This window comes from Schistocerca cancellata, chromosome 1, assembly GCF_023864275.1.
Source record: "Schistocerca cancellata isolate TAMUIC-IGC-003103 chromosome 1, iqSchCanc2.1, whole genome shotgun sequence".
NCBI lineage: Eukaryota > Metazoa > Arthropoda > Insecta > Orthoptera > Acrididae > Schistocerca > Schistocerca cancellata.
The window spans coordinates 852,565,272-852,637,360 of record NC_064626.1 but is presented as its reverse complement, the minus strand read 5'-3'; positions in this window follow the sequence as shown (position 1 = coordinate 852,637,360).

The window sequence follows — 72,089 nt, the reverse complement described above, 5'->3', positions numbered from 1 at the left end:
AAACATGAAACGAATAATGTCTCAAATATTGTTTATTAAATGCCATAATTCAATCTGATACAAAAATAAATGTTGATTTTTTTTGTTAACTTCATTTTATAGGATGTGTGAGTAACTACGGTTACATATCAAATCCGGCAAAAATACAAAGAAAATGAAATTAAGAAACCCGATAATTGGGAAAATGTATTTATATTATCAATATATCAACAGTATATAAACAGTATATGAATATCGATATCATTTGCACAAAATAACGATCTTTCCGAAGTCCAGATTTATCGTCGGTATCTCTTTGTGATTACGACGTCGCAGTGAAATACTGGAGAGTGCTTTCTGACATCGTCTAGTTACCCTGACTGGAGACTCTATTAGTTCTTTGAAGAATTTCAAACGAATTATGATCGTAATTCTTTCAAAAAGGAACTTTAATTCCATAGAGCTTGTACTCTTACTTTAATGACTTCGATATCCAGCGAGATATTCGTATTTCTTAATTATACGCCGTTAGAACATCGGCCGCGGTGCAGAAGGAGAATTTTCGTTCCTGCTTAACAAGACTGTTGACAGAGAGACGGCCTTGTTTTCTCTTACCTAATCTTTTAGACAGCCGATAACTTTAATTAGGAGCTTCAGTGAAGTCTTATTTTAGATTGCAGAGAAGAGGAAAGGCAATATTTCCAAGCTGTGTGTAACTCACGGGAGCTATCCACACATTTATCGTCTTATGATACAAACCTTCGTTCCCTGTGAAGTTCTGGATCACGCACTATGCTTCAAACTGCGTCTCTTAAAAAGAAAAAATATGTGCTAGTAGATTATTTTCTAGGCTGGTTATTTTCTTAATGTGCATCAATATATTATCTATGATCAACATGCTAGTATTTTTGTTGATCAACTGTCTATAATTCTTTTAATAATATATGGAGTTACTACTCACTGAATTTAGTTACTTTTTATAGGATGTTGTGGCAGTGTTATGTATCCATATGTGTTATTTTTTTTCAATCTTATGTCGCTATCCTCGCAGAAGTACAACGCGCTTGGATGGAACTCAAGAACCGACTCACATATACTCCTTGAACATGCCACCAGCCTCCGCTCAGTTTGTTACTGTGGTAAAGTAACTTAATCAGAAAACTTATCACAAGTCCATCGTCTAACTGTGTGACTTTAAGTGGTCTGTTTTGCCAGAGGTCTCTTGTTTAACCACCGAGCGAGGTGGCGCAGTGGTTAGCACACTGGACTCGGATTCGGGAGGACGACGGTTCAATCCCGCGTCCGGCCATCCTGATTTAGGTTTACCGTGATTTCCCTAAATCACTCAAGGCAAATGCCGGGATGGTTCCTTTGAAAGGGCACGGCCGACTTCCTTACCCGTCCTTCCCTAATCCAATGAGACCGATGACCTCGGTGTTTGGTCTCTTCCCCTAAACAATCCAATCCAATCTTGTTTAACCCCCTGTATGTTCAGGACTGAAATGGAAATAGCGAAGTTCGCTTCTTTGCCCGACTATCCACAATTACCTTCGCTGCAGTTTACCTACACTGATGGGCCAAAACATTATGATCACCTGCTCAGTAGCTGATTCGTCCGTCTTTGGAACGAAATAAAGGGGGCTTATAAATGAATATCGGGGTTTTAACGCTTTATAATATTTACTATATTAAACGTACAGTTAAAAATGATATGTAAAACCTCACTGACATAGCGATGTACGCGACTGGTTGAACTTCACTGTACCCAACCGCTGGATAGGCCGCAAGGGGCCCAATGACAGGGCTTGCTTTGCATGGCCTCCACGTTCACCCGACCTAATGCTATGCGATTTTTTCCTTTGGGGCTTCATCCAGGATCGTGTTTACGTGCCTCCGCTACCAGCAGACCTTCCTGAATTAAGAATCCGGACTGAAGCAGCTGCTGCTACAATCACTGAAGAGACACTTATCAACGTTTGGGAAGAACTCGGCTATAGACTTGATGTGTGCCGTGTGACAAATGGTGCTCATATTGAATATTTATAAGGTTCTTGGTAGAACTGTTTGAGTTGCTCTTTCATTTGACATATCATTGATAACTGTAAGTTTAATATAATAAATATTATAAAGCGTTAAAACCCCGATATTCATTTATAAACACCTTGTATATCACTTATTCTGTGTATCAGGCATCCGGACGCTGTTGGTAGGTTTGTGCAGGTACGTGGCATTTGATGTCACGCTCAGATCACACAATTTGCGTAAATAACGGGCCTCTGATTCGTGTACACGGAGATGGAACCCGATAATTACCCAGATGCGTTACATAGGATTTACATCAGGTGAATTCGGTCGACGAGACATCAACGTGAGTTCACTATATTGCTCCAAACCACTGTAGCATGGTTGTGGGTGTGAGACACGGACAGTTGTATTGCTGAAAGATGACATCACCGTCGGGGAAGATATCAGCATGTCATCAAAAAAATGGTTCAAATGGCTCTAAGCACTATGGGACTTAACATCTGAGGTCATCAGTCCCCTAGACTTACAACTACTTAAACCTAACTAACCTAAGGACATCACACATATCCATACCCGAAGCAGGATTCGAACCTGCGACAGTAGCGGTCACGCGGTTCCAGATGGAAGCGCCTTGATCCGCTCGGCCACAGCGGCCGGCAGCATGTCATCATCAAGACATCAAGCAGGTGGTTCGCAGCGGCCAGCGTGTCTTCGATCACTACCACAGGTGTCATGAAAGTGCTGGAGAATATATCCCACAGCATAATACTTCTCCACTAGCCTGCGTCCGTGGTGCACTGCACGTTTAGAGCTGCCGTTACCCTCGATGACGGCGTATGTGGAGACGACCAGTGGCCTAGTGTAACAAAAATGTGATTCACCTGAAGAGCCGACTCGTTTCCATTTGTCGACGTGTCCTGTGCCCATTGCCATCGTAACTGACGATGTCGTTGGGTTAACATGTAATCACATAGGGGTGGTCTGCAGCATGTTCAACAATGTACAATGAACGGTGTACTCCGAAACACTTGTGTGTGCTCCAGCATTGTGCTCTCTCGTCAGAGATGCCTCAGATCACCATTTATCCTACTTTACAGAGAAAGCAAACCTCCGTGCTCCAAGTTCTGTGAAGAGTAGTGAACGTCAAACCATTTAGCGCCTACTGGTAGTTTCACTGTCCTCCTACCTATTTCCGTAGATGCTCACGACAGTAGCACGTCAAAATTCGACCAACTTCGCTATTTTCGAGATACTCAAATGGTTCAAATGGCTCTGAGCACTATGGGACTTAACTTCTGTGGTCATCAGTCCCCTAGAACTTAGAACTACTTAAACCTTGTAACCTCCCCACGAAAATTTTGAAAGACATTAATTTGAATGTTAACGAGAATAGAACCTAGTGTAACCTCCAAGCAAATAAAATAATTCATTGACAGTGACAATTAAATGAGAACTAGCAATCTGACCCATGTATAAGCTGCCCACAAAAAATGAAAGTCAATTTAATAAGAAATGAAATAAATCTCAGTGACAATGGAAACACAAATAGACCGAAATGTCGATCTTTAGGCCCTGATTAAACTCAAATTCTTACCTCAGCAAAACTGGATCTGCTCTTATTTTTCGCCATAGCTTGGAGGAAATGCTTCGTAAAAATTCTTTGAACTTAAGTAAAAACTTTTCTTTAAGGAAATCCAAAAAAAGGATTGTTTGTTAAAATGCTTGGTTTAACAAAAACAAAATTATTATTGGGGCGATTCTTGAACAAATTAATTACAGTTAAGATCCATTACAATACATTATTAGCTGAGCCCAAAGCTGCTTCATTACCTTACTTAACAATATATCTTGTCCTGAATCTCGACCATAGAGCCATGTCGACGCCCGCCGACTCCTCACACACAACACCGACTGTCTCTCGCGTACTACAAGCACAGACTGCCTACATGCAACTCCACTGCTAACTCGCAACAGACTGCATAATCTCGCGGCTCGCTACTAACCACTCTCTCGCAACAGAACTGACTACATGCTCTCTGGTCAGAGATTGTGCAATGCCTCACCATCGCCGCCACACAATATACGTGTTTCAACCTAACTAACCTAAGGACATCACACACATCCATGCCCGAGGCAGGATTCGAACCTGCGACCGTAGCGGTCGCGTGGTTCGAGACTGTAGCGCCTAGAACCGCCACTCCGGCCGGCTTTCGAGATACTCCTTCACAGGATATGCGTAATAATGATATGTCCTTTATGAAAGTCACTTATCTCAATAGATTTCCCCATTTCCATCCCATATCTTTGCAAGAGTGATCTCCCGTCGGTGTTCGCTCCGCTTACATAGTTTTGTCGCGGCGTCACGTCACCGCAATGCCACCAGGTGGCTTCCAACGTCGCATTGGGCAGTGACCACAAAGTTTTGGCTTACCAACATATATCCTTTTAGGCAAACTTAGCGATGGGTTCTTTGAAAGGCCCCTGACTGATTTTCTGTTTCAGTGTTGCCTAACCGGAGCTATTATGCCCAATCTGGTTGCCCCACACTAGCATGTCCACGTCATCAACAAATTCCTAACCTTAGCCTTCGTACTTTAAAACCGCAGATGGGCTGGTGTGAGTCGAATATAAGTAGAGACGTGGAATTGCATAATGGTCATTTGCGGGGATATTCGACATTTTAACATTAATTTAATAATTTGAAAGTTGTCTGTTATATACGTCTTTCATGTCATGTATCAAGGTGAGAGTTGTGAATCAGCCGCATGACTCCATGTTTTCGTCTGCTAGAGAAGTCTTATCTTTGGCTGAGCAGTGAAGAATCATGCCTTCAAGATGTACTTTTTGCGTGGAGCCTTGTTAACGAATCCAGCTGTTTTTGTTTGCCACGGGTTTTAAGTTCGAATAGATCCGTGTGGACTCTCGCTACCTCTTCCTGTGATCGCCACCTGGAGCTATTAACATGGTTCTGCTGACGACTTCTTTTCAAATAATGGTTCAAATAGCTCTGAGCACTATGCAACTTAACTTCTGAGGTCATCAGTCGCCTAGAACTTAGAACTAATTAAACCTAACTAACCAAAGGACATCACACACATCCATGCCCGAGGCACGACTCGAACCTGTGACCGTAGCGGTCGCTCGGTTCAGACTGTAGCGCCTAGAACCGCACTGCCACTCCGGCCGGCCTTCTTGAGTTCAGATATTTATGATGGTAGAAGGATGAAGATATTGATCCCTGAAACATTAGCAAAAGGGACAGCAGCACGTGTTTCTGGGAGAAGGGAGGAGATATAAGACATGCGCCAGCTCCAAATCTATTTATTTATGTATTTAATTTTTTAAGCAGTTCGTGTGCGCATCTGATGATGGCAACGAGGTCGCTTTCCGAAATATTGTCCCTGTGGGACACCGACATCCGACTGTTCGCCTGCGAACTATATCCTCTCGAATTCCAAAGAAGTTGAAGAATCACATCATGTTAGTTTTTTCCTGCTAATTGTCCGTTAGAGGACATTTATATCTATTGTTCCTGGATTTCCGCATCAATTTTTTATTAATAACTGAAAATAAATTACAAGCTATAAGGAATTATTTTCAACCCCTCGATCTTTTATGCTTATTTGCACCTGTAATTAAGTATCCATCATTCACATTGGTGGCAGGTGGGAGCAAAGCACTTCTTTATAATTTTTCTTCGTTTTTTTTGTGTTCAGGGCCCGTTTCATTGCTCCATGACTTCAGGGCATTAATTGTGGAATCTTAATTTTCTACGCACTCACCGCTCGACCGCTACGGTCGCAGGTTCGAATCCTGCCTCGGGCATGGATGTGTGTGATGTCCTTAGGTTAGTTAGGTTTAAGTAGTTCTAAGTTCTAGGGGACTGATGACCTTAGAAGTTAAGTCCCATAGTGCTCAGAGCCATTTGAACCATCTACGCACTCAGGTTAAATTCTAACAGGTAGGAACGCTTTCAGATATAAATCCAATATAAATAAATTTACAGTTTAAGCATAACAGTGTCACGCAGCTGTCAGTATAAGTAACTATAGCTTCACAGTCAATGAAGTCGTAGCAATAGCATGAAACTTAATTAATCCATAGAGAATTGCGAAATGCTTCGACATTCAGTACTTTCAATATCGTTAGATGACTAAAATGATCTTGAAGAGAATGTCCGCACCAGCTGCACAATTGAGTGTGTTGCTTTTATGAAGTGTGCGGGCGAATCGTTTTTTACATTCATGTATCTAAATTGTTGTTGATGATGCTTATTGCTACAGTTTGACCATTTCTGTTGTACTTTGCCGTTTAATCACTAGATAGCACTAGATAATAGCCTTGGGGACCGAAACCGGCGGTGGTTTTAAATAAATAGAAAATTGCCTATGGTGCGGACATTGTCTTCAGAACCATTACCACAGTTGCGGAATTGACACAAAGATGTTCCACGTGCTGGACATGAAATTTATCCTATGTTTCTGTTTCATTAACTATTTTTAGGCCATATATTTTCTTACATCAGAAGCATCTATGAGCACTATCAGTGCACCGCTGATTCTCTTCCCTTTTGGTGCAACAACAGACACGGCACGTGTGCGCATGTGTTCTCTAGACAAACCAAGAGTCGACTGAGTAAACGAGGAGTACGTCTGGCCATCTGGAACCGAAGACAGACTACTTTGGGCAGTCCAGAAAAGATCGTTTGTAAGGCTCTGTATGTTGTATTGAGATTAACTGTTTCAAGAATTATTGTTTTCATAAGAATTTGGAATTAGGTGCTTGGAAATAAATAAAATAACAGATATAGAAATAAGAGCATCGTTCGAACAAAATTATTGTGCAAATATTTTGTTTTTCTCTATACATCTGTAGAAACTGTAGAGAGAATTGGTCGCAGTATGAAGTGGATTTGACAGTACTGTTTTCTCGAGTTAATCTTCTTCTTCTTCGTAATGTTGTTCGGTGACCATGTGCTCATTTTTTATTTCGTCCCGGAAGTACCCGGAACACCGTGACATTTCATTTAGTATTACGGTGTGGCATTTATCGGTCACATAAGTCTCTTCAGTTTGGCAGAATCATAAGGTCAGCGCTGTTTGCCCTTGCTATTTTTTCATGATACACTGAAAAATCAAAGACGTGGCATGGACTCGACTAATGTCTGAAGTAGAGCTGGAGGGAAGTGACACCATGAATCCTGCAGGGCTGTCGATAAATCCGCACGTTGCAAGGCGTCCCAGGTATGCTTAATAACGTTCATGTCTGGGGATTTTGGTGGCCAGCGGAAGTGTTTAAACTCAGAGGAGTCTTCCTGGAGCCATTATGTAGCAATTGTGGACGTGTGGCATGTCGCATTGTCCTCTGAAGTAGCAAAGTCCGTGGGAATGCACAATGGACATGAAAAGATACAGGTGATCAGATTGGATGCATATGTGTCACCTGTCAGAATCGTATTTAGACGCATCAGAGGTCCCATTTTACTCAACTGCACACGTCCCACACCTGTACAGAGCCTCCACCAGTTAGAACAGTCCCCTGCTGACATGCAGGGTCCATGGATTTATGAGGTTGTCTCCACACCTTTACACGTCTATCTGCTCGATACAATTTGAAACGATACTCGTCCGACCAGGCAACATATTTCTAGTTATCAACCGTCCAATGTCGGCATTGACAGGCCCAGGCGAGGCGTAAAGCTTTGTGTTGTGCAGTCATTAAGGGAACATGAGGGACCTACGGCTCCGAAAGCCCGTATTGATGAAGTTCCGTTGAAGGGTTCGCGCGCTGTCACTTGTTGATGGCGCAGCATTGAAATCTGCAGCAATTTGCGGAAGGGCTGCACTTCTGTCAAGTTGAACGAGTCTCTCCAGTCGTCGTTGGTCCCGTTCTTGCAGGTTCTATCTCCGACCGCAGCGATGTCGGAGATTTGATGTTTTACCGGAATCATGATATTCGCTGTACACTCCTGAAGTGGTCGTACAGGGAAATCCCCAATTCATCACTTCTGCGGAGATGTTGTCACATCGCTTTTGCGCCAACTATAATACCACGTTCAGACTCACTTAAATCTTGATAACTGGCTGTTGTAGTAGCAGTTACCGATCTAACAACTGCACCAGATACTTGTTATTTAGGTGTTGCTGTGCGCAGCTCCGTATTCTCCCTGTTTACCTATCTCTGTATTTGGATACGCATCCCTAGACCAGTTTCTTTGGCGCTTCAGTGCATAAAGGACGTATCCAAGTACAAAAAGATACAACTAGTGATCTATCGTTACCAGCCTTTGAAAATGAATGGGAATGACAGAAGAGAGGGATTAGAACTCACGATATATATTTCACACTAGCGTAAGCGACGAGTACTCCAAATTTGCTATAAAATTTATTTACGTTAGCACGCAGAAGTAATTTAAGGAGGTAGATTACGGCAAGAAAGGAAGAATGTATTGGTTGTTGGTGTTAATAACGATCATCCTCCTTTACCACCTCTGCATAACTGCAGATGACGTGTCACTGAGCACATTTGTTCTGTGGATGCAGTACACGTGAGGCGCCTAGTTGTTTCCACTGCACTGTGTGGAATACGAAGGTTCTGTTACAGTTCACTAACCTGCTGTCTTCAAGTTGATGTCCCCAGCCCAGAAAACATCACGCAGGTCATAGGTTCTGTATCTTGAGACTGAAACTGACTTTTAGCGACGTTCTGTTCTGAAATAATGTATCACTTCTTTGGGATGCCACTCGCGTATTTTAATACAGCCACACGAGAAAACTGCAAGATCTTAATACAACACCTTCTGATACAGCAAAGTACATGATCAAACACAATGTATCTTTACACTATTTGTGGCAAGTGTCTGTGCCTCATGACTACCAGAGTGAATCTTTCAATACTGAGTACAGGCAAACAGATCCTGCCACAGACAACATAACTGTACATCTCGACTGACAAATCCAGAGTGACGAACAAGAACTTAGATAAAAATTGGAAACACATCCTACGACAGACAACATGTCTGTTCTTCTCGACTGCCTAATCCAAAGTGACGAACAGACCGAAACACTTCGCGCGCCATACCAAAAAGGCGTCTGCAATTTCGTCAGTCTTTTGTTTTTGATTTAAATTGTTTTTTATAATTCTAAAACGACTGATTGATAGTCAGCTGTTGAGAGATATTTATATTAAAAAGTGAAGTCATTCCAATGAGTAGTTTAACTAATAATAATAACTATACTTTAACGTTTTGGCGCCCTTGCTCCGAACATAGCAGCCAATCACAGAGCAGTAGCATTATGCAGGCGGTCTTTCTCACGGGAATGGTACCGAATCTAACATCTGACACAGGTACCTCACACCACATTTCGTCATCTATATACTTCCTGCATCTCCTCTGCTCTGGGAACAGCTTTTTGGAGTCTAATATGATGGCTGACTAAGCCAGAAATATTACAAGCTGACAGTGAAAGAACAAAACATTACGCCTATCGACTGACGAGATTGATTGTCCTGTAGATCAAGAACCAGTCTGTGCTAAATTTGCAGGTATGGAGCACGTGAAGAAACTGGTGGTACGAATATTAAAATTTCTGAAGTCGCACGCATTATTCCGCTGTCAGTTGCAACAGTTTTCGATGGAATACACGAAGAGTATTCACACTTTATATATTATTGTGAAGTACATTGGTGAAGTAACTTGGCATGTCTGGAATGATTTTTCGATTTAAAACTCGCTACTGCTGAATTTATGAAGGAATAAGGTGTGTAGGAACGAGAATTGAAACACCCTGAATGGACTGCAGACCTCGTATATTAGTGTACTTGACTGCTCACTGCCCAAAGTAAGACATTTTAAGGCGAGAAACAACTTCCATCTGATTTGAAGGGGACGTATTTAAAAAGAAAATCGTGCCGTAGAAGGGCAAACACATACTTGAAAAATTCATTGTGTCCGTGAAAGAATTACAAGAGTAGTTTTCTAAACGTTTTGAGGACACTGCCAATCTTATATTTGTTTTAGACCTGTGTCTGAGACATTTTGCTGTTTCAGTTGAAAGTGCTCCTATGCAACTCCAGATGTAATTCATGGATCTGCAGAGTAATTCTCATTTTAAAGTCAAAACCCTTTAACATTAAAACTGATCAGAACATCTACATAGTTTTTTCAGGTAGTTTCTACGTCTTCTTAATGAGTTTGCAAAGTTCTGCAATATTTTGACCATCGTATGTCTGTGTAAAAGACGTTATTTCGATTATGACACTAAATTGGCAACGATTACGTGATTATATCAGTGCGAAAATCTTTGGATTTGTCTGTCTGTAGGTCAACAGTTCTTACCAGATAAGAATTACATGTTCGCAGCGTTCCAAAAATAGTTCGATAATTCTGATAATTTGTTTTGTTTTTGATAGGTGTTGTTGAGAAATGTGAAATATAAAACCAAGTCGTATGCAGTGCGACTGCATTGCCATTTAAAGGCTGCACGTTCGTAAGATCACTATCCTCACACACAGACAGCGTGGCGTGCCGATGGGGAATGTGTGTCATCCAGGCTAATACCATGGAAACTGTGCCAGGGCACGGCCCGTGAGTCGAAATCTTGGCCACCCCTGGGGTATAGTGTTTTCGGAGCCGTAGATTAGAGACTAATTCGCCATTGGCATAAACGATCGTGGGAAACCACCTAAAATATAGATTCAAGCTGGCCTGTGTATCAAGTTGTAACTAGATTCGCGAACTCGATCAACGCTACAAAGAGCATCTACATTGCTAACCCTACCTAACCAGTTTCAACTACAGCTACACGTGTTTTAATTTATTGTACATCAGGCCGACCACGCACTGCCTATTAGATTATATGATTGTAAAGCAAAACATATGTGCTTAACGAGATAATTATTGTAAGTGCTCGCATTCTGGTTTTTATGCTCTGTGACTGTAAACAACTTGTTTTAGGAGGAACTTGTAGCTAACATATTGCCTTCTGAGTTCAAGAGGGCTCTTTTTGGCTTCCACGAGAAGAGTGTTTGTTGGAGTAATCTTAGTGCTCATATAAAATTTCTAATCGTTTTGTACTGACTCAAGGGAATGTAATAAAAAGTCCATGGCCTAAAAAACAGCAAAGGTATCCGTAACCAATATGTGGCCGTACTAGGACGCGGAACAGTCCCTACAGGGCGCAAACTAACTGTGTGGCTCGTATTGGTTCTATCTCCGTTGCATTATTGTTTTTAACTGCGAAAATAATATTCTGCCGTAATCTGAAACTCAATATCAATAGCATCTTAAACATCCTGACAAATTAAAACCGTATTCTGAAACTGGACACGAACCCATATCTTCGACCTACCGACAGAACAATCCATGGGCGTCTGAAACCTGTGAGAGTGAGACTGGGAAATGCTGGAAACAGGAAACAGATTGCCAGGATTGAATCTACGAAGGCTAAGAATTGTCCGAAAAATGCAGAAGTTCGTTCCTATATGCGCACAGTATCAGTGTTTCAGTAAGTTTCCCATCCACGCACTCTATAGTTTCGCAGCAAAAGACTCACTTTGTTAACGACGCACTTATATTGTTTTATGGTAATGTGTCTGGCGTGTTTCCCTCCGTTATACGACAGGACTTCAAAAAGTGAGTCATAGATGTCCCACGCCAAGACTATTGTGCAACAAATGTGGCGCATTGTTAGAAGTAAGTGTATGGTCTGAGTTTCTCACAGTCACAGTTCAGCCTCTATACGGTTAGCAGGTGCGTCAGAATGTGGGAATGAAATGACACGCCAGCTGGAAACGTACTCGGATGCTGAGATGCGTGGGACAGTACGATTCTTCTGGACAAAGTTTCCGACAGATTAAGCGCGAAATTTTGGTGGTGTGTGGAACAAATGAAATGTCGCGTTCAGCCGTAGTGTGACTGTGTCAACAATTTGACCCAGTGCGGCACAAACGTGGGTGATGCTGGGAGGGAACGGAGGTTCTCGACATCGACCACTAACGAAACTGTTTAGGTAGTCGAGGAACTGATTCGCAGCAATTACAGATTTTGCGACGGTGTGGAAGTTCACACAGCGATTCTTGAATGGCTCGGTGGCCGAGGAGAGGGATTCTACCGTCGAGGAATTGGACAATTGCTGGAACGTCCCGGTTGTTGCTTACGGAAACTCGATGACAATGTTGAAAAATACTATGTTGTATATGTGTCACTTTGAAGTGCAGTTCATCACTCAATAAAAGTTACTTGGCCTGACATAATAATGTGTAACTTATTTTATGAAGTCCTCGCGTACCTCCATTATACGGCGCATTCTGAGTATTTATGCTGCTGAGGCTGTAGTCGTTGTAGTTCTTTCTTCCCTTGCTAGTGAATGAATTACTTGTTACATCTGCATGCGTTATCCCGATGTCAGGAATGTGCTGAGAAATACTGGTGTTCCGACTGTAATTGACGTCTGCTTTGTTTTTTCATCAATATGGTTTTGTCCCTAATGATTTTGAAGATCAGTATATTTTCTGTGAGTCTAGATTCCACATAAAAATTTAGAATCTAGAGCAGTGGAATAACAGTTTGCTGTGTTCGACGACGCAACTTCTAAATTCAGCTGAAATGAAAGTTTTTGAACCACTGTGGTACCTCTACATCAACATCTACGTGATTACTCTGTTATTCAAAATAAAGTGCCTGCCAGAGGGTTCAATGAACCACCTTCATGCTGTCTCTCTACCGTTCCACTCTCGAACGGCACGCGGGAAAAACGAGCACTTAAATTTTTCCGTGCGAGGCCTGATTTCTCTGATTTCATCGTGATGATCATTTCTCCCTATGTAGGTGGGTGCCAACAGAATGTTTTCGCAATGGGAGGAGAAAACTGGTGATTGAAATTTCATAAGATCCCGTCGCAATGAAAAACGCCTTTGTTGTAATGATTGCCACTCCAATTCATGTATCATGTCTGTGACACTATCTCCCCTATTTCACGATAATACAAAACGAGCTGCCCTTCTTTGTACTTTTTCGATGCCATCCGTCAGTCCCACCTGATGCGGATCCCACACCGCGCAGCAGTACTCCAGAATAGGGCGGACAAGTGTAGTGTAAGCAGTCTCTTTGGTACATCTGTTGCACGTTCTAAGTGTTCTGCCAAGGAATCGCAGTCCTTGGTTTGCTCTACCCACAATATTATCTATGTGATCGTTCCAATTTAGGTTATTTGTAATTGTAATCCCTAAGTATTTAGTTGAATTTACAGCCCTCAGATTTGTGTGACTTATCGCGTAATCGAAATTTAGCTGATTTCTTTTAGTACTCATGTGAATAACTTCGCACTTTTCTTTATTCAGGGTCAATTGCCACTTTTCGCACCATACAGATAACTTATCTAAATAGTTTTGGAAGTCGTTTTGATCGTCTGATGACTTTACAAGACGGTAAATGACAGAATCATCTGCAGACAATCTAAGACGGCTACTCAGATTGTCTCCTGTGTCGTTAATATAGATCAGGAACAATAGAGCGCCTATAACACTTCCCTGGGGAACGCCGGATATTACTTCTGTTTTACTCGATGACTTTCCGTCTATTACTAAGAACTGTGACCTTTCTGACAGGAAATCACGAAACCAGTCGCACAACTGAGGCGATACTCCGTAGGGACGCAGTTTGATTAGAAGACGCTTGTGAGGAACGGTGTCGAAAGCCTATCAGTTTTAATACTTACGTAGGCGCATCTTTTGTCTGAGCGCTCAGTGAGAGTTTCTGACTAGGTTTAATATCCACTGACGTCATAATTTGAGGTCTGTCTTTGCACTTCTAGTTTTGGACATAGCCTTGGATTATCCCCTGATACCTCTGGACTGGTCACAGAAAGACTTAAAATTTTACCCTAACTACGTCTACTGTAGGCAATTTACGCGAACTTTTTTGTCTTCGCACATTATTCCGTCTTGTAGCGTGCGCTTGTCTGTTACTTTACATATAAAATCAACGTCGATGTCTAAACTGGAATTGTCAACAGTTTCGTTAGTACTTCTAAATGTAGTCTATCGTGTTTGTAACCACCACATTGTGTTGGTCCCATTGTGTAGGCTAAGTATGTGTCATTAACTCTGCTAGTCGATATCCTTCCTTACAGTAAAGACCATCCCTCGTTACGTTGGATAATACACAAAGTTATATCTACATCTACATCTACACCTACATCAATACACCGCAAGCCACCTCACGGGGTGTGGCGGAAGGTGTTTCTGGTGCCAACTGATCCCCCCGCCCGTGTGTTCCACTCCCGAATGGTGCGTGAGAAGAAAGATTGTCGGTAAGCCTCTCTATTGCCTCTAATCTCTCAAATTTCCTCAACGAGATCGTTTAGCGAGATGTGTATGAAAGGAAGTAATATGTCGCCATCTCTCTGATAGTAAACCTCTCGCACAACGCCTCTCTTGTAGTATTTACCACTGAGGTTTGTTTAGCATCACTGTAACGCTCTCGAGCCGACTAAATGATCCCTTGACGAAACGTACTGCTATTAGTTGGATCTTTTCTACCTTCTGTCTGTCCCACCCGGTAAGGGTCCGAATTTGATGAATAATACTCAAGAATCGGTCGAACAAGTGCCTTGTAAGCCTCTTCTTTCGTACATGATTTACTTTTCCTTAACATTCTGCCTATGAATCTCAGTCTGGCAGCTGCTTTTCCTACTGCTTCTTTTATGTGGTCGTTCCACTTAATGTCGCTATGGATAGATACTACTAGATATTTTGTAATACATACTGTTTCCAGTAGTTTGTTATAAGTAGTTTTGTTTTACAGTAGTGGATTCCCTTTGTATGCGCAATATGTTGCATTTATTTTGTACAAGTTCAACCGCCAGAGCCTGCACCGTTCATCGATCTTCCGTGGGTCGTTTTGCAAATCGAATATTGCATTCTGGCGTTGATACTTTGTCACAGGCAGCCCTATCAGCTGCAGTCTTACAGAACTTCAGACGCTTTCTACTAGAGCGTTCATATGCGTTATAAACATTAACAGTCCCATCACACTTCATTGGGGTACTCGGTAAATTACCTCACGTCCGTCAGTTTTATTGCGTTAAGAGGGTCATGTTGAGTTTTGTCTGCAAGGAAGTCTTTATTCAGTTGCAAATCTGGCTCAATACTCTGTAAGTTCGTAATTTATGTTAATTTCCACTATAAGCAAACTTTAAAGCACTCGAAGGGTAACAAGCCTATAGCCTACCCAGTAAAAGACAAATATGTCCCCATTAACAGAACAGGAAAATAACTAGAGAAACATATCTCATTTCAGCGAAATAAAATAATTTTGACTGTCAAGACACATGATGCCACAACAGCGCCATTCTGACAGACGTCTACTTGCTGCCTCTTCGACAAGTGGCTCGAAACACATGGAAACACGTCGTTACGTTGGTCTCATACGCCACAATGTAATATTGTGTAACATCTCGTACATTTTTGAGCTAGAATTGGCTCGTCATAGCTGTAGCTCTAGAGGAAAATGATCTTTCTGTACAAGAATCAAGTTCTATGTGGAACTGAAGTCTGATTATGTCCTGGTAGTGTTCTTATTTGAAAGGAAAGGGTATACATTCAGTATACCAGATTAACATAAAAACACCTAAAATTATACTGGGATTGTCGTTGCATGAAACTGTTTTATATGATTCACTGTTAACCGTAGATTTATAAGCCCTTGAAAAATTTGTGATTGCAGTTGGTACGAGTTCGCGGTTCCCGTCAATCTGGTATTGTCCGTATAGGGTATAAAACTGGACAACTTGTAAGTAGGCTGTTTAGGTTCTTATATTGGTAACGCCACGTAGCGCTCTGTATGAAAATCACTGGCTGTGCTGTGTGCAGTCTGTGGCTAGTTTGCATTGTTGTCTGCCATTGTAGTGTTGGGCAGCTGGATGTGAACAGCGCGTAGCGTTGCGCAGTTGGAGGTGAGCCGCCAGCAGTGGTGGATGTGGGGAGAGAAATGGCGGAGTTTTGAAATTTGTAAGACTGGATGTCATGAACTGCTATATATATTATATTATGACTATTAAGGTAAATACATTGTTTGTTCTCTATTAAAATCTTTCATTTGCTAACTATGACTATCAGTAGTTAGTGCCTTCCGTAGTTTGAATCATTTATTTAGCTGGCAGTAGTGGCGCTCGCTGTATTTCAGTAGTTCGAGTAACGAAGATTTTTGTGAGGTAAGTGATTTGTGAAAGGTATAGGTTAATGTTAGTCACGACCATTCTTTTGTAGGGATTACTGAAAGTCAGACTGCGTTGAGCTAAAAATATTGTGTGTCAGTTTAAGGACAGTCAAGTATAATTTTTCTAAGGGGACGTTTCATATGTCGACCCTTAGCCTAGGATACCTCACTGGAATCTTCTGATTTTTTTTCTTGTAGTTTGTGCAATTAGTGCAGCCTTTGTTTATTGCTAGCGCGTAATTATAGAAAGAATCTCCTTTGTAGTTGCAGTCTTTCATTCTTGTACAGTAAAACAGTTGTGGCATGCATGTAGATTTGCACCAAGTATTTCGCAGCTGCGCTTGTAATTAACGAGATATTATTTTCAGTGCTATGTTAATGTGTTCTCTTATTTTTGCTCTTCAAATTGTGTTTTTCTGTGTTGTCGTGTGAAATATTGTGACAATAATGGCGTGTGAAAAACGTAATACTAGGCTCCAAAGTAAACTGAGAAATGACAGTGAAGACGAAAGCAGTGTGTTAGCGCCACCATGTAATGAATTAACTAATGTTTAAAGTAGTAAATTGGTAATTGTGCATAGGGAAACGGAGAGGGCTGCAAATAATGGCGTAGACAGTGAAACGATTAGTGAACAGGGAAGCATTATCGATCGATCGGTCGGCAATAGCTCGCCTCAGGAATCCGAAATGACAGGACACAATCTCGCAAATACTGCAGATTCAGGTTTTGGGTCCTCACCGTTTTCTCAAATAAGTCAAGACACATTTTCTGCTTGTCAAAATGTGAATGTTGCCGGTGCAAACTCACTGCCGAAAAGCACTGAGGAACATGTTTCAGACACAAGTGCATTGTTATTACAATTAATACAACAAATGGGACAAACAGAGCAAAAGCTTCAAAAGTTAGACGCAATGGATCAAAATCTTCAAAAGTTAGACACAATGGAACAAAATCTTCGGAAGTTAGACACCACACTTGAACAAACACGTGAAGATTTAACTACTGAGTTACATAACATTGAATCGAAATGTCAAAAAGTCTGTAATGACGTAAAAACACAAATTTGTGAGCATTTTCAACCTATTTTTTCGCGGCATGAAAATGCATTACAGAATCACGAAGCAGCCATAAAAGAACTGCAAACTATTTTTCATGATAATCATGAGACCTTGTGGGCTAAAATTGACTCAGTTGCATCTACCGATTCGGTTACGCAACTTGCAAAAACTCAGGAAAACTTAAAGGACACAGTAGATTCGATTTCATCACAAATGGACACTCTGAAATTTGGTTTAGAAAAACACACTGAGGAAATGTGATCACTATCGGAGAAAGTAGCCAAACTTTCGGATCAGTTCACTAACTTATCTACAAAGGTAAATGATGATCTGAATGACACAAGACCCGTAGCCTTCACTGACACAGAAGAGTATGAACAAATTAGAAAATTCAAACAAAATCAAAATCAAATCAATACATAGTACAAAAGAGAAATCCAGGAAGTACAAGATCAATTGACGCAGATAATACAAGAATTACATATTTCAGAGGACACTCGCGCTCTAGTACGGGAAGAGGGACATAGAAATACGGAACAATCACAAAATAATAACACAGGGCACATCGGAAATTATGAAAGAAATTGGCAAGGCGCATTGGATTTTGAGATGGAACCGCCGAAACGAAGTAACAATGAGCGATGTGCGACTCGCCGACACGATGATTTTGACTATAAGCTGTTCATTACTACACGTAAATTCAAAACATTTAAGAATTCTGACAACGACATTCATCCACAAGCATGGCTTCATCAATTCTCTCATTGTTTTCCTCCCAACTGGTCATTGGAGCACAGGTTAGAATTTATGTGTGGCTACTTGGAGAATGAACCAGCTGTAAGAATGCGATCGGTCATTCACGATTGTCACAGCGAAGAAGAATTTTATCATGCCTTCCTCTCAGCATATTGGACTCAAGCTACACAAGACCGAGTAAAAAATAGCATCATAATGATGAAACGTTTCGAACAATCTGAATTTTCCAGTCTTGTGAAATATTTTGAAGACATGTAGCATAAGAATCAGTATCTTTCAAACCCATACAGCCCCTCAGAACTCATCCGCATTTGCTTAATCAAACTGCCTGAACATTTACGACATATTATTTTAGCAGGACGTTGCAAAGACGACATTGAAGCTTTTTAGGGACTGTTACAAGAACTGGAAATTGACACTGACAATCGCGGAATGCGAAAACAGGAGCACAACAATTACAGGTCACACCTATCACAATTCCGCAATGACAGAAATAATACACGACAAGGCTATTCTTTCAACGTAAATCGAGACCAAAACAGTCACCACCTGTATGACAACCATTGGCAGAGTAGTAATAATTACAGGGAAAGATCACCTCTCCGCGGTAATGACTATCACAGAGACAATCAGAGAAACAGACAATATGGGAACCAAAATAATTATTATCAAGGGAGACAGAATAACTTTAGATGCAACGGTCCAGCGCACAGTTACGATTCATGTAGAAATTCTCCACCACTTGACCGACAAGAAAGAAACTATGGAATCTACCGACATGACGACAGACAATATGATCGTAACGACAGACCTGAATTGCATCAGAACTGGCGGGATTCAAACAGAGCAGGGCCCTCTTGACAAGGTGAATTTGTAGAAATTAGGTCTCCAAATCCCAATAATGACGCGTGCCAACAAAGACACGATAGGGAATGACTCATACCGCTGGCAGCCACAAAACGGTCTTATGAAACTGACGACACAGCTGCTGTAGCTAGTAATTACGTAAAAATGGAAGACATTAGGGACATCTTACTCCAGGAACACAACGTAAAACATAACAACATTGCATATCCTGTGATTCACATTACTGTAAATGACGTAAAATTTACGGCAGTACTTGACTCTGGCAGCCCCATTTCAGTAATTAGTGAAACAGCTTTTAGCAAATGCAACAAATCGAACGATTGCCCCACACTTCCGTTACGTAAGATTAAATTACAAGGTGCAATCATTGGAAAAAGTGTAGATGTACGCCAACAAACCAACTTAGAATTCTTTTGTCAAAGCGACAGCTTCTCTATGAACTTTCTTGTTGTTCCATTATTGTCGACGGAAATTATACTGGGAGTAGACTTTTTGAATGAATACAAAGCAATCTTAAACTTTCCTGATGATGAAATAAGTTTAGAGAAAGAAGGTAAGTCAATAGCTTTGAAATTTGAAGATTGGCTCTCAAACCACGACGAGGAAATTAATCGGCTTTACCTTCTGTTAGACAACAGTTTGGAATTTTCTACGGAACTAGACACTAACAATCACTGTGCAAGTACTGACAGGGATGATATCGACGGCATATTTGAAACTAATGAGTTAATTCAGAATAAAATTCAAACGATTGAGAATTGTAATGACACTGATAGGCAGGACCTTTTTGAGATTTTACAAGCACATTCCACAGTTTTTACTCACAAAACGGGAACAATCAAGGGATTTCAATACCAATTTCGTGTTCGTGAGCATACTAAATTTTGTGTTAGACCATACGTAATTCCAGCACATTATAGGGACCGTGTTAGAACAGAAATACAATCTATGCTTGACGAGGGCATTATTGAGCCTGCAGTAAGCTCATACAACAATCCATTACATGTTGTTGAGAAGAAAAATTGATCGACCAGGCTTGTCTTAGATTCGGGACAAATCAATACTATCATTATTCCTGAAACAGACAGGCCGCAAACGTTGGAAGAACTTCTTCAAAATTTTAATGGTGTATAAGTGTTGTCTTCCATTGATCTCAGATCCAGCTTTTATCAGATCGAACTTCATCCAGAATGTAGAAAATACACAGCTTTCCTTTGTTTCGGCGTTTGTTATCAGTTTCGTAAACTTCCTTTTGGTTTGAACATTTCTTTGGCAGCATTCATTCACGGGCTAAATTCCATATTACCTGAGTTCTTAAAACGTCACATCACCTCATATGTGGACGATATTCTAATAGCAGAAGCTTCATGGGAACAACATAATCGCATCCTCAACAGTTTGTTACGTATTTTTGCAGAATCTGGAATTACAGTTAACTTGGAAAAGTCTGAATTTGGTAGGTCAAAGGTGAGGTTTTTGGGACGTATTATTTCTTCTGAAGGCATTCAGCTGGATCCTGAAAAGTTAGAAACAATCAAAGTCATTCCAGTTCCATCCACAAAAAAATAAGTCCGCAGTTTTCTAGGTCTCGTAAATTTTTACCGTCGTTTTCTGAATATGCAAATTCTTGTTACACCAAAACTTTGTTCTCTCACTGGAAAAAATACTATTTGGAACTGGGACGAACAAGCACGGTTGGAATTCAATTCTTTGAAAGAATCGCTACTTAAAGCGCCAATACTAGCTCATCCAGATCTGTCACAAGATTTCTGCCTTAGCACAGATTCTTCTAAAGTCGGTCTTGGTGCTCATTTATTTCAAGAAGCCATAGAAAATGACAGTACCGTTCAGAAAATCATTGCTTTTGCTAGCCGAGTGCTAACAAAATCTGAAAAAAATTATTCCGTTACTGAATTAGAAGCTTTAGCTACCGTTTGGGCATTTAACAAATTCCGTTTCTTTCTTTCTGGTAAGCACGTAAAATTATACAGTGATCATCGTGCATTACAATTTCTCATGTCTTCAAAATTAAATCATGACAGGTTAAAACGTTGGGCATTGTTTCTGCAAGAATTCCACTTCACAGTAGTCCACATTCCCGGCAAGGAGAACATTGTTGCTGACGCACTGTCACGCGCACCGGCTGGGCTTGAGAAAAGTAACACAGAAGGCAACCTCGAGAAAAATTTCAGTATTCTTTATATTCAGAAAGTCGCCTTTGAAAACTTCATCACCACATCTTTAAAGGACATTGCTCATGAACAAGATAAAGATCCGATTTGGAAAGACACCAAGAGCAAATGGCATGAAAAGACACACACACAGATTCTGCATTATTATCTGGTTAGAAACAACATACTGTTCAAACGCTGCACTGTTGATGACAAGCTATGGGTACTTTGCATTCCTGACGATTTTGTTAATAAGCTCATTTGGTACATTCATTTCAGCTATGCACATTTTGGCCCACGAAAATGTTATCATATTTTTCAAACGAGTTGTTATTTTAACAATATGGAAAAGAGAATTCGAAGAGTCTTGTCTCTTTGTAAACTTTGTCAAAAGGCGAAACCATCTACTATCTCCCATCGTGCTCCGCTGTTTCCTATCATTCCTTCTAAATTAAAAGAATTTGCTGCTGTTGATCTCTTGGGACCGTTGTCAGAACATCTAATGGATTTTCGTACGTTCTAGTCGCTGTTGAACTTACTTCAAAATTTGTTTCTTTCACACCGTTACGTAAAGCCACTGGACGGTCTGTATCCAAAGCCTTTGTTAAAAATTTCTTACGTGAAGTTGGACAGATTAGTAAAGTCATTTCAGATAACAGACCGCAATTCAGAGCTGCTGTTTGGTCACGCATGCTTCGGAATTATAAAATCAAACCTGTTTTTATTTCATTGTACTCACCACATTGTAACCCATCTGAAAGGATTATGAAAGAAATCAATAAGCTTTGCAGACTTTATTGTCACAGAAAGCATCAGCATTGGGACAGATATTTACACTTATTTCAAAACGTGCTGAATGAAATGCCTCATGACTCCACTGCTTTACCACCTACTCTTGTACTAAAGAATGAAGAACCACCAAACAGAATCAGGGAGCTTGTACCTTTCCCGAATACACGTAAAGTTCGACACAAACACATAATTGATTTGGCGATTAAAAATATAAAATCTGCAGCAGACAAAAGAAGAAAACTACACGGTAAAGCAAATGCAAAGAAATTATATATTGGTCAGAAAGTTCTCATTAAAGCTCATTCATTGTCACATTAGAAGAAACACTTGAGTCACAAATTCTTTCTAGTTTACAATGGACCTTATAGAATCCGACATATACCACATGATAATTGCGTTGAAGCTGAAACTCTGCGTACTAGGAAGAGTAAAGGTTTACACCACATTTCACATGTAAAAGCGTTTATTGAAAGATAATCTGCTTTTTAATTTTGTCTTTGCCATAAAACGTTTCACTTCACATTTCTAGTATGCATTGTCAGACTTAGAAGCTGTTACCATGCAACAATGTTTGAAGTTAAATATCCAGTCAAGAACCAAGTGAACTTATTAAAACAGAAATTACGAAAGCGTTGTTATAGTGAACAGACGACACAGTGTTGTTATTTGTACATTCTTGCTTGTTAGTTGCACAATCACGTAATGACTATAAGGCTCATATACTTAGAACATATACAGGTACTGCTAATGAGATTTTAATGCAACATTTTGGTTCACTTGAAAATACATTCTTTATTTGGAGTACTTTCTGTGGGACTAAAGATGACTTAGCATTTGGTTTCTTTGACAGCTACACGATTGTATCACGACGCTACTAATGTGTGACACAATTTACATTGTTGCTTTTGCAGTGTATCTGTTTTTCTGAATTCTTCTGGAAAGTAAAACATGTTTTAGTAGTAAGCTACAATGTGACAGCATTTTTCGTAGCACAACAATACGTTACAGTATAGTACTTTCTTGATCACGGTAATGTACGTAATAACTACGATATCCATACACAAAGCATTTCACTTTCGTTTATGATGAGGTAAGTACATTGACTTCAGCAGAACTTTGCTTACAGAGGACGATAATTACGACACTTCCACAGAATTATCTTACAGCAAGACGCACATTTAGCGCTACAGGACACGCATTTGAGTGATTAATTTTGTACTTAAACCATTTATTTTTCAAGATTTTTGAATTACAAAGAAAGTTTTCCGTGATACATTTCATTCCATTGCTGTAATCTGTAACACCTGAGGGTACAATTACATTAATCCTCAGGGGTGTACACGCTTACTTTGTGTATCATGTGTTTGGCAAGCACAAGGAGTCCTAGCTAATATGGTATTTGCTTACACAACTTTACACATTGGTACCATATTTCTCTAACACATAATTACACAGCTATCTGATCATTCAACTGAGAGAGACAAACTTTTCTACTATGGCAGTGACAGATGTTTACGTAATTACACCGTTGGATAACTTCACACTTACGAAATTGTATTTTGTCTGTACTTTGTGAACTGTTCATATTTTTTCGGACCCATTGTGATATTATGAGAGCTTTGAATGATATATTTGGTATGGGATCACGATTTGTAAAGTACGTTTGAGGCAGATGACATTTTTGATATGAGCAGAGAATTTTTTTTTAGGTTTTGAAAGTATTGGAGGAAGCTACGACGATTTTGAGAGTTGACTGAGGTGTTATGATGTTATTATTACGATGACTATGTGTATTATGCTGTTGCGGTATGTTTATGATCAATAAGCTGATGCTATATGAGTTATTTGATTATGCTACGTATCTGTTATGATGAAATATTGAAGAAGTGTCGACGAATAAGGTAAGGAATAATGAGTAGTGGTTAGGGACTCTGGTTTGTGAAAAAGGTTGTTGGAAACCAAGAATCGTACTTTACGAGTCATGAAATGTATGTAAATGCGTGAATGTATTGCAATGCCGACGAAAATTTGTTGGACACTGTTATATCAATAGGATTTTGTTTCTACAGATTTGTAACGCAAATTCTTGACCTGTGAAATATTTTTATATGAGACTGTCACTGTAGAGGAAACTGCTGTCGTAAATATTTCGGTAAAAAAGTTAAGTGACCACCTTCACGTAATGCGTCGTGGGCACCCAGGCAAACGCCTGGAAAAAAGCCATTAGTGTGTGCCTTTCAGAAGTTTCTGTTGGTCATAGTATATGGACAATATGTGAGAAGTAGGGACTGTTAGTGTTTGCATGTGTGTTGATAATTCAGCAAGGGACTGGATGACAGCATTGCTGGTTCTAAAGACAATTCCAAAAACTTAGTGAGTGCACAAGTGGTGGTTATGGCCTTGCTATATTATCCGCAAGACTCTTCAGTGGTGATTGTGCACCTGCACAGTCACAACAGATGGCTGCTGGACATCTCTACAAGGACTACAGTGGGTCTGCATCTTTGATGACCCACCAATACCATTATTTCTACAAGGACTACAGTGGGTCTGCACCTTTGCTGACTCACCAATACCATTATTTCTACAAGGACTACAGTGGGTCTACACCTTTGCTGACTCACCTGTACCATTATTTCTACAAGGACTGCAGTGGGTCTGCACCTCTGGTGGCCCACCAATACCACAATCTCTATCAGGACTACAGTGGGTCTGCTCTGTGATGACCTACCTACCAATATTCTTCAAAACTTCGACTGACTCTGCTGTGGGTTTGCTCTGTTGTGGTCCATTACCTGTCTGCATGTCAAGAGTCAGCACTGTCTTTCCGTTGGAAGGACAACACTACTTCTTCAAGACTACATGGAAATCTACTACTTCCGTGTGCATTCTCTTTTACTGCTCAGACTTTAAAAAAAAAAAAAAAAACTGCAATTTTACTGCGATGAATGATCAGGGCTGTCTTTATGGACTGTGAGAAAATTTAAGCTTTTGACCAACATTGTATCAATAAGTGTGTGCATTTGATTTCTTTGTTATTGTAATTACGAAAAGTTTTATCAAATCATTATTCGCCACTGCCCAAAACAATTTGTAAAATTTTTTGTGGGGAACATGGGGGCTATGTAAGTAGGCTATTTGGGTTCTTATATTGGTAACACCACGTAGCGCTCTGTATGAAAATCACTGGCTGTGCTGTGTGCAGTCTGTGGCTAGTTTGCATTGTTGTCTGCCATTGTAGTGTTGGGCAGCTGGATATGAACAGCGCATAGCGTTGCGCAGTTGGAGGTGAGCCGCCAGCAGTGGTGGATGTGGGGAGAGAAATGGCGGAGTTCTGAAATTTGTAAGACTGGATGTCATGAACTGCTATATATATTATGACTATTAAGGTAAATACATTGTTTGTTCTCTATTGAAATCTTTCATTTGCTAACTATGCCTATCAGTAGTTAGTGCCTTCTGTAGTTTGAATCTTTTATTTAGCTGGCAGTAGTGGCGCTCGCTGTATTTCAGTAGTTCGAGTAACGAAGATTTTTGTGAGGTAAGTGATTTGTGAAAGGTATAGGTTAATGTTAGTGTCTCCCATAAGTCCAACCCCTCGTCCAAGTCGTGGGAGATGGGCAACGGCACAAAGTAGGGGACTGCCTATAGGGACGATGTACAGCGGGGACTTCGTGTGCCCCAGGACTGCTATGGTAGCTGAGAAGGCCCTATGGGAACCCTGAAACGTGACGGCTAACGGGGCTCTGGTGAAGCTGCGATAGGCCTAGCAAGCCAGTAGTGGATAAATCAACTGCTTTTAAAAAGGGAACATGCCTCGGATCACGGAACGGATCTATAGGAAACCGACCAAGCAATGGAAAAGGATTACGAGATGAATTACGACTAGGCACCCTAAACGTAAGGACTCTAACTGGGAAGTTAGAAGAAATTGTAGAAATGATGGAAAGGAGGAAATTGTACATCTTGGGACTTGCTGAGACTAGGTGGAGAGGAGTTGGTGAAAAACCACTAAGTAAAGGATGTAAACTGTACTGGATAGGGAATGAGAGGGGAAGAAATGGAGTGGCAATAGTGGTTAGAGAGGGTTTGCAGGAGGAGGTGGAAGGTATCAATGATCGAATGATAAAAGCCAGAGTACGGGTGAAAGGAAAAAGCATTGAAATCATCCAAGCATATGTCCCACAGGTGGGGTGTACAAAAAAGGAGAAGGAGGAATTTGAAGATGACATGCAAAAGCAGCTAAATGGAGGAAATCAGATTATAATAGGGGACCTCAATGCAAATGTTGGTACAGACAGGAAAGGATTCGAGGAGATAATGGGACCAGAGGGCTGGGGGAACCGAAATAGAGAAGGAAAGTTGTTGCTGGAATTCTGCAAAAGGAGTGGGCTGGCGATCGCAAATTCCTGGTACAAGAAGAGAAGTAGTCACAAAATAACTTGGTACAGTGGGGACCGGTCCCAAACTTCAGTAGTAGACTATATACTAGTGGATAGGCAGATGATGAGCAGCCTCACAGATGTTAAGGTCATTCCATCTGAGGCCTTAGACAGTGACCATCGGCTGTTGGTAGCACCCTGATAGAGAAAAAAGATACGAGGGCAACAGAAATACAGGAGAAAAGGTTGAAGACATGGATGCTGAAAGAGGATGAACGGAGGACCCAGTACCAGACACTGATCAGGAAGAAGCTGCCAAAGGAAGATCAGAGAACAGTGGAAGAAGAATGGGGAGATTTTAAGAGAGCTCTAGTTGAGGCAGCTGAGACTGTGTGCGGAAGAACTAGCACAAAGAGGAGAAGTAGGGAAACCCCATGGTGGAACAACATATGTAAAGAGGCAGTACTTCGAAAGAACAAAGCCTTCAGAGAATGGTTCCAGACCCGAACAGAGGAAGCTAGGGTAAAATATAAGGAAAGCAAGAAAGCGGCACAGACCATAGTAAGGGCGGAGAAGAAGAAGTGGTTGGAAAAATGGACAAGAATGTTAGAAGAGGACAGTGAAGGGAACAAAAAAGTACTTTACACCATGGTAAGAAATAAGAGGAACGACAGAAGCGAGTGCCTGAGGATCATGGATAATAATGGAAGAGTTGTGGAGGAAATGCAAAAAAAGATTTGGAACGAGTACTTTGAAGATCTGTTGAATGCTGCCAAGTGGGTAACTAACAGCGATGGAGAGCCTAAGGCAGCAGACGATTATAATAGTGGGGAAATTGATGACCTAACTTGGAATGAAGTGGAAGAAGCCATAAAGAGGATGAAAGGGGGTAAGGCACCAGGTTGGGACGAAGTAACAGTGGGTATGATACGAGCAGCAGGAGAAGTAGGAACCCAGTGGCTATACAGAGTGCTGAGGGTGGTGTGGAAGGAGAACAGAATTCCTGAGGATTGGAAGAAAGGAATGATAGTCCCGATCTTCAAGAAAGGGGATAAAAGGAGATGTGAGAACTACAGAGGAATCACCCTGCTATGCCACTGTGGAAAAATCTATGAAAAGATCCTGGAGAAGAGAATAAGAAGCAGTATTGAAAGTAGACTGCAAGAGGAGCAGTACGGTTTCAGACCGGGAAGATCAACAACGGACCTCATATTTGCGGTAAGGCAACTGCAGGAGAGGCACTATGAGTACGGGAAGGACTTAATCATGGCCTTTTTGGATATTGAGAAGGCGTATGAAAGTATCTGTAGGGGCAAGCTCTGGGATGTGCTGAACGCAAAAGGGATAGATGAAGAGATAACACGAAGAGTCAGAAAAATGTATGAGGGAAGTGAGAGTTGTGTGAAAGTGGGGAGGGAACGTACTGCATGGTTCAAGCTAAAAAATGGGCTGCAACAGGGAAGTGCACTTTCGTCTTTATTGTTTATTATTGTTATGGATGAAATCCTACAGCAAGTATCAGATGCAATTGGAGATCATAAAATGAAAGCAGTGCTTTTTGCCGATGACCTGATGTTATGGGGAAATTGCGAGAAGGAGGTGCAAGAGCAGTTAGATGCATGGGAGGCAACGGCAGCACAATATGGAATGCATTTCTCTGCAAAGAAAAGTGAAATAATCGTCACAACAAGGAAGAAGAATAGGCCAAATGCGGATATAACTTGTGAAGGGGAAAAACTACAAGTGGTAGAGAACTTCAAGTACCTGGGAAGCGTGATTGAAAGTAAGGGGGGAAACGCAATGGAAATAAATGAAAGGTGCAGAAAAGCAGGGCAGTTCTACAAATGCATTAGGGGGCTTATTTGGAGCAAGGACGTGCCACAGAAATCCAAGGGAATTATATACCGAACCTACTTTGTCCCCATATTGGCATACGGAAGTGAGACATGGGTAATGCACGAAAGCGACAAAAGTAGAATACAGGCTAGTGAAATGAAGTTCCAGAGGAGCAGGTTGGGTGTAACAAGACGAGACAGATTGCGAAATGTGTATGTGAGGGAAAGACTAAAGGAGGAACTAGTACAGGACAGGATAGAAAAATCAAGACTGCAGTGGTATGGACACATGAAGAGAATGGATGAGGGAAGAATTCCAAAGAGGATGTTTGATCTGCAACTGGAGGGGAAGAGGCCCAGAGGAAGACCAAGGGATAGATGGGTGAAGGGAGTGAAGGAATGTGTGATGAGAAGAGGAGAGAACTGGACAAAGGTGGAAGAGGGGGAATGGTGGAAAGACAGAACACGATGGAGAGGCTTGTGTTCCCGACAGACCCAGCCAGTGGCTGGAAACTGTCCAAGATGATGATGATAGGTTAATGTTAGTCAGGGCCATTCTTTTGTAGGGGTTATTGAAAGTCAGATTGCGTTGCGCTAAAAATATTGTGTGTCAGTTTAAGGACAGTCAAGTACAATTTTTCTAAGGGGACGTTTCAAACTGTATTTATTTTTAATGTGACATCCCACTGGAGATCTTATGATTGAAATCAACTAGTGCATAAACTGTAAATTGTGACTTTCTTTGAATAAAATATGGAGTACTAAAATTTACCATGGTTTAATAACAATGTAACCCCCCAATTTAGTGTTCTAGGGTTAATTTCGATTATTCTGCAGTTAAGGAACTCCTTGATAATTTGTGTGGAGCGATTATCTTCTTACGCAATGTTGATACACTGGGTGAACAAGACTTCCACCGACGAAATACCAGAGGAGGTAGCATGTACTAATTCGAGAAAAAAGTCCCGTAAACACAGGCTTTGAAGTGCATACTGTAAAAGCAATGACCAGTTGTTCACCTCCAATATTGTGAAGCAAATTTCTTCTACTGCAAACTTTTTGCCTTCCCCTATTTGGGAGAAGGCACAAGTAAAAAATGTAAGTAAACATGGGCTCTAACATGCACGCCGTAAGAACTATGAAGATTTGTTCAGTGGAAGAAATGTGTTTCACAGTAGCAAAGATGAACGTGTGCTCATATAAGGTAAGCACTTTGATCCCTTGTTTACTGGACATTTTTTCTTATTTTAGTCAATTCTGTCACCTATGAAAGTTTGTTGGTGCAGTTCTGATTCACTCTGTGTATCACGTTATGAAATATAATTTTCTGTTCAATTGTTTTATGTGTAAAGGAAGGAAGATTAGACTTTAATGACTCGTCATCGACGCGGGGATTAGAACACAACACAAACTTGGGTTGGAAAAACATAGAGCAAGAAGTTTAATGAATCATCTCGGCATTTAGAGTAACTCTAAACAAGCGGACGGTAATCTGAAACGTAGTCGTCCGGAAGGTAAGTCCTGTGCCTTAAGCACTACGCCACCTTTTTCTTTTTAAGCTAGAGATCATTTATTGTGCTGAATTAACAATGAATTCCAAAGTTGTACATAAGTTGTCACAAAGCTTAGCTATTATCAACAAACCTTTCAAATTATTTACAGTAAGCAAAGAATCAATAAACAAAATAAACGAGACGATAACCTTGTAGTTTTTGTATCTAGAAGAAAACAATTTTTTGGAAAAAATAATAAGTTTCCTTTTATTTTTTGCAGAACATTTGAACATCATTGCTGCACTAGTCGATATATTGTTTGAAGCACTTTCAGATTGAAATTCGAGGAATTAAACAGATGCGTTGCAACTTTGCCTTTTCTTAAAAGCGAATTTTAGATGTATCACCAGACAACGAATGTTAATGACACGATTTGTTCATGTTTCTGATAGATGAAAGCAGTTTGTCCAAATTTTTGTACATTCGCTCTTTTTCTCATGTACTTTGATAACAAAGTATTCTGTATGTCACCTGTGTATGACCCAGTCAGTATGGATCACTAAAGTATCATCCATCGGAGTCATAATTGTTTTAAGCTAGCTACCGATCTTTTGTTCCAGAACGCAGTCCTCATCAATATGTGTTTATTCTCCTTAAACAGATGCAATATGCTCTGCTTTATGTGGGAGCAATATTACAAGATGAAAATTTCTATGAGCGAGAACTGACATTTGCGAACAGTAATGCTATTTCATGAGAAATATTCATGTTTACGTATCGGCTCCTATCCCTATCCATCCAGATCATTATTTTCGTTTCATTACGACGCTGTTATGTCACCAACACAGTGTTATTACCTTAATTTCAAATTTAATTTAATTTTAATTTTAATAGAATTACGTGCCTTAAAACTGCGCGTGCATAAAAAAGGTATAAAAATCCGCGCATGTTTCTTTCGTACTTTGTAAGAACTTGACATTCAAGAGAACGTTCTTTATTTCTGTTTTTACTTCCTTTTTTTCCGCTGTGAAATTTAGTTTCTACAACGTCATAGAAACGAAGCAACAAAGTGGAAATGTTATGTATACACAGCGCTGAATTGCGAATAGTTTCTATTCGTCTGAATTAAAGTTATTCATTTCATTTATAATCCACGCTTTGAAAGCAGCGTGAGTGAAAAGCACGGGTGCTTTCTTTTACGATTCCTTCTTTTACACTTTAATTGCAACTGACTTTTCTATTAAAGGTGTCTATTGCTGCTTGCAATTATGTTTCGTTATTAATAATCGAGGTTTTAATTTGTAACAATCAATGTGGACATACTGTAATGTATCCAACGATGGTAAGTACGCATTCGTCTGGAAGCTGTTTACACAAGGTAGCAGACTGACGTACTAGGTGATCTCTACCACTTCCATTACATACAGGCTACATTTATTCATAAGCCGATGAATATGAAAAGGGAATTGAGAAGCACACGCGTGTAGTTGCTCCATCTTTAAAGATCAGTTGTTGTTGATGTGTGAATGTCTAGTCAGTTCCATGCCATAAAAGTTCAGTCAGTTGTATTACATTCCAGTATATTCGGACTGAGGAGAAGTTTCCTCCGATCTGCAAACCAAATATCGCTCCGCTTTATTTCGTCTTATCACTTCTTCCTCCATCCGCGGCCGTCAGTGTTATTTTCGACTTAGTTGCAACGCTTTGATAGCAGTACACGTGATACATTCGCCCTGGGCGATTTACTCCTCCACTAGCAATATTACAGTTTAGCTCTGTCGCTTTACTGCTATTGGAAAACAATATTTTCGATTTTTTATCGTCATGAAAGGGAGCAGGGCTCTCCGTAAGAGATAGTGCCTCGGCAGCATTACCGTATATCACGGGCGCGATCCTATTGCGAGAACATCGAGAACTTGCGCACATTTCAAAGCATTGTTGTACTGGCAGTCTCGAAAACGTCGTGGCCGCGCAGAAGCTTATTTGGATAAATGACTTCTCCACTCCCTGCTTCTTAGACTACGAAAAAAGCTCTAGAGAGTCGTTTGAATGCGAACACAGGATGAACAACATACTTCAGATTTTGCATCAACAGTCGCAGACGTAGTAGGTGGATTTACGACATGACAACATAACATTAGTAGTGCGTAATGGCGAGAGAATTCGGAAACATCACACGTAATTCAGGTCTGCGATCTGTTACATTCCGTTCTTCTACAAAGGGAAATGAAAAATTTCTGGATGTTTGTTGAAACGTCCGTGCGTTCGCAAAATAAATGCTCGGAAAGAAAGAACAAATTTCTGCAAGTAGCAGAAACGACATCAAAGTTGCACTTAAAATAAATAATTAGGCGAACAAGGACCTAAACGCAATATAGTGAGAGCATCCGACTGCTCATTGCATGTACTCTTACATATTGCGATTTTATTTTGACCACCATAGAATCCTTTGTGTCCAAAAACAAAATAAAAAAAACATGTATCAGGCAGATTTTTTATAACTAGTAGCGAGATGTTAACCAGCATGCCTTTCTTGTAAATTTGTTCTTTACGAAGATATGAACAGCACTATCTCTTTTTTAGACACAGTCTTACATATATTACTTGGTGATGTACTTGATCTCATCTAAACCTGTTCAGTACCGTATCACAGTGTATCATTCACGTAAAAATGACGTTATTAAAAACAGAGCATTAAACTGACGTTGACGCTCGTGTACTGGTACATAGCACAGGTGCTAGGGAATAACGGTGCTCCTCCACTTACTAAAGTCAACAGCAAAGAAATGGAAAAGCGAGGGAAATACACACCTGTTGTTAAGTTAACCCTCTTCAGTTGAAGGTTTGTGTGACTATAAAGTACACCATCGAAGTGAAGGATGTAAGTTGTCACAACAGTACTGAGCAGTGTGCATTTTATTTGTGCTTTCATTTGTTTACTGTCAACTTCAGCAATCTGACTACCTGTCCTACTCAGGGTACAGAAACGTCAAAGGCAGTTTTGCACTACTTTCAAGGTTTCGCACCTCAAACGGTAAAAACCGTACCCTTATAGGATCATCTTGTTGTCCATTCGTCCCTCTGTCTGTCTGTCCGACTGTCAAAAACCATTTTTCTCAAGAATGGGTACACGTATCGAGTTGAAATTTATGTTACTGACGTGTATGGTGCCTTTGCGGTATAATAAACAATAGCTTTTAAGGTAGTGCGATGAAGACGTACCGCCATTTACGTTGCATATTTTGATGCTAGCAATCTCACCTACCAAAATCTACACGGTATTTCCCGTTGCCCCAGAATCATGAAATTTGGCAAGGAACAATGTTTCATAGCACAAATAAAGGAAAAAATCCGAAAATTGTTAATTTTTAATTATATCTCATGAAAATAATATTTATTTTACCATTTGTTATCCTACGTCAATCTTGAAATTAAAAGAATCAGTACTCCATTCAGGTTGATTGGGTCGGAGTGGTAAAAGTCAAACATCAGACAAGGTATGACATTACTGCTCATATGACTTTTGCCATTGCGACCCAGTCAGCCTGACTGAAGAACTGCTGCTTATTATGATAACGCTCGTCTGCCTCCTGCATGACTTTATGTCACATTTATATTGTTGAAATTAAAACATTCTCGAAAATCTTGGAATCTCTGGGACCAGTATCAGTATCGATAACAGGCAAAAATGGTCGAGATTCTCGATTCCTGGAATAGATGAAAGGTCTGTATAAACAATTAAATTAGTAAGAAACCCTCAGTGCGCGGGTGCTACTCGCACCTGGTCAAATTTTTAAATAATGCCATGTTTACGCGAATGGTATGGTTTTGAAGGGGTCTTGAGAAAAGGAAGTGGATTACCGAATGAATATACGGAGTACTGTTTAAGAAAGACATAATTCTATTAACATCTTAACGAAAGAAGTTGCAGAGTCGTCCAGGTTAATGTCCCGCTGGTACCTAAGCAATATTTCCTTGATATGATTTTTATTTTGCTTCTGAGCAAAAAGTTATTCCCGCCGGTCATAACAAATGTTAACCTTGTGTGTGTGTGTGTGTGTGTGTGTGTGTGTGTGTGCGTCAGTGAAGGAGACTGACGAAGGGAGAGAGAGAGAGAGAGAGAGAGAGAGAGAGAACCCTTAAGAGGAAACGAATATTCCAATGTTATCTTCTTCATAGCAGATAATGAACGCTGTGACTGCAGCACGTATTATGAGTAACTGCGGAAGATACAATAAGCTGTTCATATTTAATTGCTTGAATTCTTTCATGGCCATTAGCTAGGTGTTCTCACGTTTACGTAACAGTGCAGCGTGTTGTTTACGCAGCGTTGGTTGTGCTGTAATGTGCATCTTATCCATCTGGCGGTGAACTTGCTGAAGTTAGAAAGCCGGATAACAGACAAATAGACAATTCAAGGACAGAACTGCTGCTGGAATGAAATTTTCACTCTACAGCGGAGTGTGCACTGATATTAAACTTCCTGGCAGATTAAAACTGTGTGCCGGACCGAGCGGGCTCTAGAGCACTTGCCCGCGAAAGGCAAAGGTCCCGAGTTCGAGTCTCGGTCCGGTACACAGTTTTAATCTGCCAGGAAGTTTCAGAACTTCTGCTGTTTACAGCTGTTTTAAGAACAAACATAAAATATTCAAGCATTTAAACGGTGAACTTCAGAAGCAAACAAGTGTTCTACAGTTCCTGCTTTGTCATTAGAACACCGCAATAATGACGTAGAGTTTTTTGTTTTCTTACTGAAAGTAAGAGAGTTTACTTTTGGAATCACTACAGAGGCAATTAATGTCCAATCTTCAGTGTTTTTCGGTTCCACGCAGCAGCTTTCACAATTATGAAAAATCAAAAAAGTCGAATTCTTTATATTAAGCAGCAGAACACTGCAGCTTTGCAGGGTGAGAGCAATCTACTCTAGGTCTAGTAAGCAGCAACTAGAACAGTACCTCCAACAATTAAATTTTGTTTGAAATATCACATTGTATGAGGACCTATTTTGTTTCCTCACACAGGTGCTAAGAAAAGCTCTGCACCTAACTTCACACCTTTCTCGTGGAAATCTCACATAATTCGATATTTTTGTCGGGAAACCCAGAAAAAATTTTGATGGCATTCGTTCACTCAGAATCAGTTTCCTGAGTACGTATACCACAATGCAGACTTTCTTTTTAACATATTATATCGTGCCCAGTGACTTGAGTTTTTCTCATAAACTTAACATAAATCATGTTAAATATCATTGTATCTTGAACAGTGTGTTTTTTTTCAGAAAAGACAGCTGTCAGTGAATTTCTGTCTTTACGGCGATTTTCATTACTGTCAATAAAACTGTATCATTCATTCATTCTTTTCATCGAGTTAAATTACGATACTTGAATGTTATGGCTAATTAAATGAGTGAACGCTGTACGTGAATCACCGCCATAAACAACAAAAATGCCATACATTTTAACACTTATCCGACGTTATCATATTTCACAAATCTATCACAGTAAATGAGAGTTCTGACAAGAGGTTAAGATTTTGCTGATAAATATACCTTATCGAACTGAAAATTACGAAGTTATTATAATATGGATATTTCTGACGCTAAAAATGTTGTTTTGAATTTCATCCAGAGACCATACAGGGTCAGTCACCTAACGTTACCGCTGGGTATATTTCGTAAACCACATCAAATACTGACCAATCGATTCCACAGACCGAACGTGAGGAGAGGGGCTAGTGTAATTGGTTAATACAACCCATAAAAAATGCACGGAAGTATGTTTTTTAACACAAACCTACGTTTTTTTAAATGGAACCCCGTTAGTTTTGTTAGCACATCTGAACATATAAACAAATACGTAATCAGTGCCGTTTGTTGCATTGTAAAATGTTAATTACATCCGGAGATATTGTAACCTAAGGTTGACGCTTGAGTACCACTCCTCCGCTGTTCGATCGTGTGTATCGGAGAGCACCGAATTACGTGGGGATCCAAAGGGAACGGTGATGGACCTTAGGTACAGAAGAGACTGGAACAGCACATTACGTCCACATGCTAACACCTTTTTATTGGTCTTTTTCACTGACGCACATGTACATTACCTTGAGGGGTGAGGTACATGTACACACGTGGTTTCCGTTTTCAATTACAGAGTGGAATAGAGTGTGTCCCGACATGTCAGGCCAATAGATGTTCAATGTGGTGGCCATCATTTGCTGCACACAATTGCAATCTCTGGCGTAATGAATGTCGTACACGCCGCAGTACATCTGGTGTAATGTCGCCGCAGGCTGCCACAATACGTTGTTTCAAATCCTCTGGGGTTGTAGGCACATCACGGTACACATTCTCCTTTAACGTACCCCACATAAAGAAGTCTAGAGGTGTAAGATCAGGAGAACTGGCTGGCCAATTTATGCGTCCTCCACGTCCTATGAAATGCCCGTCGAACGTGTACCTCACCCCTCGGTAATGTACATGTGCGTCAGTGAAAAATACCAATAAAAAGGTGCTAGCATGTGGACGTAATGTGCTGTTCCAGTCTCTTCTGTACCTAAGGTCCATCACCGTTCCCTTTGGATCCCTACTTAATTCGGTGCTCTCCGATACACACGATCGAACAGCGGAGGAGTGGTACTCAAGCGTGAACTTCAGGTTACCATATCTCCGGATGTAATTAACATTTGACAGTGCAACAAACGGCACTGATTACGTATTTGTTTATATGTTCAGATGTGCTAACAAAACTAACGGGGTCCCATTTAAAAAAAACGTAGGTTTGTGTTAAAAAACATACTTCCGTGCGTTTTTTAATGGTTTGTATTAACCAATTACACTAGCCCCTCTCCTCACGTTCGGTCTGTGGAATCGATTCGTCAGTATTTGATGTGGTTTACGAAATATATCCAGCGGTAATATTAGGTGACTCACCCTGTATATGACTCATCGGACTGCGCCTAACGACCACCAGGTGCCTGATGATGCGTTTTACTCTGGTATTTGAATAAAGTGCCAAAATTTTTAAAATGATGTTCTTAAATGTATTTAATTCCACTCTCATTGAGCTCTACAGCAACGGTCATTGTTTATGTTGGCGCACATTCTTTCTCTTGCATCTGTTACACATGTAAAAATAATGCAATGATTTCCAATAGAATTGGTTCCTGACGTTTTTACCTCTTACGATCCGTAATAATTTAACACCATCCTCAGTTCCGTGGGGATTGTATCAGACAGAAGCAAGAGTAGCAGATTCAGAGTTCGGAGAAAATAGCAAAATCATATTTAATTTGCACTTGCTCAGAATAATCGCAAGTCATTGTTAAATGATCATCAAACAATTTCAGGGACGCGCTTTCCTTACAGAAGAATGATATCAGTGGCTGAACTCGAATTGTATTCGGCACAATGGGTCTCTTTCCTATGATCTGCTGAACTCGCGGTTTCAGCTAGCTTTACTGAAACAAATATTAGAAAACTATTATTCACGAACAACTTAACAATTACGGGAAGAGCATTTAGTTACAAATGAAAATAAGAATATAACCCGTTATTAAGATATTTAATTAAAAATAAAATATATATCTACTACAGAAACACTTACAAAAAGTGTTCGATGGAGACAAGAGGAGAAGCGAGTTGCAGTTTTATGAGAGAAGTTTCGTTACTTTTTTTTTTGCTTAAAATGTTGAAAATACGATTCCTCCGATCTGTTTCAGCAACTGGTTGATTTATCTGATGTCGTCGGTCTGAATTTACAATTCATACACGTTTCACTACAGTTTTTCGACAACTAGAAATATTTCTTTGTTAAAAGAGCGCACTTCGAGCAAAAACAATTTGAAATAATTTTTACTTAAAAGAGATGACATTCTCTAAGTAATGCTTCACTGATCGTTATAGTCGATCAAAAATCGTTACTTCGGCAAACAGATTTAATTTGTGTGACTCATCTCCTCGATTTCACACGCATGCAGTAAACGTAGAGATTATTGGCATAAGTCTTACTAAGAAATTACTTCAAAAATAAAGTTGAGACTTTGTTTCACATTTTAAATAAAAATTCCTTAAAAATGTGGAAGCATATTTTTGAACTTGCGCATTGGCAGGCAGCGAACCATGGACCATGCCGAAGTGGGGTAGCTTCCGTCTCTCAACACTACCGATATCTGGACAGGAGGTTCAACCACGATGGAGGGGTATCTGTAGAGAGCCCAGACTAGCTCGTGGTTCCCGAAGACTGTATAGCTTAAAGATGATGGCATTCTCTTGAGTAAAATAAGCCGAAGGTAAAATAGTCGCCATTCTGATTTCCGGATGGAGAATATTCAGGAAAATGTCGTCAGGAGAAACAAAACTGACATTCTACAGGTCGGAGCGTGGAATTTTAAATTTATTAAGAAGGTAGGAGGTTTAGAGAATTTAAAAAGGGTACTGGACAGGTTGAAATTAGATATAATGGGAATTAGTGTAGTTCGATGGCAGGATAATCAAGAATCCTGTCAGGTGAGTACAAGTTTATAAATGCAAAATCAAATAGGGGTAATGCTAGAATAAGCCAAATACTTAATTTGTAAATAGGAATGCTAGGAAGCATAGTGAACGCATAATCGTAGCCATTATACATCTGAAGCAGCCATCTACCACAGCAGTACACGTTTATAGGCCAGCTACTTCTGCAGACGATAAAGTCATGGAAAGAAGGTATGGAGAAACAAAGAAAATTTTTCAGAGACTCGTAGATAAGGGAGATAAAAATCGGATGGCAGGAAAAGGGAGAGAAGAAGAAATGATCGGGGAACATGAACTGGGGGAAAGGAATGGAAGAGGAAACACCTGGTAGAATTTTATACAGAGCGTAAATTAATCATCGCCTGCATTTAGTTTAAGAATCATGAAAGAAGTTTATGTACGTGGAAGAGACGTGGGAACACTGGAAGCTTCCAGCTTTATTACGTAATAGTAAGATAGAGAATTCGAAGATTTTAAAATGTAAGATACTTCCAGGGGCAGATGCGAAGTCTGACGATAATTTATTGGTTATATCTGCAGATTGAAACTGAAGAAATTGTAAAAAAAAAAAAATAGAAATTTAAGGAGATGGGATCATCCGATTGCACACAAACTACCCAGTTTCCAGCACATGCTACACAGACTGAACAAAACTTCACTCAGTGAAGACAATCAAACAAATAGCTACAGAGAACAGATATGATAGAAACGTAATAGGGAAATTGAATAAAAAATAAACCAAAATAAAGGGGACACTCAGCACACAAAAGCAAACAGCCTGTCACCAACTTACAAACACAGACGCACAGAACATAAACACACAAACACACAGACCACACACACAAGCACACATGGATCAGAAACACCCACAACAACAAGCAAATGATTCACCCTCAGAACAACAAAGCAGCTCATAAAAAAGCAACATATTAAAAAACACAACGGTTAAAAGTAGCCTACAGGACAGACTACTCAGTACAGAGGAAACTAAGCGCAACCAATACAACCACAGACAAACACAACAAATCTCGTATTTTTCAACTGACATGCCAAGACTGCAGATCAATTTATTCAGCGCAGACAAGTATGAACTTAAGTACCAGATACAAAGAATACAAAGAGCATTAAAAAGTGACAGCTGTCACTATACACTCGCTGAACACCTTATGGACGTGAGACACAGCCCAAGAAACATCAATACTCACTTGACAATTCTCAAATGCAGCAACAGCCCCCCACAAAAACTAATAATTGAAGAAAACTATCAAATACAGAAAGCCATAATGGAAGAAAAACAAGTAATAAATGAATCCACAGTTCTCTGCAGTGGAACTCAGTTCTCTGCCCTCAAAGAACTATCAGACAACACCAACTCATAGACACCCCAAACCCTTCCTCCAAACGCACACACACAATAAATAAAAAGTACAAATAAAAACTAAATAAAATAAATAATAATAATAATTAAATAAATGAAATTCACACCCATTCATCCATCCACCAACACAACTCCACAAAAGTTCAGAACTCTCGCCAAGAAAGCATTCAGCTGTTCAAGTGTCTGCCATCTTGTTTCTGTTGTTTGTAATCAGTGACACGGAAAGTTACTTATACAGTGATGATACTGGCGAAACCAGCAAAAGTAAGTGAAACACATTACACACACACACACACACACACACACACACACACAGTCTGTCAAATAGTATTAGTTAATGGCAGAAATAACCATAACACACTCAGTCATAAATTTTCGGAGTAAATAACTGTTCTACATTAGGTTCTATATGGTTGCAGATGACAAGCTGTGAAACAAAACAACTGCATTAAATTACATAAAACCCGGGAAATAAACACCATGTGGTAACAAGATATATATAACATTTTTTGTATGTTTTCAAATACGTAAATACTGTCTTTAAAAACTCAAATTTATATGTGTACCAGAAGTAAAAAACATTTTTCCTGTTTTAGAAGATAACAAAAAACCAACTGACTATGCTAAAAGTTTAAAAGTTTAGCGAAACAAGTCTGGAGATTAAAAAGAAAAGAAAATCCTGTGTTTTGTTCAAGACGGATCATTTCTAAAAACAAATCAAAGACAGTGTAGTTCGGTTTTCTAATCAATTGCTTTAAGTTTAAAATGCAATAAAGAACGCATACCACTGTATACTGCCCTAGTTAAGGTAATCAGTTATCTTTGTTTGGTTTTGATATTTAAGATGTGCGTCAGCTTTTTGCATTTGACGATGCATTCGTTTTAACACCTCATTATTGTCGTTTGCATTGCACTCTTCTGTGAAAAAAGAAATTTTTGTGAAGTTATTACTGCATAGACAACTTCGCTAAGTGTTGGCACAAAGAACTGTTATTCTTGTTCATTGTCATGTTTGTCAATCACGTGTTGGCTTCGAAAGTCAGCTACAATGTCTCCTTTGCTCGCTGAGGCGCACATGGTAACATTGTTCTCTATCTTGGTGAAGTCCTCTATTTCACGAGATGGCAAAGGTGGACACGGTTCTTACGTTAATTTCGGCAGTAGAATCTCATCTTCATCTTCGTCATTATCTCTATCATATGTTGCTAAAAACGGATCGCCCTCATTGTGAGATTGTGAAGATCTCTGAATCTTTCATGTGTAAAACGATTGGCAGTTCTCTCGTGAATGACATTTTCTGTCTTTTAAGTGGTATTTTCCCACATTTCCGATATCATTAAAATTGCATCAAGAATGTTGAAAATAGTTTCTGTACCATTTTCGATTTTCTTTACATGTTCATCACTTGCAATTTCCTGGACTGCAGTTTCAGAGATTTTATAACGGTCCGTATGTTGTAGAACTGAAGTGACTTTTGGAGGTAAAAACATAAGCTTTATGTACTTCATTTCGTGGACTACTGGATGAGCAGGGCAGTTATCGACCATGATAATAATTTTTGGTTTTTTTATTTTAGATGAGAGTCCCAATTACGCAACCAGTTTTCAGAAATGCCCCCTGTCATCCAAGATTTGCATTGTTTTCGTAAACTGTAGGTAGGGTGTGAATGTTCTTCAAACATCTAGGTTTTCTCGATTTTTTCATCACCGCAGCTTTTTCTTTACATGATCCTGTCAAGTTTTCAGCAACCATAGCTGCTATTCTTGCGTTAGACAATATGAAACATCCCCTTAGAAAAAGTAATGAATTACTGTGCTGATAAACCTCTTACGTTATTTGATTTTCAAACAGCTGAGCAGAAGTGAACGTACTCAGACATTTCTCTCTTTACTTATTCTGATCAACACTAAACTGACACACAATAGAATGGCCCTGACTAACAATAACCTATACCTTTCATGAATCACTTACCTCACAAAATCTTCGTTACTCGAACTACTGCAACACAGCGAGCGCCAATACTGCCAGCTAAATAAAAGATTCTAACTAATGAAGGCACTAGCTACTGACAGGCATAGTTAGCAAATGAAAGATTTTGACAGAGCACAAACAATGTATTTACCTTAATAATATTCAAAACTCATCATATATATATCAGTACATGATATACAGTATTACAAATTTACTCTTTGTGACGGATACACGTCCAGATCGTCCGCTCTCAAAATTCTGCCATCTCTCTCCCAACAGCCACCACTGCTGGCGGAACACCTCCAACTGCGCAACGCTACGCGCTGTTCACATCCAACTGCCCAACACTACAATAGCAAAAATTACAACATTGCAAACCAGCCACAGACTGCACACAGCACAGTCAGTGATTTTCATACAGAGCGCTACGTGGGGTTACCAACATAAAAACGTAAACAGCCTAATGAACACTCTTCGCCTTATAATTTCATTGTCTTATTTGGGGTAATGTTTTAAAACAAGCCAGTTTCAACTGTACTGAATATAATTAATCATCTGGCTTGTAGCCGTCACACAAAACAGTCCACTTTTTAGGTAGCTACTCGTCTGTCATTCCAGCAGATATACACCGGCAGTATCGCCACAAATTTTCCCGGTGAAAAGTCAAGGCGATCCCGGAAACGTTGGATCGAAGATGAACAATAATGGAAATTCGGATTTTCGGACACGCTCACAAATTCACCGGCTTTCGCTTGAAGAATAGGTCCACTGATCGACACATTATTCGATCTTCGCCGCTTAAACCATGTAAGTAAAGCTTCTTGAATATTTTTATGCTCAGATGATCTCTCCCGCTTTATTTTTAAACAATGTTGTGTTCGAAAGGAGAGCGTATTTTCTCTGTGACCTTCCAAACTGTGAAAACTGTTGAGTGTGAGACACCCAATTCCTTCGCAATGCTGACGTTTGTTTCCCCATTTTCTAATCGCCATATTGTGTATGACTTTTCTTCAATATGAAGTACTTCCTTCTGTTTTGCGGCATCTTTAAAGAGCTGCATGCATTAACTATTTAACTCACATATTGATATGAAACTAGCAATTTACAGAATATATTATTGTTAGTAGTCCTCAAATATGTAACAAACAACAGAGCATTGGACATTATAGTCGATATATTTCTCTGGAAATTTAATTTAAAAAAATGTTGTTTTTATCGGTAGGCCGCAATACGTTAACCGATGTCGTACTGCGTGATTTTTTTTAAATACGGCGATGATATACGAATTAAACGTGACCGTTACGTTTCGCTGTTATAGCCAATACGTCGTTAAAAGCCATGTCGCTATAAAAGACATTGGCTGTATTAATCTGCAAATTAAGTAAATACTGATGCGATGTTGTTAACTGCACTGTCCTTAGTCACCACTGAAGATATCTTCACTTATATCCCTAACATGCCGCATATCTTTAAAATTCTCCTACCCGGTTGTAACATTTAGTCCTTCAACGCTTCACTGCGGCGGTTGCTTCTTCTTTTCGTGCGTTTCTTCAACTACAGCTAGCGTATATGCCATTAGATTTAGCACAAAACTAATTCCCTGTTCAAACTTCGCTACCACTGCTGTGTCATCAGCTCACCGTATTGTGCTAATTTTCTGTCCTTGTTAAACGAGAACAGTCCTTCATGTATGCCAAATCCAACTGAAGCTGCTACAATTTACAGAGCCACAATAAACTCCAAAATACAACCTCTTTCATTCTGAATATACTTCTCCATTCCATGTACACAGTACACAATTGTTTCACGATGTGTACAAGGGAAAGCCGCTTGTCTACGCTACAGTAGCGAGGTAACAGAAAAACTGGGGGAGTTTCGCAACTGATTGTCTTGCACTCTGATTTAATCATGAAACTTACTAAGCGAAGAGTATTTGGTGCGTTTTTGTTGTGTGAAGTAAGCAGAGTTCTGTGAAACGAATTAATAATCTTTCTTCCTAATATATTTTTGAACTGTAAATTTTGGTACACTTCACAATGTTTGCTTATGAAATCTTTCACTAGTTTTATGTATCACACCTTCCAAGACGGAGACAGTGTCGAGAAATCTCCAGGCGTTCTGTTTTCGAAAATATCCAGCTTTGGAGAGCGATTCATTTGTCATATTGTTTCGCAGTTGTGGAAGTATCTCTTAATCTAACTGGCGTTGATAACTGTGTTACGCCCTTTACGACGTAGCAGTTTTTATGTTTGAAGATGTAACTCAGAGCTTTTCGCTGTGTTATGTGAGTTAACTTTGTCAATATCCCGCCAGAAAGCAGCGATCCGTGATTTAATAACCATTACCTCGGCGCATGCTGGCGAACTTTTAACAGTTTCAGCTTATTTTATGAACTCTTCAGTAATATATGGAACTTTTTTAAGCCTCTCGAACTCTTGGAAGACTTGAAAATACACGTATTTCTTTCGTTAGATGATATATAACTTTGAAGAAGTTGCCCCGTCGAGTGCCTTACACAGTGTGTTTACCTCTCTTCTTTCCGGTAGAATGGAATTTACTTTTGTACCTACGCAGCTTAGTCATTTAAATACCGTAGATACCGGTGTCGACTTGCTTAATTCAGGCAGCTTCTTTTCTAAGAACAAGATTTAGTACTAACACAAATACGGAACATCTGATGGTATTTGACAGTACTATGTTAGTTTTAGTGTTCGAATACTGGATGGAGTTGTTACTATATACACAAATAACTTATATTTCCAACTCACAGTTGGTAATGAAAGTGGCTTGATATTGCCACTCATGCATCCTTATATCAAAGGTGAAAGGTGTAGCAGTTTAGAGGTAGAAATGGCGATATGTTTTAATGAAAAAGAATCTACCACATCCTGATCGAATGAAGCAGGCCGACGTAACGGAGGCTACTACAGAACGCACGTATTTCGTAAATATTACAGCATGACGTCACTCGAATTTCGATATTGTCATTGGAAAAATATATACCTAAGGGAAGCAACACATAAAATACACATGCTGTAAATACATTAGTAGACAAAAGTGGTATAAAAGGAAGGTCAGTTACAGTTGTTTAGAATTATAGAATGAACGACAGTACTAAATTCAAGAGAAAGATGTACTGTTTGCTGTAGAGTGTGATGACTTCTCGTTAATCTCTATAGTTACAAGCAAATGGCTTTGAAAATCTGTGGTTAGGTGACAAGTGAAGTTGGTGATAACAGTGAGAACGCGAAGACAACATTCAGTGATTGAAAACGTAGATTTTTTTAACGAAAGTGTTGCCAGTATATTGCAAAGGAAGAGCTTCTGACCGCCTAAATCAGCTAACGGTACAAAATGAAGCGAAATCTTCCCGTGGTGACAGCTTTTAAACAATGGCAATGACTTAAACGTGCTCAATATTTGCAACTTCACTTATGACTATCCTATGGACGTGAGCACCATCACCGCAGCCGCAGCAGTTCGGCCATTTGCAAATGACATTGTCGTTTATTGACTAATAAAGTCATCATAAGATCAAAACAAATTGCAAAACGATTTATAAAAGAAATCTGAATGGTGCGAAAATTGGCAGTTGACCCTAAATAACGAAAAGTGTGAGGTCATCCACTTGAGAACTATAAGGAACTCGTTAAACTTCGGTTACACGATAAATCATTCGAATCTAAGGGCAGTAAATTCAACCAAATATCTAGGAATTACAACTACGAACAACTTAAATTGGAAGGAACACATAGAAAATGTTGTGGGGAAGGCTAACCAAATACTGCGTTTTATTGACAGGACGCCTGAAAAATGTAACAGATCTACTATGGAGGCTGCCTATACTAATCTTGTCCGTCCTCTTTCAGAGTACTGCTGCGCGGTGTGGGATCCGTACCAGATGGGAATGACGGAGTGTCACTGAAATGATGCAGGATTTGGGCTGGACATCATTAAAACGATCACCAACTTTCTCCTCCGAATACGAAAATATTTTGTCGACACCGAGCTACATAGGGAGAAAGGATTGAGAGGCACCCACATGCCTTGCTCATACTGTGGCATCAAGCAGTCAGGCCTGCAAGATGAGTGGTCTGCCAAGCGAGTGGATTCATTCTTATTTATCGAGTAACATGAACTCTCGTACTCACAATTAAGTTACAAATTATCCTCCTGTATGAATAATACGCAACGGAAACGCACATCTGACTATCAGTGATTTACAGAACTCAGACTGTTCACTACGCACTGGCAATACCACATTTTCTTTATGTCTTTTATTTAATGGCTTTTATCAACACGTGGCCACCGCACTGAATATGAATGGCGCACACATTATAAATTCGGGACATCATGACAACATACAATTCGAACGAAAAGTCCACCAATCTTTTTCTTTTCACTATCTTATTTATTCCGATAAATTATATAACCTAAACACACAAATTCTATAACCTACAACAATAACACATGAGAAATTCCGCCCAGTGGGCATGGCTTTACATTGGTGAATCTCTATATTATGGTCTCGTAATTATTTAACGCTACAGTGCACTTGCTGGATAGGATGGTGGATCTTTTATTATTTCTCACACTTCGACTCTCACAATCATCATCACGAAACTTTCCTCCAGACCGAGCGGTACAGAAGGAACAAGCATAACCCACTAATCTTTTGAAACTACCTCGCTACTCTCCCATGCAAACCACACATACTCAAATTACATGACATACACCACACTACAATATGAAATACTACACAGGTAATAGTCACAACATTATCACTTTCAGCTTTCCCACTTCAATTAATATTTATCCCAGTTTCACACGACACTGCCCACGATTCTACTTTCCTACTATGAACTCTGGAGATATATGCACGTCTTCCTGTGCAATGCAAGCCAAGTGGCGTTGCTGGATAGACGGCCGACTCACCTTGCTTCTCTCTCAGAGTTTGAATCTAGCGTCACACGGAATCATATCACGCAAACTAATATGAAGAACATATTCATCACACACGCGAGTCCTCAACTGATACCATGGACGAGTACTTCTCTTTATCTTTTGTCTCATACACAGTTTGAGACTCACACAGTACTCACCACGTGGAAGTACTCGTCTCTAATTTCAAGTCCTGTACACGCCATTTCTTAAATATTTCAACTTATGGTACACACGCTATTTCTTAAATATTTCAACTTATTGTACACACGCTAGTAATTCAGCTTAACTTAAGCACACGGAAGTATTTCAACTTATTGCTACACGTGGTTTCATTGTGACCGTTGGTCACTTCCGAAGATTACTACAATCCCATTAATATTACCTGCCTGACATTTAATTCTCCCCACAAAAGTTCCTGAAATAGAGAAATTATTATTTCAAACTACTCTTAAATATTCCACATGCATACCATGTCTCCACTCTTTTGTCTTTACGGAGCACAACTAAAACAGGTCTTAACAGCACAAGATCCAGCGGCAGAGTGCTGAAACATGGCCGTTCTCGAGGTCCTCACTCACCTCTGCTGAAGTGGGGGAGCACCTTGCTACCGTATTGGTCAGCCACATTTCAGGTGCTCAAAGCTCAGGTAAGTTTCATCTCTTTGGTCCCACAAAAGGTTCGTCTCAAAGATGATCATATATTCACATTCACTATCTGTGGTTAGCAGACGACCATACATTCATTCATTTCACAGATCTCACCAAACTGGATGTAGGGATTTACTTTGTGGGAGTGCACATGTGATCAATTAAATAAATAAATTGTCATTCTTTCCCACACTGGTATCCGGCTTCGCTGTATTAATTGAAATTGAGTTATTTTACAAAAAAATGTGTTGTTCTGACAAAAATAATGAAGTATGTTGTACCAATTTTCAATGTCGGGCGGTACTGTACCCTTTCACCACCGGCTACCTATGCAGAAAAAAATTGGCACGGTACTATCCTTGCAATGCGAGGGTAGTTCCGAACATTTTTTTAAGAAAACTGTATTAGAACAAACGTAGCAAGTCATCAAAATAACCAGGAGGAGACCTTAGCCCCTGGTGACCTCTAATAGACGACCAAATGCTGTTACTTTTCCAAATTATTGACACAGTTGTTGCATTATTGTACTCTCCACAGTCCGGAGTAAAGTACACATACAAATTTACAATAATCCACATGACAAATAAAACATTACATCATACAAATAAAAAATAAAGTTGAGGTAAAAATTTGCTTAGTTACTGGGATCTTCGTTATTTTTATGAGTAATCCAGACTTCACTAATACTATGACAAATAAAAAAAATACTAATTGTACTCATGAAATTTTAAATAGCTCACCGTCCAAACACAGAGCAAGTAATCTGACATTCATAAATTGCGGGGTAAAAACCTTTACACAGCAAAGTCTAAATACAAAACAAAATCAACAAAAGAAAAACATTGCGTACACTAGTTACATGTAGAATGTCAGGCTCCATACCATTACTCTAAAATATACATCAAACCTACAGAAAAATAAAACTGAGGAGAAAAACAATGAAATATACCACAAGTTACATACTGGTCACGTAATATAGTTCATCTAAGACATCATGTCATACCTAATTAACTATCATCACTTAAGCAATTGCCACAACTTCTCGACTGTGAGTTTAACCTTATCCTTGTCGACCAGTACAAATACCTGTTGCTGAGTTAGTCAGTCCATCAACTTGGATCAATACACGCAGTAAATAGCTTAGCAATAAGTGCTTGAATCCTCCAGTAGCTCTCGTATCTTACTCTACTGCTCATTTCTCTGTTGTTACACATTTAGACGACAAGAACTTGCATTTCGACTAGCCTTCGTTACACTTTAATGTGAAATATCACCACTGTGATAATGAAAATAAGTGGCTTCAGTCAACACACCAACAAGATCATTACTGTCCACGACATCAAAATGCATCAGTTAATTCCGATATTTGTTGTGCAATGCAAATTCTTGTCCCCTGTGACAACCTTACTGACCAATGCAACAAGATCCGCTACGTTAGTATTACGCCACTGGCTAATAATTAAAGCATCATTGTACCAAATATTCTAATAAACATCCTACGTGAACTTGATAACCCAGAACAAACAAACAAAAAAAAACACTAACTATTCTAAACACAAATGTTAATGAAATACAATTACACTTGCTGTCCCTTCAGGAATGAAACATATAAAAAAATTTACACATTTACAAGTACAAATACATTATTCCCTATTTTGCGAGTCACACGGAATCATTTCATTCTGTGATTTTCTTGGGGTCTAAAAAGTGGCTGACAGTTCCCTAGAAACACCATCTCGGTGTCAAAGCTCTCCCATGGTTACCAGGACGAAAGTCTTTAAGTCACTCAGATCGGCATTTTGAACACGCACTGAACAGTGAACTGTATCTCACATTAAACACAAATGTCATAGTCACTCTCAGAGTACCATCCACACGAATCTGGTCGTCCAAAAATGGCCCTACAACTACTATTACCCACGGTTCTGTCCTTTCAGTTCATGGTGTAATTAAAAGTCGTAAGTTCGAACAAACAGCACTTATTCCCGCACCAATTAAAGAAATGTCTCCTACTACAGACGCAAATGTCAATGTCCCACTTTAGTTTCTTGCGTTCATACAATAATTAGTCACCAAACGACAACTGTCCTCTTTAAGTATACCAAGCGTCCCACATGCAATTCACAAAGCACACTTAACAAGTCACTGCCAAAAGTTTATGGATCCCACCGTTCAGTGGTCAAGACAAAACAAAACAATCGTCCTGTCTGCTAAAGACAAAATCTTCTCCACCACTCACAACGTGTAAACACCAGTCCTTCACTTTCTAACTTATGGAGACATACGAGCAGTCGTCTTGTTTCACGGCTCCACAGTCCAGTACTAGTTAATAGTTGCTGGTAACAAATTCCCGCCGCACTCTGCCCCGCGTCGTTCATTCTGTCATGGCGCTGCCGCGCGCGCCGTTGACCAGAAGAAACCACCCGCTGTTGCCTCCGCGGAATACTTTCCCCAGTCGTAAGGGTGGCGGAACTTATGAATGGCCAGTGGTACGTGCGTGTCGCCCCAGGCCGTTGACCTGCTGTAGCGGGCGCGTGGAGCGTACCCCGACCGGCAGTGGAGTGGGGAGTGCCGCGGTTCTGCTGCCGACGTCTGCTTGGCTTATGTGGTACGGGCGTGTTAGTGTAGCTCCTCAGCGCTACGACACCCAATCAGTCAGACCCTTCCGTGCATCTTGCAACATTACAGACAAAAGGATATTCTTACATTATTTAAATACTCATTGATTACATGTATGATCTATTAGATACATTGGTAATAAAAGAATCTTTGTTCTAAAAAAATAAAATTATTCACCCTAGTTTTCTACACATACAACATATCCCTTTTCTATATACAGCCCATACTTGTGCTACTGATTGTACCTGTCGTCCCTCATACAAAACATGAAAGTGTTAAAAAAAGGAATAAGAAACAATCTGTACAGCTCATAATTACAATATCAAATAGTAGACTACTTTAACATCCTATCACAGTGAAAATATTAGAAACTGTTGATCCTAATACTACAATATACAACGCACCTTTGTGCTTGTGACAGGCTGAAATTAATACCCCTTGAAAGTGTTCTAAAAAATATAAGAAATAATCTACACAGCTCACAATTACCTATCACATGTTATTAAGTAGTAAACTACTTTAACATCCTAACACAATAAACATTTTAGAAACTGATGACTCTAAATCTACAACATACAATGCACCTTTGTGCTTGTCACAGACTGAAATTAGTATCTCTTTATATATTTTACCTATTTTATTATATATAACAACATTTCTAGGACATGTATGAACCATGCACATGATGTCAGACCCTGACCTGCCATCGAGGTTCATCCAAATCAAACAATAAAGCACAATAATGTATTAGTTATGGATCGGTAGCATCCCCTTTATAGGAGTGTGCGCATTGATCACACTACTCTACGACTCTCACTCACCAGACATCACATTTTCCTTCTCATTCAACCCATTAATACACTAACAGAGTAGGTCTAGAAGTCAGCTAACCTTAACACCACCACACTCACGACAACACACCATACCTTTGCTCCCTTATACTCAACCACATAACACATGAAGCTGTTTCGGAGATAGCTTTCCAGTCTCCGAATTCGTCCTTTCACTCTGGCACCTCTCTCCATCGGCTTACCTCTGCAGTCACTTTACCGATTATTCATCCTGCTAAATATCAAATTACGAGGGCAGTTCAATAAGTAATGCAACACATTTTTTTTCTGAAACAGGGGTTGTTTTATTCAGCATTGAAATACACCAGGTTATTCCCCAATCTTTTAGCTACACAACACTATTTTTCAACGTAATCTCCATTCAATGCTACGGCCTTACGCCACCTTCAAATGAGGGCCTGTATGCCTGCACGGTACCATTCCACTGGTCGATGTCGGAGCCAACGTCGTACTGCATCAATAACTTCTTCATCATCCGCGTAGTGCCTCCCACGGATTGCGTCCTTCATTGGGCCAAACATATGGAAATCCGACGGTGCGAGATCGGGGCTGTAGGCTGCATGAGGAAGAACAGTCCACTGAAGTTTTGTGAGCTCCTCTCGGGTGCGAAGACTTGTGTGAGGTCTTGCGTTGTCATGAAGAAGGAGAAGTTCGTTCAGATTTTTGTGCCTACGAACACGCTGAAGTCGTTTCTTCAATTTCTGAAGAGTAGCACAATACACTTCAGAGTTGATCGTTTGACCATGGGGAAGGACATCGAACAGAATAACCCCTTCAGCGTCCCAGAAGACTGTAACCATGACTTTACCGGCTGAGGGTATGGCTTTAAACTTTTTCTTGGTAGGGGAGTGGGTGTGGCGCCATTCCATTGATTGCCGTTTTGTTTCAGGTTCGAAGTGATGAACCCATGTTTCATCGCCTGTAACAATCTTTGACAAGAAATTGTCACCCTCAGCCACATGACGAGCAAGCAGTTCCGCACAGATGGTTCTCCTTTGTTCTTTATGGTGTTCGGTTAGACAACGAGGGACCCAGCGGGAACAAACCTTTGAATATCCCAACTGGTGAACAATTGTGACAGCACTACCAACAGAGATGTCAAGTTGAGCACTGAGTTGTTTGATGGTGATCCGTCGATCATCTCGAACGAGTGTGTTCGCACGCTCCGCCATTGCAGGAGTCACAGCTGTGCACGGCCGGCCCGCACGCGGGAGATCAGACAGTCTTGCTTGACCTTGCGGCGATGATGACACACGCTTTGCCCAACGACTCACCGTGCTTTTGTCCACCGCCAGATCACCGCAGACATTCTGCAAGCGCCTATGAATATCTGAGATGCCCTGGTTTTCCGCCAAAAGAAACTCGATCACTGCCCGTTGTTTGCAATGCACATCCGTTACAGACGCCATTTTAACAGCTCCGTACAGCGCTGCCACCTGTCGGAAGTCAATGAAACTATACGAGACGAAGCGGGAATGTTTGAAAATATTCCACAAGAAATTTCCGGTTTTTTCAACCAAAATTGGCCGAGAAAAAAAATGTGTTGCATTACTTATTGAACTGCCCTCGTAGAATTGCGACATTTCATCTAAGAACAAAAATACACAAATTATTCATCCTGCAAAATAACTGTACACATTCTTGGTACCGTTTTGATTAGTTATAGAGGTACCAGGCTTCAACAACAACAACAACAAAAATTATTTTTTTCATATAGCAAATGTTATGGTAAGAATTAGATTTACGTCAGTATTCCCCAACGTTCACCATCTGGATCTCATACTCCCTTTATGTCCTTTCACGTTGTGCAGTTGTCCTCATCTCTTCATTCGTATTTCGGCTCTCCGTCCGTCGATTACTCCATCATTTCCTGGTCTTCCTTCGCCATTCGCATCAATCTCGATTGCAGCATTCACAGGCCTCTCTGTAACATACCTCTAAGACATCTCCACATTATTAATTCTACTCACCTTTATTTACCACTGTTTCATCACGTCGAATCTCTCTTTATTAATCACACTGCTTCACGTCGCTTCTCTCCTTAAATATCACCTTTATCCACTACTATTTATCACGTCGCTTCTCTCTCTATCTACCATCTGCTTGATCCATATTCATATGACAAAAAATACGTACATACACCACTCTGTCGACTCCTGTTCATGACTCATTCGACCAGTCTATTCCGTCATACTTCCTGACATCCCGCCTGAAAATTCTTATGTTCGATTTGACCCTGCACATCGTTACACACCACAAATAAATACACTATCTACCATGACTTGCCTACTTTCGATCTATCCTTAACTTTTCCATAATTTGATGTTAGAAATGTGATGAAGCCCACGCGATTGTTTTCCCTTCATCGCCTCAATCAGTACAGCATTTTCATGGACAATCCGCCTCACTCTGAATGGTTCACTGTGCACAGTAAAGAATTTGCTAGTTAGGAATCTGTGCTTAATTGAAAATTACATGTGTGCAGAGAATATACAGGCCGGGAGAAATAGGACAGCCCAAGTGTTAGAAACTTTGGTGCTAGTGGCCTCTTTCCCTAACACCAGATTCCGAACAACCATACACAGCACTTCATTATAACTGTCACTATGACAATGACATACAACCGATCAGATGGCAGCTAATCTAAAAACTTCGATCACAATGTTAACTTTTTACATTATGTGTTAAGTACCTGCAATAGTCAGATCGCACTAATTGAACTGGACTCATTGGCATTAACCTAACATTTTTAGCAACTGATTTTTTTGAGGAAACAGTCCTTTTACTTTAGTGTTACAGACAAAAATTTGCAAATTTTGCTCTGAGAGACCAGCCTAACAGAGTTCATTACTGGTGTTTTATTCTGTGATCAGAAGTATGGTATTTGCATTTCTACATATCAGTAGAGTATGTCTACTACATAGCAAATTTTCAGTGCCAGCGGCATGTGTTTTAAGGCAAGATGCCAAGGGCTGATATGTTGGATTAGTTTCTCCTATCCATCAATCCATTATGACAAGAATGAAATGCCAGGATTCCATGCTCTCCTGTCATTCTGATAGTTTCTGCCGTTCCTATCCTCGACATTATCTGACCTATGAGTCATGTCTTCATTCACGATATTGCTCTCATTACCCAATTCTTGTAACAAGTGCTGAAATGACGCAGAATCGTCTACGCCTCTGCCTGCTATCGCTATATCTCTGCGCAATTTCACTGGCAACTTCGTTATACAGATCCTAATGAACTCCCCAGGTTTGTATGGCACATCCAAATACCTATTTCGTCTCAGCATTTCCTGATAGCACGCCACTGGATCTCTTATACCACCTTCGTTACAATTTGGCATCATCAATATGCTTTGCGTAAGCTGGTCCTGCTTACTTTTCGTCCAGAATTCATTTAAATAGCTACTTCAGTCTTTAATAACTTCCTGCATTTTCGCTCTAGCCTCGCCCCTCAAATGGTTACACACAAACTTCATTTTGAGGAGCGTTCCCCACGATGAAGGTAATGAATCTTGAAATTGAGACAGCCTTGGACTATACCCAGTTGGGTTTGCCACCTGTTTTATCCGACACAACCGTTCTTCTGACTCTCTGAATTCGTCTTCCTCTTTCTGCCTATTTACGCCTTTTGAATTTATCTCACTCTCCCTCTGCAATCTACCTGGTGGTGTGACACCTTCGCTACTGCACGCTACTTGCAACTGTGCTAGTTCTTCACTATGTTTCCTACTTATTTCTAATTGTGCCTCTTTAAACTGTAATGGTGATTGTATGTCCTCCTGGTCGGCATAAACCTCTCGCTGCGTACTGTCAGAACCTGTCTCGCCTCTTATACTGATCTTTTCTACATCTGCGCTAATCTTATCCTTTCTGACCACTACCTCCGCAACTTCATCCCTGTGTTTATTTAGCGCCACTTCTTGCCGGGTGATTTGAGCTTCCACGCTGTCTAATGCCCCTTGTTTATCTGCAAGTAAGTCCTCCACTACCTCTTTGATTCGCTCATCTGGCAACATGTCCCTACGTTCTGTAATATCACTCTCTATTGCAATTATTCGTACCTCCAAATTATTGGCTTTTTCTTTCACGGCGTCACATACTTGCTTCAATGCACCCAGATCCTTCTCCCCCTCATCTAACCGATTATTAACTGCGGACAGACGCTCATCGATAACTGAGTGTAGCTTCCTCATTGCCTCTTTATTTCCCTTATCCATTGCCTCCAATCTTTCCTTATTTGCTTCCAATCTTTCCTTATTTTCCCTATCTCTCTCCTTATTATCTCTATCCATCGCTTCCAATCTTTCCTTATTTGCTTCCAATCTTTCCTTAGTCTCCCTATCCATCACCTCCAATGTTTCCTTATTTTCCCTATCTCTCTCCTTATTATCTCTATTCATCGCTTCTAATCTTTCCTTATTATCTTTATTCATCGCTTCCAATCTTTCCTTATTATCTTTATTCATCGCTTCCAATCTTTCCTTATTATCTCTACCCATCCTCTGTAAAAACTGCAGTAGCACATCGTCATTTGCTACTTTTGGTGCGCTCACCTCGTTCGCCTGAGAAACCGTAGCCTCGCCAAGGGTAGCTTCACTTTCACTGCATACCTGAGCTAGTCCCGGCTCGCCCGCGTCGTCGGGAAAAGCCCCCGTTTGTGGACAAAGCCCGCCGCATAAAGGATCACCTAGCCGCGGTCCACTGAACAATTCAGACCCTTACGAGTGTTTGTCGTTCTCGCTCATTAACCCATGGTCAACAGCCACTTCCTGCTGCACTGCTACATTCACCCTAGAATCACTATTATCCATGGTGACTACACTTTTTGACTGCGACCTAGTTACTATGGACAGTACGCAAAAAATTATACAACGATCTTCCAGCCTTGGGCGATATAGCAATTAATTACATAAAAAAAAAGATCCTCACCAATCCAGAAAGAAATTGCAAGCAAAAAATTTTTTTACTTCTTAGCGCTATCACAATATATTCCATCAAAATAAATCTTAACAACAATATATCCTGGCAAAATATCCTGGCAGGGTCGAAATTATGAAGGCACCCACATGCCTTGCTCATACTGTGGCATCAAGCAGTCAGGCCTGCAAGATGAGTGGTCTGCCAAGCGAGTGGATTCATTCTTATTTATCGAGTAACATGAACTCTCGTACTCACAATTAAGTTACAAATTATCCTCCTGTATGAATAATACGCAACGGAAACGCACATCTGACTATCAGTGATTTACAGAACTCAGACTGTTCACTACGCACTGGCAATACCACATTTTCTTTATGTCTTTTATTTAACGGCTTTTATCAACACGTGGCCACCGCACTGAATATGAATGGCGCACACATTATAAATTCGGGACATCATAACAACATACAATTCGAACGAAAAGTCCACCAATCTTTTTCTTTTCACTATCTTATTTATTCCGATAAATTATATAACCTAAACACACAAATTCTATAACCTACAACAATAACACATGAGAAATTCCGCCCAGTGGGCATGGCTTTACATTGGTGAATCTCTATATTATGGTCTCGTAATTATTTAACGCTACAGTGCACTTGCTGGATAGGATGGTGGATCTTTTATTATTTCTCACACTTCGACTCTCACAATCATCATCACGAAACTTTCCTCCAGACCGAGCGGTACAGAAGGAACAAGCATAACCCACTAATCTTTTGAAACTACCTCGCTACTCTCCCATGCAAACCACACATACTCAAATTACATGACATACACCACACTACAATATGAAATACTACACAGGTAATAGTCACAACATTATCACTTTCAGCTTTCCCACTTCAATTAATATTTATCCCAGTTTCACACGACACTGCCCACGATTCTACTTTCCTACTATGAACTCTGGAGATATATGCACGTCTTCCTGTGCAATGCAAGCCAAGTGGCGTTGCTGGATAGATGGCCGACTCACCTTGCTTCTCTCTCAGAGTTTGAATCTAGCGTCACACGGAATCATATCACGCAAAGTAATATGAAGAACATATTCATCACACACGCGAGTCCTCAACTGATACCATGGACGAGTACTTCTCTTTATCTTTTGTCTCATACACAGTTTGAGACTCACACAGTACTCACCACGTGGAAGTACTCGTCTCTAATTTCAAGTCCTGTACACGCCATTTCTTAAATATTTCAACTTATGGTACACACGCTATTTCTTAAATATTTCAACTTATTGTACACACGCTAGTAATTCAGCTTAACTTAAGCACACGGAAGTATTTCAACTTATTGCTACATGTGGTTTCATTGTGACCGTTGGTCACTTCCGAAGATTACTACAATCCCATTAATATTACCTGCCTGACATTTAATTCTCCCCACAAAAGTTCCTGAAATAGAGAAATTATTATTTCAAACTACTCTTAAATATTCCACATGCATACCATGTCTCCACTCTTTTGTCTTTACGGAGCACAACTAAAACAGGTCTTAACAGCACAAGATCCAGCGACAGAGTGCTGAAACATGGCCGTTCTCGAGGTCCTCACTCACCTCTGCTGAAGTGGGGGAGCACCTTGCTACCGTATTGGTCAGCCACATTTCAGGCGCTCAAAGCTCAGGTAAGTTTCATCTCTTTGGTCCCACCAAAGGTTCGTCTCAAAGATGATCATATATTCACATTCACTATCTGTGGTTAGCAGACGACCATACATTCATTCATTTCACAGATCTCACCAAACTGGATGTAGGGATTTACTTTGTGGGAGTGCACATGTGATCAATTAAATAAATAAATTGTCATTCTTTCCCACACTGGTGTCCGGCTTCGCTGTATTAATTGAAATTGAGTTATTTTACAAAAAAAAATGTGTTGTTCTGACAAAAATAATGAAGTATGTTGTACCTATTTTCAATGTCGAGCGGTACTGTACCCTTTCAGGATCACCACGATACAATAAGGGAAACCAGAGCTCGTACGCAAAGATAAAGGTGTTCGTTCTTTCCACGCGCTGTAAGAGGTTGGAATAATAGAAAATTGTGAATGTGGTTCAATGAACCCTCTGCCAGGCAGAGTATCCTTGTGGAGTAGATGTAGATTTATTAGACTCGGCAAGTTAAGTGCCCGCAAACAGGATTAACGAACTGTGGAACTTGGCACCGAATTTACACATTGCATTCAGCATTCGCTAAGCACGGGATACTTCGTAAAGATAATACTGTACTTCGATACTGGAATATCCTGAGGAATACAAGACAATGAAACTGCCACTGTTGTAGTTACGCATGCGAAATCAAATTTACACAAGACACGATTTTTCGAATAGGAGCGGTAAGGGCAATGAACTTGGAAGTGCAGAACGATTGTTTAGGGAGCACTTACACCTAAAGTAAGTATAGACCGCACATGTCCCCATCACTACCGTGATGAGTTTAAAACTTTCGTGTAAGCCTGTCTTTGCGTGCTACGAGAAGTTCAGCTGTCAATCACAGTCTTTCTCATTTGCAACTGTAACAAAATAATGATTTTAATAAACATAAATAAAAGGCAAACACGTTCCACAGCATTAATTTATTTAGTTAAATGATTTTAGTCTTACAAGGTCGTCATCAGAGTATTATCGATTATCGTCATCAAAGAAGGTACAGGACTGATGAACGCAACACCGAAAAAGATGTTACACATAGAGTGGGAGCCACAAAAATAGACTGAATGGCATCTTTGATACTACCACAGTAATTTCATTGAAAACTTTGAAGTTGAGTTTTAAATAAATGTAAATGTAAAATACTAGATAATATTAATACAAAGCACTGAAAAAAAAACAAAGTGTGTTAACGTAACAGTCAGGCGAAAGAGGGGAATGACAATGAAATTGTCAGTCTGAATAAAATAAAATAAACAATACAAGACAAACTGGAGAGTAGCTTGAAAATGTTCTACGTGAGAAACGTGCTGCAGAAACAGAATAAAGAGTTGTATTGGCATCTGTAACCTGTTTGGAAAAACACTTAATTAGAAAAATACCAAGAAGGAATGTTTTACATGTTCAGACAAAAAAAGATTACCGTTTCAGTAAAATTTGATGATTTATTCAAGAGAAAGAGTTTCACGAACTGAGCAAATCAACCTGTAGCCCTTATGCAAGCATTTATTCGGGTTGGAATTGACTGATGGAGTTATTGGATGTCCTGAGGCGCATCGCGCCCAATTCTGTCCATTTGGCGCGTTAGATCGTCAAATTGTCGAGCTGGTCGGAGGGCCCTGCCCATAACACTCCAGACGTTCTTAACTGATGAGAGATCCAGTGACCTTGCTGGCCAAGCTAGGATCTGGCAAGCACGAACACAAGCAACAATAAATATCGCCGTGTGTGGACGGGCAGTAAGATGTAACTGTCTTTCAAATCAGATTCGAAAGTTAATGTGTTGTATTCTAAGAAGTCGAAACAAAGAACCGTGGACGTTCGCCTAAGGGATGTCTAGTGTCAAGAAGTTCAAGGGCACCTAACGAGGGAACAGTTCCTCTGCAACATTCGTGTCATGTACAGAAAGTGTTTCTTTCCAAATCTTCTAAAGATTCTCATAATATATATGTACGCAGTGCTTTTACAGTCTGTACATGACAAAACTACAGAAGATACAAAAATTAGGAGTATGTGGAGAGATACATAAATAAATACAAGAAAAAATTAAAAGGATGCAATGGACAGTGTAAGGAGAACTGGAATGTTTTGTCTGCAGGTGTGCCTCTAATTTTTTAGGATTCAGGCTATCGTTGGCTAAAATTGTAACTCTGGAAATGCATATCCTCCTATTTCCATCTATTGTACTATAAAGTTTTTCCTTATTTTGTTACCTGAAGATATAACATTTCTGTGTCTTTATATATTGTAATTGTTTTGCTGTTTGTATATATATATATATATATATATATATATATATATATATATATATATATAAAATTATGTGCATTTATGTCGATGTATAATTGGTTTGTTTTGTAAATATTATTTGTATTTTTATGCTGGGTCTTGCCTAGGGAAAACTATGCTATCGAACGACTACATCGATAGGTCGTGTGGAGAACCAAAGTGTTTAGGACTTTTGGTAGTGTTAACTCTGCTGCGTGGAGCATGGGCAGAGCGGAGTCTCGCTGGAGTAGGGCGGTGGAGCAGGTGTGTTGTGTGACGCTCCTGCGAGTTGCCGCGCTTTCGGGGTTTGGCAGCATGTAATTGCGCTCGACTGGCTATGATAGTTTCTGACACGGTGTCACGGACAGGAAGCATTAGCTGGCGCACATCAAGAGCCCGTTTCGCCTGGTGACCGTGTTGAGAAGAAGGCGCGCCAACATCCAGCTTCTGCAACAGCGACAACCGACACTGAGTGATTGTCGCCACCTCCTCAACCGACGACTTCAAACCTTCAGTCAACCAACGACGAAGACTGGGGGCACGTAAAGTTTTATAACTGTATGGCAGACCTCAGCTTTTGAAACTGTTCCATTTGCCTCACAAAATTACAGCAACTTAGCATGAACCTTTGTTGCTCATTGTCCCAATTGCATTACCAAGCAGGGTCCCTTCCTTTTCTGGAATGAACCCGAGTGTCGTTGAAATTCAAATGCCAGCATTAAAGTAATATCATTCCATTTCACTGCTTTAATTTCAAAGTTCAGTTAACGTATTCATAGCTGGCTACAATATTTAGATTACACAAGCAAAAATTAAGAGTGCAAGAGTTTTGTTACCATATTTTAGGTTACCTGCGACTGCAGCTCAGCTTGCTACGTACTAAATTTTACTATTGTTAATTGTCCAGAATCATTTAATTCAAGTTCAAAGTTAAATCTCTTATTTCTATATTTTGTATGTTCAAGTAGCTTTTGAAATGATTGTTGAGGTAGCCCAAGACTAACCTTATTTTACTGAAGTTCGTAGTGCTTCAGAAACAAAGCTCACATTTCAGTCACTAAATTAACTTTAAATTTTCCAGTTTTATTAATTCTTTTGCTAAATTAAGTCAGAGTGTAGCGAAATTTATTACTTCTGACAACCATTCAGTTTTCACATAACACATGCCAACCATCGGTTGCCACGCTTTTAGTGCTAATTAAATGTGCAATAACCTTTCTTTTTCCGTTATTATAGTAGTTGTCCATAGGACTGGCGACCGTAATTTTCCCCAAATAACAAATATCTAATTAACGCCAGTTAATTGTTAACGTAACGACAGCACATTTACTATCTCTATTAACTTTACCCATTTTCAAAATAAATTTCCACCAGTTTCATTTGCATTTTTCCTTTCATTTAGATGTAACCCTTTCCTCCCTCTTTACCGACAGATTAACTTCGGTGACGATTGCTTAACCCAAATTTCCATTAGGTACACGCAGTTTAATTTTTCACTGTCACTGAGGTCGTTAAGTGAGGGCGAGGTTACAAAATCTCCAAACAAATAACTCATTGCGGTCGTACTTCATTACTCAAAAGAATACTGGTAAAGGCTGATCTCAGATAATCAACTTGATATTTAACAACTTTGATTTTGCATTTACAGCCAACGTTTCTATTTGAACAGAGGAAGATACGAAAGTAGAACGAACTTTGATTAAATTCGAGTATTTTTCTCCTTTAGAAGGAGAAGGGACACTCGGTGACTCACATTCAAGGGATCTTTTGTTACCACTCAGAGACAGTCACTATAAATGGGAATGACGGAACTCGCATCACTTCATTTTCAATACGATTAACTACACTACTGGCCATTAAAATTGCTACCCCACGAAGCTGACGTGCTACAGACGCGAAATTTAACCGACAGGAAGAAGATGCTGTGATACGCTAATCTTCGACTGCTGCCCTGGCCAGCACATTCTCCAGATCTCTCACCAATTGAATACGTCTGGTCAATGGTGGCCGAGCAACTGGCTCGTCACATTGCGCCAGTCACTACTCTTGATGAACTGCATGGGCAGGTGTACCTGTACACGCCATCCAAGCTCTGTTTGACTCAATACCCAGGCGTATCAAGGCCGTTATTACGGCCAGAGTTGGTTGTTCTGGGTACTGATTTCTCAGGATCTATGCATCCAAATTGGGTGAAAATGTAATCACATGTCAGTTCTAGCGTAATATAATTGTCCAATGAGTGTCCGTTTATCATCTGCATTTCTTCTTGGTGAAGCAATTTTAATGGCCAGTAGTGTACTTCCACTGAACACGCACTAGAATTCAACTTCTAGCTAATTCAATATCTTTGAACTGACTCTGGAAGCCTGACTGAACTCAAATGGACGGTAGCAATGGCAGTGATGACCAATTTAGTCTTGTAGTCAGTGTTGCAAGGAAGTGGTGGTCACATTCAAAAATGGCTCTGAGCACTATGGGATTTAACTTCTGAGGTAATGAGTCCCCTAGAACTTAGAACTACTTGAACAAACTAACCTAAGGACATCACACACACCCATGCCCGAGGCAGAATTCGAACCTGCGACCGTAGCGGTCGCGCGGTTCCAGGCTGTAGCGCCTAGAACCGCTCGGCCACTGCGGCCGGCCCGTGGTCATATCGTCAAACGACTTATTGTCATCAGTGATTTTTAAATGTTTGGTAAATAGCCAGCCCTGGTGATCGGTGGCTGGGACTGTGTGATGAAGCATTAATCACGACTTGTCTATTTGCTAACAGGATCTGCTGGCCAGTTCTTGTGAAATAAGACAGTAAATTAACTATGAGGGAGCTGCCTGCCTTGATTCATGGAATTTAGAATCTGGCACTAGTAATATTTGTTCAGTGGAAGTTGTTTTCTTATGTAGTATGAAATATTTTTAAAGACAGAGCTAGGATATCAGTGTCACAGACATCTCTAGGTGGTGAGATCTGACGGAATTGCTGTTTTCTGTTTTGTTCCCTACTTGGCGTGCAGAGTCCTAAGCTTGCCGCCTTCGCCTTCCTACGCCACGGATTGGGGAAGTGTATCTGGTAAGACGTGCTTTCGCTGCTGGAAGAGGCGAGGAGCTGTTGCAGAGCCTTTTGTCAGCGAGGTTTCGCAAGGCGGATCGATTGGCAGCAGCTCTTGAGCGCCACCGCTGCTGGAGTGGCCAGCGGCCTCCTGGAGGACTCGCTGGAGCACGGCCGACGCAGCGAGGCGCTCCGCACGGTTGCCTGGATGGCTCTGGACCACGTAAACTAGCCAGGCAAAATGTTAGTCACACCCTTAAAAGAGCACACTGGTCTCTTCGAAGCGGTTTAGTACTCGCACCACAGCACCACATGCTCAAGCGACCCACCAGCGAAGTGGTGTGCATGTGCCTGTCGGTTGTATGGAATCTGCGCAGTACGTTTGATGGCTGTGGAGAGGCCATAGAACGGCTACCGAGTTTGCGCGTGGCAATGTTCACACCGCCAATAATGTTATCCGATTTATAGACGTATCAACACGAACAGTCCAACGCGTCTACGAGGAATAGTTTACCCTCGCAGCCACGTAACATGTCCAAAGCACAGTGATCGTAAAAATATCCGGACAAGTAGGTATCAGAAACGAGCGACACTCTTTGTTAATGACAACCAGTTTCAAACCCGACAGGATCTGTTGTTGCGAGGTAACATGGGCCAGGTTGTTTATTTCAACATTCTCGGTAACCAAGTGTTGCTGTTCCTTCAGGGTGAGTACGGTTTGGACAGGACTGTCTTCCAGTACGGCAATAATTGTGTTCCCAGGGCTGCACACACATGTTCATGTTTTGATGTACACTCAGGCGCCCTGTTGTACCTCGAGTGTCTGGCACATCACCCGATTTTAAGCGTATAGAATATGTGTGGGACTGTTCTACATCAATATCTAAGTCTACATACGTACTCCGCAAGCCACCGTTCGGAGAGTGGCGGAGGGTATCCTGTACCATTACTAGTTAGTTCCTTTCCTGTTCCACTCGCAGCTAGAGCGAGAGGAAACTGATAGGGTTCATACGGAGGCATGTAGCCTAATTTCTCGTATCTTATCTTCGTGGTCCTTATACGAAGCGTATGTTGGCGGCAGTAGAATTGTTCTGCATTCAGCTTCAAACGCCGGTTTTCTAAATTTTCTCAATAGTATACCTCGAAAAGAACGCCGTCGTCCGTATAGGGGAATTTCCCATTTGAGTTCCCGGAGAATCACTGTAACACATGCGTGTTGTTCGAACCTACCGGTAACAAATCTAGCAGCCAGCCTCTGAATTCCTTCGATGTCTTCCTTTAATCCGATCTGGTACAGATCCCAAACATAAGCGTCCTTTATGCGGTATTCTTTACGGATGAACAACACTTTCCTAAAATTCTCGCAATAAACAGAAGTCGATCATTCGTCTTCTGTACGACAATCATGACATGCACGTTCCCTTTCCTATCGCTTTGCAACGTTGCGCCCAGGTATTTAAACGACGTGAGAGTGTGAAGCAGACTCCACTAATAATGTATCCCAAAATCGCGGATTTGTTTTTCCTACTCATCTGCTTTAGCTTAAGTTGTTCTACATTTGGAGCCATCTGCCATTCATCACAGCAACTAGAAATGTTGTCTGTTAGGACTGCTGATGAGACCTCACAATGAATAACCCCGTAACTTGATAGCTCTACGTGAACTAATCATCAATGAGTGGCTTCGGCTGGATGTGTCAGACATGAAGAAACTTATCAGTTCTCTTTATCGACAAACTGAGGCTTTTATCAAGGCTACAAGCGCTATTTCACTATGTTTGCGTGATATCTCCTGAGGGAAACAGCTTTCTGTACGGTGTTTACGTCGTGTGTTGTGGCGTGGTCAGCAATGTATGCAAGGGCGTCGCGCCTTTCAATGAAGGCCTAAGCGCAAGGGGACCATACATTTGAAGGTACTCGTAACGCCAGCCTTGGATACTGGAAGAGCTCCATACAGATCTTTGCACGGTAGTAGACTTGCATAAAACACATCTCACGAGTCTCAGACTCAGATAACTGACAAGGAGAACGCGCCCAGTGCCATAACCCGATTTCCTTGAAACCTCGCTTACAGGAAGAAGTGTCAAAATAAGCGAACACGTGTCCGGCTTATCCGCAGAAATTCGACCATTTCCGAAAAACCGCAGGCCAAAGTATTCGAAGTATTTTCAGGTCCTTTATGTACCTTTTACCGGGCGATATTCTAAAACGGAATGATGGAGCAGAGTTTTTTTTTTAATTGTGCGCCCCTGATTGAAAACCGACTACTACTTTTTTTTTGTTTCTATATCCACGGCTGCAGAAGGTTACTACAAGAATGTTTTCCAGTGTATACGGATATAACGTTGTCCTTATTCGCCTACCAACTGTATGTCACATGACTGGATTTAAAAAATAAAAAAGGAATGGGAAAATGGTTTGAAATTATTTTCGCCTACATTGCCGTAGTGTATCTTGACTGATAATCAGTTGCAAGCGCCAGTTTTCGAAAAAGCTGCGCGGGATTAGCCGAGCGGTCTGGGGCGCAGTAGTCATGGACTGTGCGGCTGGTCCTGGCGGAGCTTCGAGTCCTCCCTCGGGCATGGGTGTGTGTGTTTGTCCTTAGGATATTTTAGGTTAAGTAGTGTGTACGCTTAGGGACTGATGACCTTTGCAGTTAAGTCCCATAAATTTTCACACACATTTGAACTTTTTTTTCGGAAAAGTGATCTGTTATGCACTGTTTGCCGCGAATTATTGTCACTGGTAACAACGTTTCTTTGCCGAGTGAGATTCGTACGAATAAACGTCATTGTAGCAAACCTGCCTTCACACGGCGCTCATGATGTTAGAAATTTCTGTGTTTCCGAATGTTTCTACTATCGGTATCATCCGAGGCAGTGTACCAAATCTTTCTGAAGAAGAAACATATAAATAAAATATAAGAATTAATATACAAACTGATATGAGAATGAAATAGCAGAACATGAGAACTTAAAGACGATGTAACTCTTCAACATACCGTACACACATATATAATAAATGAGTGACAATTATTGTAAAATCCAGTTGCAGTTTTGTAATTAATATAACGCTCTTGTATAGCCTGATTTGATGAGAAACCTTCACGTAGTAACGTTATACGGACACGAATAGTTAAATGAAAACAATAAAAAGGAAATAAAATAAAAAGTAGCAGATTTTCGAACACGGGGCACAGAATTATGAAGAATCGATGCTAACCACTTTTTTGTTTTATTTTATTTTTTTAATGGTACCTTCCTGACACTTGACAAGTGGGGGCAAAGTGGGCAGGGGTCGCATTCCGATGCCTGGCCACTATGCCCCATTCCATTCACCCAGGAACCAAGAAAGGTGTAGGAAACGAACGTCAATCATTTATTTATGTGTTTATTAATTTCCTTTCCTTCTTTTATTTTTAATACCATCGAGAATAGCAGGAAACCGGCGTCGCAAGGAGGAGGGACTGGCAAGTTGCCAGATTCGATGAGACTATCGACGCATAGTGCTGTGTAGAACAACATTCCAATGAACAGAAAAAACCTGTTCTAAGAGTGGAAGAGGCGTGGATCACCTCTTCATTGATGTAAAACCCCAACCCTGAGGTGGGTAAAGGAAGGCACTGCAAAGGAAATTGGAGAAAAATTGTCTGTATTTGGGGCTGTGGATAACTGCACAATGGCGTTCGTTGAGGAAGTGCCAAAACCAAAGATATTTGTCTCGCCGTCAGCAAACAAGTAGTTAACTGCGCGTCCAGAAAGCCACTTCACGGAGTTGGTCTTCGCTTGCGGGAAGTACCCCGAGATCGGAAAGAGGAACACGTGAGGAGGTATCTGATGAGGAGTCGTATGGCCGGCGTCTACCGCACCAAGAACCAGACACTTATCGCCAATTTGCTCACCAGGCTGTGCTCGTCCGTGTCCACGACATCACAGGTGGCACACAACGGGGCGTATGCAAGGTGAAACCAGTGATGGCGTGACCAGCATACTTCCTTCCCATTAACAGTAATGTACCACGCAGACTGGACGTCAGTGTCAATCTGAGGAGCGCAGACCGATCGCCAGACGGCACGCCAGTCGACGATGGACGACACAAATACCTGACAAACATCTGCCCACACCGTCACCATTAGTGGACAAAATGTCCAATAAAACTACATTGGGAGGCCGTCAGGGCCAGACAATTTATAAGTAGAATTCGCCTGTGTAGCACCGTGGACTTCGTCTTGAGTGACGTCGGCAAGCAGATTCATCGTTGCAATCCCAGCAACTGAGCCAAAGGAGAGTCAGGAGACCGTCGTATCGTCGCCTGGGTGGTGACGTTATGCAGAGTACATAACAAAATATGCATGGAAGGGTATCGCGTTGGGTATCTAAGCGCCACCCATTATCAGTCATAAGAACATTAATCAGAGTCCTCCGACGGTGGCGCCATTCCGCTATCACATGGTACACAGATGGACGGCCCTACACTAACCCGTCGTGTGTGCGCTCCCCGACCATAGCTCTTGCAAGAGGGAACCAGTCAGCCACCAGTTCATCTGAGTATATGCCGGGTTGAAAGGCACACAGAGTGTCTGGAAAATACCTTGAAAAATTTGACCACAGTTTTTCCACTATCTACGGATAACTCAAGAAACGTGTTCGCTTTTTTTGGCCGCTCTTCCACTGAGCGAAGTTTCTGTGGAAATCGGGTGTTGCCACTTTCTCCTGGTGAGGGAGGCAGCACAGGAGCTATGCACTGGATTTGCATTTGGGAAGTTCTGAGTTAAAATCTTCGTGTATCCATTCAGAATTAGGTTTCTGCGCTTTCTCTAACACGCTTTAGGCAAGCGCCGGGATGGTTCCTTTGAAAGGGTAGTTACGCCGATTTCTACATTTCTCAAGCCACCTTCCTATGTGTGCTAGAGGGTACTTTTGGTCCCATTGACTTTTCTCCCATTTCCTGTTCCATTTACGAATGTGGGGGAAGGATATTTTGCGGAACAGGTAAAAGAAGAAGTACGGTGTTTCCCGACCCTTCCTGCTTCCTATGCTCTAGGAATTCCAAAAGTAAAGCTCTGCTTGATGACCAACCGGTCTTTTGTAGCATCAGCCTCTGGAGATGGTTGAGTGTCCCTGTAATGCTCTCGCTCCATCTAAACGACCAAGTGCCGGAACGGACTACTCTTCAGTCGACGGACACTTCCCCCCCACGAGCACTCAGCAGTTGCGACCTAGCAGGCTCATACCGTTACCGTTGTTGTTTTTGTTGTCTTCAATCCTAAGTCTGGTTTGATGTAGCTCTCCATGCTGCTGTACTCTGTGAAATGCTCTTCATCTGTGAATAACTGCAACCAACGTCCTTCAGAAGCTGCTTACTGTATTCATCTTTCGGTCTCTCTCTACTAGTTTTACCCACCACATTTCCTTCCAGCACTAAACTGAAAATTCCTTGCCGTCTGAGAATGTGTCCTATCAACCGAACCTTTGTTTTGGTCAGGTTATACCAACTTAATCCACTACCTCCTCATTACTTACGTGATCTAATCATCTAATCTTCAGTAATCTTTCGTATCACCATGTTCCAAAACCTTCTATTCTTTTCTTGTCTAAACTGCTTATCGTCCATGTTTCACTTCCGTACATGGCTACACTCCAGACAAATGCCTTCAGAAAAGACATTTGATGTTAACAAATTTCTCTTATTCAGAAACGCTTTTCTTGCCACTGCCAGACTGCATTTTATATCCTCTCTACTACGACCGTCATAATGTATTTTGCTGCCCAAATAGCACAACTTACCTACTGCTTTCAGTGTTTCGTTTCCTAATCTAATTTCATCACTATCACCTGATTTAATTCGACTACACTCCATTACCCCAGTTTTGCTTTATTTGATGTTCATCTTCCATCCTCCTTTCAAGATACTGACTGCTCTTGCAAGTCCTTCGCTGTCTCTGACAGAATTGTAACGCCATCGGCAAACCTCAAATTTTTTATTTCTCCTCCCTGGACTTTAATTCCTACTCCTAATTTTTCTTTGGTTTCTATTACTGCTTTCTCAGTATACGTATTGAACGGGATAGGCTACAAACCTGTCTCTGAACCACTGCTTCCTTTTCACGCCCCTCAACTCATATGACTGCCGTCTAGTTGCTGTACAAGTTGTTAACAGCCTTTCGTTCTCTGTATTTTACCCTTGCTACCCCCAGGATCCCAAAGAGTATATTTCAGTCAACAGTGTCAAAAGCTTTCTCCAAGTCTACAAATGCTATAAGTGTAGGTTTGCCTTTCCTTGACTTGTCATATACGATAAGTCGTAGGGTCAGCATTGGCTTGCATGTTCCTACATTTCTCCGAAATCCAAATTAATCTTCCTCAAGGCCGGCTTTTTTTTATTAACATTCGAGACATGCTCATACAGCCAAAGGAACTGCGGGATGTCCGTTATGACGATACGACCTTAAGGACAAAACAACACCCAGTCCACTGACCCAGCCAGGAATCGAACGTGGGTCCCTGCGGTTAGCAATCTGCCGCGCTGACTGCGCAGCTACCCAGGCGGACACGTCTCAACGTTGGGCGAGGTGCAGCGGTGAGTGAACGTAGCGCATTGCGCACGCGCCCTCAGCAACCTAACAATCTACGTGCAAGCGGGCGCAGCCGCGTGAGTGCCTCATGGTCGTGCTCGCTGTTATTTATACTACAACAGAAAGCTAATTCGGTCTTTTATCTAAGTATTTTTGAAATTTAGCAATTCATCTTAACCACACACGTCAAAAAAAGTTTTGCATCATCTCGCTTCCGAGAGTTCCGGAACCTGAACAGATAATTGGAATAGAGATCAACATAAACATAATTTTCGCCCTTTTTATTGCTCATGAAAACCACACATTGCATGTTGTACCACCATATAGCGAGACCATCAGAGGTGGTGGTTCAGACTGCTGTACACACCGGTACCTCTAATACCAGTAGCACGTCCTCTTGCATTGATGCATGCCTGTATTCGTCGTGGCATACTATCCACAAGTTCATCAAGGTACTGCTGGTCCAGAGTGTCCAACTCTTTAACGGCGTAGATCCCTCAGAGTGGTTGGTGGGTCACGTCGTCCATAAAGAACCCTTTTCAATCTATCCCAGGCAATTTCGAAAGGGTTCATGTCTGGAGAACATGAGGGCCACTCTAGTCGAGCGAAGGAAGTCAGTCACAAGATGTGCACGATGGGGCCACGAATTCTCATCCATCAAGACGAATGCATCGCCAATATGCTGCCGATATACACTCCTGGAAATTGAAATAAGAACACCGTGTTGTCCCAGGAAGGGGAAACTTTATTGACACATTCCTGGGGTCGGATACATCACATGATCACACTGACAGAACCACAGGCACATAGACACAGGCAACAGAACATGCACAATGTCGGCACTAGTACAGTGTATATCCACCTTTCGCAGCAATGCACGCTGCTATTCTCCCATGGAGACGATCGTAGAGATGCTGGATGTAGTCCTGTGGAACGGCTTGCCATGCCATTTCCACCTGGCGCCTCAGTTGGACCAGCGTTCGTGCTGGACGTGCAGACCGCGTGAGACGACGCTTCATCCAGTCCCAAACATGCTCAATGGGGGACAGATCCGGAGATCTTGCTGGCCAGGGTAGTTGACTTACACCTTCTAGAGCACGTTGGGTGGCACGGGATACATGCAGACGTGCATTGTCCTGTTGGAACAGCAAGTTCCCTTGCCGGTCTAGGAATGGTAGAACGATGGGTTCTATGACAGTTTGGATGTACCGTGCACTATTCAGTGTCCCCTCGACGATCACCAGTGGTGTACGGCCAGTGTAGGAGATCGCTCCCCACACCATGATGCCGGGTGTTGGCCCTGTGTGCCTCGGTCGTATGCAGTCCTGATTGTGGCGCTCACCTGCACGGCGCCAAACACGCATACGACCATCATTGGCACCAAGGCAGAAGCGACTCTCATCGCTGAAGACGACACGTCTCCATTCGTCCCTCCATTCACGCCTGTCGCGACACCACTGGAGGCGGGCTGCACGATGTTGGGGCGTGAGCGGAAGACGGCCTAATGGTGTGCGGGACCGTAGCCCAGCTTCATGGAGACGGTTGCGAATGGTCCTCGCCGATACCCCAGGAGCAACAGTGTCCCTAATTTGCTGGGAAGTGGCGGTGCGGTCCCCTACGGCACTGCGTAGGATCCTACGGTCTTGGCGTGCATCCGTGCGTCGCTGCGGTCCGGTCCCAGGTCGACGGGCACGTGCACCTTCCGCCGACCACTGGCGACAACATCGATGTACTGTGGAGACCTCACGCCCCACGTGTTGAGCAATTCGGCGGTACGTCCACCCGGCCTCCCGCATGCCCACTATACGCCCTCGCTCAAAGTCCGTCAACTGCACATACGGTTCACGTCCACGCTGTCGCGGCATGCTACCAGTGTTAAAGACTGCGATGGAGCTCCGTATGCCACGGCAAACTGGCTGACACTGACGGCGGCGCTGCACAAATGCTGCGCAGCCAACACCGCGGTTCCTGGTGTGTCCGCTGTGCCGTGCGTGTGATCATTGCTTGTACAGCCCTCTCGCAGTGTCCGGAGCAAGTATGGTGGGTCTGACACACCGGTGTCAATGTGCTCTTTTTTCCATTTCCAGGAGTGTAGTTGCACTGTAGTTCGAAGGATGGCATTCACGCATTGTACAGAATTTACGACGCCTTCTTTGACCACCAGCGACGTACGTCATTCGCAGCTAATGCCGCCCCAAAACAGCAGGGAACCTCCACCTTGCTGCAATCGCTGGACAGTGTGTCTAAGGCGTCCAGCCTGATACAGTTGCCTCCACACACGTCTCTGACGATCGTCTGGTTGAAGGCATTTGAGACACTCATCGGTAAAGAGAACGTGATGCCAATCCTGAGCGGTCCATTCAGAATGATGTTGGGCCCATCTGTACCGCGCTGCATGGTGTCGTGGTTGCAAAGATGGACCTCCTCATGGACGTCGGGAGGGGCGAGTTTGCTATAAAACTGACATATCTAACTTCGTTATAGCACTAGCAAACATCCCCAAGTATCAATAAACGATTTTGATGAAACTTGGCGTGTGTAGAGGGGCTAAAATAATGCAATACTTATATTTTTGTTAGGCCCAGTTTCACATTAAAGTGTAAAACACACCCCAAATGACCATTTGACATATTAGATTTGGAGGGAATATCTTGGAAACGATGTTTAAAAATGTTTCTCACGTAGAAGTTGATACGTAATTAACGTTACTGAAAACAGTACAATTTATTTTTGTAATTATTTGAAATTTTGCAAAACATCCCACCACCACTATTTAATTTTGAGAAATTGAAAATTTTCTTTACAACATAAATGAAAAAAGCTCTCAAGTTACATACATCCATGTGTAATAAAACTGGTTTCAGAAATGCCATTTTTGGGATAAGCTGTACTCAGTGTGCTCCCAGAGTAATAAAGTATATAAACATCCCAGAATGAGATTTTCACTCTGCAGTGGAGTGTGCGCTGATAAGAAACTTTCTGGCAGATTAAAACTGTGTGCTGGACCGAGACTCGAACTCGGTACTGGCAGAAGTACAGTTGTGAGGAGGTGGCGTG